The sequence below is a fragment of the Pinus tabuliformis genome, chromosome 6 (assembly GCF_031772625.1).
Source record: "Pinus tabuliformis cultivar Carrire ecotype Pingquan chromosome 6, CPIR1, whole genome shotgun sequence".
Taxonomy (NCBI): Eukaryota; Viridiplantae; Streptophyta; class Pinopsida; order Pinales; family Pinaceae; genus Pinus; species Pinus tabuliformis.
In genome coordinates, this window is record NC_142292.1 from 1,088,544,628 (window position 1) to 1,088,616,716 (window position 72,089).

A 72,089-nucleotide genomic window follows, 5' to 3' on the forward strand; every position below is an offset into this window, starting at 1 on the left:
GATCATGTCGCTGCTTGTACTTGGCATTTGATTTCTCCAGAATGTCATGGACTTGCTGGTGAATATGTTGGATGTGATCAATGAAGCTGTTTGCCTTATTTGTTTCAGACTGGACATGAGCCGAATTTGCGTGAGTAGCTGCAAATGGCATGGCCACATCAATGGGACATAGTGGCTGGAATCCCAAGCCCACCTGGAAAGGGATGTGGCTAGTCGAGCTGTGGAGAGCCCGGTTGTAGCTGTGCTAAACATAGGGGAGGCTATTGTCCCATGTGAGTGCATGCTTTGAGTTGTACATGCACATAATGTGTACGATTATCCTATTGACAACCTTTGTCTAGCCATCAGTTTGAGGATGGAAGGTTGTGGACTTAGTGAGTTTGGTGTCTAGGATCGACCAGAGACTGGACCAAAATGTACTAAGGAACCTACTATCCCGATCTGAGATGATAGACTGTGGGATCCCAAAGTGTACCCACACTCATTCGAAGAATAGTTTAGCAGTGGCTTCGGCTATGATATTCTTCTTGCAGGTTTCCATAATGGCCATCTTCGAGAACCTATCGACGACCACAAAATAACAATCATTTCCATGCTTAGTTGAAGGAAGGCCTGACATGTAATCCACGGAGATGGATTCCCAAGGTCGACTAGGGGTAGGCAGCAGGGTAAAGAGGCCTTGCTTCATGATGGTCGGTTTGGCAATGGCGCAGGTAATGCATGATCTGATGTACTTCCCACTGTTTTCTCGACCCTGAAATGCCCAACACCCCTACTGTATTGTGCTTCCCAAATCATCTTGGCACGCTCGCTTGGAGGAACACAAAGGTGACCCAAGTGGCATAACAGGGCACCCTAGAGGTGAAAATCTGGAACATGTTGACCCTCCAAGAGTCTTTGGTATGTGTGGCCAAATTCTGGGTCGCTTTTGTAGAGAAGTCGTCAATCAAAATTCTTGTGCCCACAAGAGTTAAGCACGGTGGTTAACACCATGATTGGTGGTCGACTGAGGCAATATGCAACATTATTGGTACTGAAATTCTTATAGTTGATATTCAAATGGAACTATTGTAGGTATGTGCACCACTTCTGATGGCGATCATTCTGCAATTTCCCTTGGGATTGTATGTACTGCAGGGGTCGTCGGTTTGTGTGGATGACCATTTCCTTCCCCAAAATGTAATGCTTCCATTGTCGGCAGGCCTGCACAATGGAATACATATCTTTGTAATAAGTGGGATACTTCCAAACTGTGTCTGAAAGTGTCTCACTGTGATATGCCACTGGATGCCTATGTTGAGTAAGGACTGCCCTAATAGCATAGTCAAAGGCATCTGTCTCGACCTCAAATGGTTGTTGCAAGTCTGGTAATGCGAGAAATGGTGCCGATCAGAGGTGATCTTTCAACTCTATGAATGCCTTCTATTGAGATTCAGACCAAAATAATTTTGATTTCGCTCCTTCCTTGGTGACTTGACTCAAGGGCCAAGTGATATGAGAAAATCCCAACATGAACATGTGGTAGAAGTTGGCAAGACCTAGAAAGTTGCGGAGCTCTGTCAGAGTGGTTGGAGATGGACAATCTTGAATGACTTGGATCTTGGTTGGATCCACATGCACCCCCTGTTCATCAATAATGTATCCCAGATACTGAACCTGGGTCATGCTAAAAGTGCATTTCTCCAAATTGGAACATAACTTGTGTTGCCGCAGTGTTTAAAGAACCTATCAGATGTGGTGGAGGTGATCTTCCCAACTCTGGCTGAAGATCAGGATGTCATCCAAGTATACCACTACAAATGAGTTGGTGAATGGCCGCAAGATGTCATCCATTAGCCTCATGAAATTTACAGGAGCATTCGTCAATCCGAAAGGCATAACCAACCATTCAAAAAGGCCCTCCTTGGCTTTGAAGGAAGTCTTCCACATATCAGAGGGTTTGATTGGTACCTGGTGATATCCTGACTTCAAATCGATCTTGCTGAAATATTTTTCCCCATTCAGTTGGTCCAAGAGGTCATCAATCCATGGGATCAGGTACCTACTATGGACAATGATCTTGTTCAACACCCGATAGTCAATACAGAGCCTCCAAGTCCCATCCTTCATCTGTACCAGCACGATCGGGCTCCCATAGGGTGATGAACTCGGATAGATGTGACCTTTCTGCAACGACTCTTGAATCCACCTCTTGATTTCATCGTTCTCCAGAATGGATTGTTGATAGATTGGTCCATTGGGCAGCGGTGCACCTGGGGTCAGATTAATGGAGTGCTTGACCTGACAGTGCAGAGGAACCCGTGTGGGGGAGGTGAAGATGTCCTCGTACTCATCCATGACCTTGTCCATCTGTAGTTATCGTGTGGAGGGGCCCTGTTTGGAGGTCGTGGCCAACGTCTTCTTCTTTCCTTGAGGGCATATCATCAGGAAATCAAATTTCCTAGTTTTGGAAATGAGCTTATTGCGTTGTTTTGCAGTAACCAAAGAGATGGTGGTAGGTAGTGCTACCTCCGGTATCCTGTACAACTTATTTCCGAAGTAACAATAACAGCATAGGGCTTTCATTCATACACAGCATGTCGCTTCCAAAAGTATGGTTGTCCTAATAATACATCACAAATTTCAAGAGGAGCAATGTCACACAATACCTCATCCGTGAAGGGCTTGATGTTGTATGGAAGACGACATTGTTGGCTCACACGAAGATCCCATCCTTGGTGAAGCCACCCAATGGTGTACGGTTGTGGATGTGTTGTGGTTGGTTAGCCCAGTCACTTCACCACCTCTGCCAAAATGAGGTTCTTTTGGCTCTCACTGTCGACAATGAACTGTAGCGGGGAGCCCTTTACCCACATCTGGGAGTGGAAGAGATGCTCCTCCTCCTCTGGATCTTCGGGTTCCTCCTTCTAGATCTTCTTGGTGGCAATGGTGGCGTTGGGCTCCACATCGATAATCTGCTTCCCTTTGTTATTCTCCTTGTCAAGTTCTAACTCAGTGTCAGAACATGCATCTGATTCTGAAACCTTTAGCTCAGCCACTAGTGACTGCTTGGCCCCACACTCATTTGTGTTGTGAGTGGAGCTCTTATGGAACTCACACCACTTTCCCGTGTCCTTTTTCGGCTTCTCAGTGCTATTCTTTGCTTGCAGCTTTGGCGAGTTCTCTTGGGCTACCCCACCTTGGCTTTGTCCTTTGTTTTGTGGTGAGAACCTTTCCCTTGCTTTAGATTCGCAGATCCAAAGTCTCGCTTCTTCTGTTTAAACTTTTGCTCGACCTTGATGGCATATCCGTATGTTGTGTCGAGCAAGGAAATGTTTAGGAATTCTATTTCTTTCTGGATGTACTTGTGTAGGAAGCCGCATAAAGGAAGAGTGGTCAAGCTCATGGACCAACTTTCATTTCTCGGATCACGCATCGCAAATAGTCATATACCATCCCTAAATGGTCTATTCACGCAAGAAGTGTCTCAACCCACGGTCCGTCCTCCTGATGAGCGCGAGTAATCCAGGAGGATATGACTGGAACCCAGGGGGCATGCGTCCTGGTCTGCTTCGGCAGAAAAACTTTGGGTATAGGGTAGGTTTCCGCGGGAGAATATGACTAGTCCGTACCCCGTCCGTGGTTGGAAGAGGGGTTGTTCTGGAATAATATTCTCTTGTCAAAGTTATGTGTTTGGCGCTCGTTGTCACTCACCTTTGTCTATTTCGGTAGATATCGCCGAAGAAGTGTTTTGTTGAAAGAATAACAGAACAATCTTTGGGTAGCCTGAAAGAGGTAGGCCTCTCCCGGTAAAACAAATGTTTTATCTGCAAATTGAGGGGTAACCTTGAAATCGTACTTTATGCCTGGGGGCATGCAAACCTTTTGGAGTACAAGCAAAGAGCGGTTATTTATCTGTTTTTGGGATTAGCCGTTTCCTAACTTGCATAAAGAAAGAATGCGGAGCAAAGCTTAGTGAGATGAAGCTCCATAAAAAATAGAATCTTGATGAGACACTCTTATCATATGACTGGGTAATCGAGCAGTTTTAGCATAAAGTTCATGCTCGTTAAAAAATAAACGCAAGATCCAAGCAGTTTTAGCGCATAGTTCATGCTCGTTAAAAAATAAACATAAGATCGAGCAAGTGTTTCAATCCGCGTTTAAGCTCGTTAAAAAATGAACTATCCCGGTAAATAACCACTGTGAATGTAATATAATCAGCTGTTAAAGCCTTGGTCGTGTTTGCACTGTCACCTCCACTTTTCATTTGGCCGATCGTTCACCTCCATATGATTGTTTACCCATTTTGAGGAACAGCTGCGAAGAGTGATTACACCTAGCCATCCTTGTGACACTGCCGTGATTGGAAAATTCCAACCTGTACCTACAATCAGCTGCTATCCCTGTTTATCACTCGTTCCTCAAAAGACGAGTCTTCTTTAAGCTCTTTTCAACTGACTCGTAAAATATGAAAATATTGCCGAGTTTTGGCCTTCCAGCTCGTTAAAGCGACCGGAAGAGCTATCCCTCCTCTAGATTTTAATCTTTTTGGACCTGAGGGATTATTGCACAAAAAGATCGAGCACTTGTTTTGTTCGGCTTGTTAAAACTATCGAAAACTCATCCCTTTTGTATTGTTTTATACTTTTTCGGACTTAAGGGATTAGATGACGAAAAAGGAATTTTGGAGTTGACTTTATGTACCTTTTCAGACTCTCTAAAAATGAAAAGGACCGAGTTATCCTTGTCGTTAGACTCGTTAAAATCATTAAATAGCGACAAACTTGTCTTTAGACGAGAACGAGTTTCACTATCGCTAAGCTCGTAACATAGCGATGGGCTTGCCCGAAGGGCAGGTTATAGAACAAGCATATGTTATCCTCCTCAAGCTTGACAAAAATAAAGAGGTACTGGTCAGCAATGACTGGGGAAAAATTGGGAGAAACTAAAGAAAACTTTGATGGTAGCAAGTCGCTCTTGAACATGACACTTTTCCTCCGTACCACAATCGGGTTGGGTTGTTTCATTCACCAGTCACATCCATGGTCTCGCCATACCATCCATATTTGGGTTAATGCTACCAATCCATCGTATCAGTGTCGCCATATGTTCAAGAGAAGTCGTTCATAAAGAGTCAACCGTGTCCCATCCACTGCCATACATTATCCTTCATCCTTTCATGACCGCCACCCTAAATCATATGTCACAGATCGTTTTCACCTCCATTAAAATCATTAGCTCCGTTCCGTGTCACTGATGTGGGATTCATTAAGGCCCTCCTTTGACGGATCGCTTCTTGTCGACATCAGCTCATTATCCAAGAAGTTGATCTAGGAACAACCCCTTCAGTACTTTGAAGCTTGCATGCCACAATGGCAAGTTTCTCACTTCCGGCGACAGGTATACATCAATGACCTTCGACCGAAAGATTTTGCGTGGTGTTTGACGCCAAGTCCTTTATTCAGACCACGTGAATTGTACTGCAGTACCTTGAGGGTCATTATCATTATTGGTGATTCCTCTCGCGCTTGTTAACGGTTTACATCATTGACCGGTAATCAAGCGATGTCTTTCCATGTTCGACTTCAGAACAATTCTCACATGGATCGACTTGTACTTAGAGTGAATATCGAACAAGTTTGAAGACCCCGGATCTAGTTTCATCCATCCGGGCTGCGATATATATTCAGGAAAGATAAAGACATTGACATGTACATCATTGCAGCAGATAATCATCCTACTCAAAGGATGATAATTTCATCAAAATTATCAGTCTATCATCAGACGATTGTCTGTTCTATGTACAGAAAAATGAATTTATAAAGCTGAGCATGGGAATGCCGCCTCAGCCAGATCATGAAAGCAGTATGGAAAATAATGTATTGTATTGTGTTGTATTACAGGTCTCCTCCCAGCATTGGATGAACTTCGGATCCCCCTGATAAAGCATTTCGCCCGATAAACAGCCTCATACTTTAGGGAGCAACTGTTATAGACATTTTTGTGCCTTACAGCATTGGGCATGAAATGTCCATAATATAAGGGATCCAAAGTCCCTAAACATGTTGTTCCTACCCCTAGAGGAACAAGGCTAACAAACCACAGCAATTCACAGAAGTTCTCCACCAAAAAACTGCTCAAAACAAGTCAATTCAGGATCATTTCAGTGGCTACACTAGCTGTTTGCGCTGAATGTCAAAGCCAACACTGGCTGCCTGCGTTGAATGTCAACTGGAACAAAGGCTACCTGCACTGAATGAGAGTGGACAAGTGGCAGGCTCATTTCTCAAGGTGTCAAAACCCAGGAAGCTTCCAAAATGACACTTGCCTCAGGGAATTCGACTGGTGATGAGTAAGAGGTTCCAAATCTCCAAGTGGAAGCAAGAACCTCCAAGTGGACTCAAGAACTGATAGAGGGAGAGGACACTAGTCAGATCTCAAGCTGACTCATCCTCTCTCCAAACATCTATATATGGATCTCTCCTCCATGAGATCTAGAGGCTGGAATTTTGTTATCGCAAAGAATTGTTGTTGGTTTGAGACTGGAATCATTGGGTGCTTAATGCTTTGAAGGGGCTGAAGATAGGAATTCCATTTGCTGGGAAGGAGATGCTGGATTGGAGCCCTCTGGGTTGTATCTCTTCCTGAACCTTGTTATTCATCAATAAAGCTATCTTGCTTTCTCCTATATGCTGATGTATTTTGATGTATGAATGTATTAGTGTATTTGGTTTATTTCTAATCCTAAACTAGTTATGAATGTGAACATCTGTCTTTGTGTAGTGTTCTTCTCTTGTCGCAAGTAGCTGTTCTCTTGTGATCTTGCAGGAAGTTGTAGCTGGATAAGCAAGAAGGAAAGTAGCTGTGAACACCCAAAGAGAAGGGAGATTGGATCGAGGGACAAACGGAAGACACCGGTAAGTCTATTGATCTCTCTTCTTTCACATTTCATAAAGGAAGAAACCAGTATAGCTGTACTTGTTTGTTGCTAAGGCACTGTCACACCTTAGGTGGATAGGATCGTCCTGCATAGGCATTTTTCCCCACAACAAATTGGCGACTCCACTGGGGAGATTTGTTTAGTCATTTTATTTGTGTTTCTATCATTGTTTCTTTCATAGACTTGACAGCAACAATCGAACTGCATCTTTCCCGGATGCAAAGTAGAAAGTTGCTGCTTTGATCCAATTGCTGGACTTGTCTATGATCTGAACAATGGATTCACAAATGATTTGATGATCCTTGTGATAGATCTTAGTAGCCTTCAAAGCATCCCTTTGATTACACCTTGCTTGTTGCTTTTATTTGGCCTAAAACAGTGAATTAAATAGCAATGTGTGACCCAGAACCTGAGGGAAACAAGAGTTTCTCCTTCAGCGCAGACCCAGTGAAGGGATTCTGCATTTCAACGCAGGTCCCGTGAAGGTTACCTGCGCTGAATGTCAAAACCCCTGTGTTGAGGTTGCGCTGAACCAGTTTGCTCTTGTGCAGCTGGGGTTCTCTGCTCTGTTTTGCCTTGTTTTGATCTCTGATTTTTGTGGCCTGTAACCAGCATAGGTACCAGTCTGAAAACTCCTTTTCTCTGCTTACATTCCACCTCCTTTTGTACAAAAAGACTGTGAGTGTTTTTATGTGTTTGTGGCGTCATTTACAGTTTTCCTTTGCATGAGTTAAATAGTCATCCTGTAGCCCTTGATTCAGATCTGTTGATTGTGATCTTAGAAGAGATTTCATTTGCTGTTTGCAGATTGATTATACATTTGCTTTTGCTTATTGGTTTGAATTTGTCTCTTTTAAGTGTCAAAACAAGTCTTTATTTCGAAAATCATTAATTGTTGTAATCTCTTCTATCTTCTCGGATTTCGAAAAAGTAAACTTGTTTGTATTGATCATTTAAAAGCAAATTCAAAGTTGTACAAAAAGCTTTCTTTGTAGGCATCAATACTAAGAAAGCGGAAAACAAACACCTGCATTGTGCATTTTGCATTTGATAGTTTGCATGTTGGATTTAGGAAAAGTGCATTAGAGTGCGCTGATTGCTCTTTGAGAAAAGATGGTGTCTTTCTTTTCCCTTAGTAGCTAGGATTTTCAAAGTTGAAAATATATAAAGCTTGCTTATCATCTTTAGACTGCATTTATGAATTTGTATCATACATCTCGTGGTGAACCTTGAAAGGCAAACTTTAAAAAGATCAACCTAAAATAAATTGAATGAACTTAACAACGCTTTGTAACATAACGCACAACATAGAGGTCTAGGCTAGAGACGTGTTTCGGCGTCGTTAAGCCTGGTGACTGTCGATCTCGTAGAAGGTGGGTGATTCCTCCTGAGGGACGATAGCGCCAGTACGGATTGTGCTCCCACGTACCGTCGCGTATATATTGGGAGACCCCTATAGGCATAAAACCTTTATCCTTAGGAAGCCGTGTCGGCCGCCCTACTGATTGCAATGCACTGAACACAGCATTCAGGAAGATCGACCGCCCGTACCCTAAAAAGTATTTTGCGGTTTTGCGAAAAGTTTGGCACACCCTCTGCCTAGAACTCCAGAGCAGTTCCTTTTGGCCTTTTTCAGACTCTATAACGAAAAAAGTCCATCGTAGCATTTGTCACTTCGGGCTCGTTAAAACATCGAAGGAGACTAGAGTCATCTTTAGCTTTTTCTCGACTCTTTAAAACTGAAAAAGCAAGTTGTGTCTAAAGCGTCGTTAAAATTTATTTTAAACGGAACAATCACCCTTTATTCCTGCGTTGATCTTTAGGTTGAAAAATGGAGCACACCAACCAAGGAATTCCCCTTGGTGGAAATCCTAGTCCCTTCTCCTCTTGGGGAGATGTTGGTGCGCCCCACATGGCCACATTGTCGCTTCCAGGACTGACAATTGGCCTGCCAGTTTGGCTCTTTTCAACCAATGTCGTTCAGAACACCACCATTCCTGAATAGTCGAGTCAATAGTTAGACCAGACTAGAGTTGCCCACCAGCCTTCTACTTCATCTTCCTCTCCTCCTTCTTCTTCGCTTGACGGAAATGGTAAAACAAAAAACCAGATTCCTAAGGAGAAGAAGGAAAAGAAGAAGAAGAAGGAGCCAAAGGCGACTGGGGGCAAACAAGTGTCGTCTGACAAAAATCCACACACAGCACTGACAAGGCCTAAATCGCCATGTCTCATATGCAAAGGAGACCACTTCCATAGAGATTGTCCCTGTATCCCTCGAATACTAAGGGACTGGTCTCCCCGTTTGCACAATTCGGTAGCATCAACCTCTGATAGCCATGTTGACTGCTCACCGTCAACTAGTGAAAGTGAAGTCACAGGACAGAGAGGGAAATCTAGATTTCCCTGCAAACTGTGTGAAGGTGATCACGCCATCCACCGTTGTCCCTTCTTAGACGAGGCTAAAAGAGTTCTGGAAGATCGCCCGATTTTACGAGTGCAACTTCCTCCAGGATATCAAAAACTCCTGCCAAGTCCTTCACTAGTTGAGAACCCGGCTGACCCACCCAGATGGTCAGCCGACGCACCTATCATTGAAGATGAACCGTCTGGATCCATGCTTGACGAAAGTCAACAGGTTGATACGGCAGTTGACCCGGTTTTGCCTTTGGAGGCTCTATCTTCGAATGATACCATCACAGAGGAGAATAAAGACGACATCGTCCAAATTCTCTTCATCAACACTGACTATGATGAACAAGGGGGCAATGCCCCCATTCCTTTATCGCAAGAAGGAAGTTCGTCAGAGCGATATCCGACCGTTTATTCGGTCCCACCACCAAGCAACCTGGTTGTGTCCTTTGACTGGAACCAACTAGGCAGACCCCAGTTGCCAGCAAGCATACCATTCAGAATTATCGTTCAAATATACAGAATGGTAATGGCTGGCACTATCATTGATGAGGGGGCATCTGTGAGTATCCTTTCCTCTATTGCTTGGAAAGCGCTTGGTTCGCCAGCGCTTTTGCCTGAAATGAGAAATCTATCAGGTTTTGATAAAGGAACCAGTCGACCTTTAGGGATCCTCTCCAATGTGCCTATAACATTGAAAGGGAAGACCGTTCAGATGAACGTGATGGTCGTTCAAGGACCCTTGGATTATAACCTACTCCTTGGATGAGACTATATATATTGCATGGGAGCTATAGTCTCCTTACTCTTTAGAGTAATGTGTTTTCCGCATAAAGGAAGAGTGGTCAAGCTCGTGGACCAACTTTCATTTCCCGGATCACGCATCGCAAATAGTCATATACCATCCCTAAATGGTCTATTCACGCAAGAAGTGTCTCAACCCACGGTCCGTCCTCCTGATGAGCGCGAGTAATCCGAAAGGATATGACTGGAACCCAGGGGGCATACGTCCTAGTCTGCTTCGGCAGAAAAACTTTGGGTATAGGGTAGGTTTCCGCGGGAGAATATGACTAGTCCGTACCCCGTCCGTGGTTGGAAGAGGGGTTGTTCTGGAATAAGATTCTCTTGTCAAAGTTATGTGTTTGGCGCTCGTTGTCACTCACCTTTGTCTATTTCGGTAGATATCGCTGAAGAAGTGTTTTGTTGAAAGAATAACAGAACAATCTTTGGGTAGCCTGAAAGAGGTAGGCCTCTCCCGGTAAAACAAATGTTTTATCTGCAAATTGAGGGGTAACCTTGAAATCGTACTTTATGCCTGGGGGCATGCAAACCTTTTGGAGTACAAGCAAAGAGCGGTTATTTATCTGTTTTTGGGATTAGCCGTTTCCTAACTTGCATAAAGAAAGAATGCGGAGCAAAGCTTAGTGAGATGAAGCTCCATAAAAAATAAAATCTTGATGAGACACTCTTATCATATGATTGGGTAATCGAGCAGTTTTAGCATAAAGTTCATGCTCGTTAAAAAATAAACGCAAGATCCGAGCAGTTTTAGTGCATAGTCCATGCGCGTTAAAAAATAAACATAAGATCGAGCAAGTGTTTCAATCCGCATTTAAGCTCGTTAAAAAATGAACTATCCCGGTAAATAACCACTGTGAATGTAATATAATCAGCCGTTAAAGCCTTGGTCGTGTTTGCACCGTCACCTCCACTTTTCATTTGGCCGATCGTTCACCTCCATATGATTGTTTAACAATTTTGAGGAACAGCTGCGAAGAGTGATTACACCTAGCCATCCTTGTGACACTGCCATGATTGGAAAATTCCAACCTGTACCTAGAATCAGCTGCTATCCCTGTTTATCACTCATTCCTCAAAAGACGAGTCTTCTTTAAGCTCTTTTCAACTGACTCGTAAAATATGAAAAGATTGCTGAGTTTTGGCCTTCCAGCTCGTTAAAGCGACCGGAAGAGCTATCCCTCCTCTAGATTTTAATCTTTTTGGACCTAAGGGATTATTGCACAAAAAGATCGAGCACTTGTTTTGTTCGGCTCGTTAAAACTATCGAAAACTCATCCCTTTTGTATTGTTTTATACTTTTTCGGACTTAAGGGATTAGATGAAGAAAAAGGAATTTTGGAGTTGACTTTATGTACCTTTTCAGACTCTCTAAAAATGAAAAGGACCGAGTTATCCTTGTCGTTAGACTCGTTAAAATCATTAAATCGCGACAAACTTGTCTTTAGACGAGAACGAGTTTCACTATCGCTAAGCTCGTTAAAACATAGCGATGGGCTTGCCCGAAGGGCAGGTTATAGAACAAGCATATGTTATCCTCCTCAAGCTTGACAAAAATAAAGAGGTACTGGTCAGCAATGACTGGGGAAAAATTGGGAGAAACTAAAGAAAACTTTGATGGTAGCAAGTCGCTCTTGAACATGACACTTTTCCTCCGTACCACAATCGGGTTGGGTTGTTTCATTCACCGGTCACATCCATGGTCTCGCCATACCATCCATATTTGGGGTAATGCTACCGATCCATCATATCAGTGTCACGATATGTTCAAGAGAATTCGTTCAGAAAGAGTCAACCATGTCCCATCCATTGCCATACATTATCCTTCATCCTTTCATGACCGCCACCCTGAATCATATGTCACAGATCGTTTTCACCTCCATTAAAATCATTAGCTCCGTTCTGTGTCACTGATGTGGGATTCATTAAGGCCCTCCTTTGACGGATCGCTTCTTGTCGACATCAGCTCATTATCCAAGAAGTTGATCTAGGAACAACCCCTTCAGTACTTTGAAGCTTGCATGCCACAATGGCAAGTTTCTCACTTCCGGCGATAGGTATACATCAATGACCTTCGACCGAAAGATTTGCGTGGTGTTTGACGCCAAGTCCTTTATTCACACCACGTGAATTGTACTGCAGTACCTTGAGGGTCATTATCATTATCGGTGATTCCTCTCGCGCTTGTTAACGATTTACATCATTGACCGGTAATCAAGCGATGTCTTTCCATGTTCGACTTCAGAACAATTCTCACATGGATCGACTTGTACTTAGAGTGAAGATCGAACGAGTTTGAAGACCCCGGATCTAGTTTCATCCATCCGGGCTGCGATATATATTCAGGAAAGATAAAGACATTGACATGTACATCATTGCAGCAGATAATCATCCTACTCAAAGGATGATAATTTCATCAAAATTATCAGTCTATCATCAGACGATTGTCTGTTCTATGTACAGAAAAATGAATTTATAAAGATGAGCATGGGAATGCCCGCCTCAGCTAGATCATGAAAGCAGTATGGAAAATAATGTATTGTATTGTATTGTATTACAGGTCTCCTCCCAGCATTGGATGAACTTCGGATCCCCCTGATAAAGCATTTCGCCCGATAAACAACCTCATACTTTAGGGGGCAACTGTTATAGACATTTTTGTGCCTTACAGCATTGAGCATGAAATGTCCATAATCTAAGGGATCCAAAGTCCCTAAACATGTTGTTCCTACCCCTAGAGGAACAAGGCTAACAAACCACAGCAATTCACAGAAGTTCTCCACCAAAAAACTGCTCAAAACAAGTCAATTCAGGATCATTTCAGTGGCTACACTAGCTGTTTGCGCTGAATGTCAAAGCCAACACTGGCTACCTGCGTTGAATGTCAACTGGAACAAAGGCTACCTGCACTGAACGAGAGTGGACAAGTGGCAGGCTCATTTCTCAAGGTGTCAAAACCCAGGAAGCTTCCAAAATGACACTTGCCTCAGGGAATTCGACTGGTGAGGAGTAAGAGGTTCCAAATCTCCAAGTGGAAGCAAGAACCTCCAAGTGGACTCAAGAACTGACAGAGGGAGAGGACACTAGTCAGATCTCAAGCTGACTCATCCTCTCTCCAAACATCTATATATGGATCTCTCCTCCATGAGATCTAGAGACTTGAATTTTGTTATTGCAAAGAATTGCTGTTGGTTTGAGACTGGAATCATTGGGTGCTTAATGCTTTGAAGGGGCTGAAGATAGGAATTCCATTTGCTGGGAAGGAGATGCTGGATTGGAGCCCTCTGGGTTGTATCTCTTCCTGAACCTTGTTATTCATCAATAAAGCTATCTTGGTTTCTCCTATATGCTGATGTATTTTGATGTATGAATGTATTAGTGTATTTGGTTTATTTCTAGTCCTAAACTAGTTATGAATGTGAACATCTGTCTTTGTGTAGTGTTCTTCTCTTGTCGCAAGTAGCTGTTCTCTTGTGATCTTGCAGGAAGTTGTAGATGGATAAGCAAGAAGGCAAGTAGCTGTGAACACCCAAAGAGAAGGGAGATTGGATCGAGGGACAAACGGAAGACACTAATAAGTCTATTGATCTCTCTTCTTTCACATTTCATAAAGGAAGAAACCAGTATAGTTGTACTTGTTTGTTGCTAAGGCACTGTCACACCTTAGGTGGATAGGATCGTCCTGCATAGGCATTTTTCCCCACAACAAATGTACAACACATAATAAGCAACATCATATTCAACCATCTAAAATATATCAATAACATACATGATTCATCTAGAAGTAAAAAAATAAGCAATGAAGTACATAAATTCTAGATGATCCAACTAGAAAAATGTGATAGCAGTAAAATCATCTTGCATAAAACAATGTCAACATTATGAAAATCCATTCGGAAGCTCATATGCTCCCCCTAAACGTGTGATCCTCCATCACACCTTGACCATGTGCATAAGACAACACTGTGGCTGTCATATCTCTAATAGTATCCCAAGAAATCAACATGTAGTTGCTCCAAAAACCATCAGTAACAATATAGCTAAAAAATAATCAATGAATGTTGCAACAAGATTGATAGACATGTATTTTCCACTCATATACAATAAATACACAAGTGTTGGGATAGGGTCCCCTATAGTCAATTTTGGGGCAAAAGCCCAAGTTTTATTGTAAGAAGTGTAAAGTCTCTGCAAAATTAGGTCGCAGAGCGTGTAGATGGTAAAGTGTCATAAAGGGTTTTACCCTTCTGTTATGTAAGTTGTGTCGACTTGTATAGAACTACCCATGGTCCATGGACCATGGGATTGTATAAGTAGGAGAGTCTTAGAGAGTCTAAGGCAACATAACTAAGGATGAAGATGAATGTAATGGGTCATTAGAAGTAATAGTGAAGAAGTCTTAGAGTAGAAGAGAGGCTCTGTAGTTGTATGTGTAGAGGCATATGGTAGAGTCTGCAGCTGAGTGCGCGGATCCCTGCAACTAAGTGCGCAGGGAAGTATTGAGTTTGTAAGAAGAATAGAAGCATTAATAAAGAGATTATTCCATCAATTCCTATGTTTTGTCTATTTAATTATGTTATGAATGAATGTGCTATTATGTTACGATGAATGACGGGTTTATGAATTAATACTATATTGCTGCACGATTTTAGATGATTTACATTGTCATATGAATGCAAGTAATAATAACTGTTTAAGTGAAGAATATCTTGTTGCATGTTAATATTATCAAACACTTAAGATGATCTAGGTAAATACAGAACTAAGGGTAAATACAGAGGCGCGTAAGTGGTTGATTCACTTGTTTAATGTCTGCAAAAGACAGTCGTAGACCTTCGCGAAGGTCTAGAGGTTGGTTAAAGGAAGTTATATCAATAAGCCTTAGAGGCTTATCGATCTGCATGAAGGCAAGTTTAGGGCACAAAACAACATTACACTAATATTTGGGTGCGGAAACTTGGTTCTAGCATTCCCCCATACTGCTTCGGGTGAGACTTCGGTCCGCGCTCCTTGGGTTGATGCCAAAAGGGCTAATAGTGTAGGGATTTGTTTGGAAAACTTAACTCTGAACTTGGGTCAGGACCCACTAAGCCAACAAATGGTTCCATTGCCAGAACCCGCATAAATATATGTGTGATGTCACATCACTGGAATCCAACAAAGAAAGAAATTGAGGAGTGGTTGGATAGAAATATCCACGAATTCGCAATGCAAGAAAACATGAACCCACGATTGACGAAAGAATAATGGTTGGACAGGTATCTGTACACATAGATACAATTTTTTTTGTTTTGTTCCTTCCTAATCAAGCTATACGAGTGGATCGCCAAATTGGTAGATGACTAAGGAAGGCAGAGGCTTGACGGTCCAATAGTGTGGACCCCGGAGTTAGTGTGGATATTGGAAGCCTCTGAAGATAATATCACGTGTGTTGTCGATCACTGGCTCGATTGTGTCATAGGAGGATTTGTGATAGAATTCATGGTCGATACCTCGGTTAGCTACAGCAAAGCATAGCAACGCTTCGTCAAGGGACTGCGAGGTAAGTATTTAAGATCTTTGAATACTTGGATTAAAATTCTCTTGCATGAAAAGTGGGTTATGTAATTACCTTGATGTTTGGAGCTATGCGAAGCAGAAAGTTATTCAGGGATAGAGGGAGAACAAGCCCTGAATATATCCCATTGATTGAGCCTCATCTGAGTGATGATGAAGGAGAAGCACAGGCTTTGCCGCAGAGTGTTGTCTCGTTAATAAGGCAAGGGTTCCTGCGAATACCCCATCTTCCCACACCACCTCCATCTTCAACTCCACCACATACACCTTCGCCCACACTGCCACCACCTCCGCCACCATTCAATATGGTGAATGCAGTGAAGTTGGTCATTTTCAAGGGATGGGGAAATGAGGACCCATACCAGTTTTGGTTCATTGCGAAGGCCATGTCAATAACCCATAATATCACAAACAATTAGATGAATAAAGAAACGTTGGTTACGGCTTTACAAGAACTCACACTAATGTCGTACATTAAGTACTGCATCGATAACCCGACGGCTACGTTGGTAGACATTCAGACTGTGCTGAATAAGGAGTTCAATAGGGAAAATTATGAAGTGAAATCCATTGTTGGATTCAAGGAAATCATGATGAAAACTAGCAAAACCCCCTAGGAGCTGAATCAGAGATTGAAATACAAGATCCGCGAATGGTTTGTAGCTTCACTCTTGCCTCATTTAAGCATTGCTTTATCACAACAAAAGATTGTGACCCAGGCGAAAGCCCTGGAGATTGCTATGAGATTCCATGAGACACTGATTCAAGATGTTGCTTTGGCAGTTCCACAGAGTCACGCGGAGTTGCAGAATCTTTGCCTAGAGTTCTAAAGTCAGAAGAAGGATAGAGCAGCTCGACCAGAGGTGCGCGAAGAAGTTTGGTGTCTGAAATGTAAGAGCTAGGGGCATGATAAAGATCACTTCCCTGTCTTCGCGAATTATGTTGCAGTAGGAGGGTCGATGCCTCTAAGGCCAGAAGCTCAAACCGGAACAAGTACAGGGCCCACGCTATGGTGTGCTATGTGTCAGGTAGCTAGAAAACATGTAACAGACAATTGTCACTTGTTGTAGAAATTTGTACAGACACTGCAACATCTCATCTGCAACTTTTGCAATTCTGTAGGTCACGATGAGTGAAATTATTGTAGATATGAGTTAATGATGGAGAGAATGCCTGTGTATCGGATGCACATAGAAACTCAACCTCCGGATCAAGGTGCTTGGGGAGCACGGGGAGGATATCAGGAGTGTGGACAAGGTCGAGGTGGACGCCAACCTGCGAGAGTTTAGGGACAAGTTATTTGCTACAATTGTGGAGGGTCGGGACACTACACACGGGAGTGTATGAACCCGACGCACCTGTCGTACCGATACTGTAGTCAGTTTGACCACGCGACAAAAGACTACCCTGTATTAATAGCTAATATGTGGGAAAAGAGGATGCATCGTCAACAACCTACCCAAAACGTGCATATTATGAGGGTTGAACCCCACGAAGAGGATCCTAATGTGAATATTGTGCTGCAAAGTGGAATGATGACTGACGAAGATAAGGGAAAGACACCTGAAGAAAGTGAATTTGTCCGCAAAGCTCCCAAAAAGGAGGTTGGATTTGATTTAGAGCACGCAAAATAAACCTTCATGGAAGCGAAGAAAAGCTTTGTTGAGGCTTCTACCTTAGGAATTTAGGATAAGCAGTCTAAAGAAATGGATCGATCCATGCTTACTACCCTTTTGGAGACCTATATGAAGATGCTATGTGATAGAAAGGCTTTGAAAGGATTATAGGAGTTGATAAATAAATGTGTCGGTAAAGAAAATGCTCATGAGGGACCATGCATGGTTAGGAAAATTGGTAAGCATAAGGCAAGAACAGGGTGTGAGATGAGGCTCACAATGCAAATAGGCGAATATGAAATGGACCAATTTATTCTTGATCTTAGGTCAGATGTGAATATTCTTCCTAAGAAAACATGGGAGAGAATGGGGAGACCTACGTTGTAGTGGCCTCCGATTCAATTCAAGATGGCGAATCAATAGAAGATTATCCCCATGGGAAGATTGCAGGGAGTGATAGTAGATATTGAAGGCGCGAGCAAGTTGGGTTATTTCAAAGTGATAGAGATTGTTGATGACAGTAACCCTACCCTGCAGTCTTTGGGATCGACTACACTATTGACATGAATGGGGTGATCAATTTAAAGGAGTAGACCAAGATTGGGTGAATCCGACAGTAGATGGACGCATTTCATGGGGCCCCAAAGTTCCTATACATCAGATTCAGATGAGGAGTTGGAACACTGGCATAATAGGTTGCATGAAGTATCTACGATGTGCTATAACATGATGACTAAATCACTGCACTATGTATCATTGCAGGTAATGAGTTTACCTTATTATGATGGTCTAAATGATGTAGATAAATTTTTAGATGCATTTGAAAGTGAAGTTCCTAAGAAGCATCACTTCTAAGCACTGGATTTGGCATTGGGCGCTACGCCTGTAAGATGGTAGGGTATGCATAAAGACAATTTTGATGCATGGCGCAAATACAAAAGAATGATCAGTGTGCTATTTGGTCACCCAAAAGTGCAATTGACAGAGAAATATGATGGGAGGAATGATTTGCGAGATCACTTAGAAAAATGGATTGATGCTTATGGAGCAGAGCTGCAACTGGAATGGGTGCATTTTTTCTATCATACTTTGGATGTAATTCCAATGAATTGGTACCTAGAAATAGAGCTTTGCCACGACACAGATGAGTGGGATATTTTGAGACAAGGATTTTTGATGACATTCAGCTTTGAGTATGGATTCGAGTGCATCAATGAAGTGTTGCATGAGGTCAAGGTAGAAATCTTCAGAATCCCTTGGATCCCTTGGATTTGTTTCTGTTATGAAACCAGCTCACAAAAAGATAGAAAAGATAGATCAACACCTTATAATTCAGCCTCTTCAAGGGGGCAACCTCCTTTACATTACATAAATGAACAATTCTTCGATGTTTCAAATGAAAAAACCTCCTTTCTATATATAGGAGTCTAAGGAGTCACAATATAACCCAGCCGACCTAACAATAATAATATAAAGCCACAAAAATAACAATAGAGGGATTCTATGGGGCATAGTAATAACAATATGGGGACAATAGGGGCACAACAATATTAATAAGGGATACAACTGCAATAGTAATGGGGTAATCACTAGTATTATAGGGACCTAACATGCCCCTCTCCTTCAAAAAAGTGTTGTCTCAAATGCTTGAGTAGTTCTAGATGCTTCTGTATAAAATTCTCATCCTTCCATGTGGAATCTTTAGTAGATAAGTTCTTCCACTTGATGAGATACTCCGAAATTGATCGATTTTGTAGCTGTCGAGTTCTTTTTTCTGTGACTGCTTCCAGTTCCAATATAATTTTTCCTTCCTCGTCAAGTTCTGGCAATACTGTTTGAACTGGGAGCTTGTCACCTATAACCTTCTTTAAACATGAAACATGGAAAATTGGGTGAACTCGAGAAGCTGCAGGAAGCTCCAATTTGTATGCCATAGTACCAATCTTTTGCAACACCTTGTACGGACCATAATACTTTAGTGATAATTTATTATCCTTCTTAGCTTGCTTGAGGAACATTTGTTTATATGGTTGTAGCCGTCGGAATACCCAATCACCTACATCAAAACTTCTTTCGTTGCGATGTTGATCTACCTGTTGTTCATTCTATTCTGTGCCAACACGAGGTTATCCTTTAAGAGTTGGAGGACTTGTTGTTGATGTTCGATGTGATGTTCCACTGCTTGAACCTTAGAATTTTCTCTTAAATATGATGTGATGGATGGTGGCTAATATTCATAAAATGCCATAAATGGTGTCATTTTTGTTGCTATATGGAAGGAAGTGTTATACCACCATTCAGCGAGAGGCAACCATTTAACCCATTGTGTCTGTTTATCAGATACAAATAAACGAAGATATTCTTCCAAAAATTTGTTTACTATCTCAGTTTTCCCATCAGATTGAGGATGATAAGATGAGCTATGAGCTAACTAAGTACCAAGACAAGAAAATAATTCTGTCCAAAAATTTCCAGTGAAAATGGGATCTCTGTCACTTACAATAATCTTTGGGTTTCCATGTAGCTTTTGAATTGTTTCCATAAATGTAGTAGAAACTATAATGGCTTTAAATGGATGTGATAATGCACAAAACCGTGCATACTTTGTAAGTCTATCAACTACCACGATGATGACACTTTTTTCCTCAGACTTGGGTAAACCTGTGATAAAATCCATTGAAACCTCCTCCTAACGTTGGCTTGGAATGGATAAAGGTTGTAATAGACCTGGGGTCCTAATTGTTTCAACTTTATTTTGTTGGCAAACCAAACATTCCGCCACAAACTTTTGAATATCTAATTTAAGGCCATCCCAAAAAAATTCCTTCTTAACCCTATGGTAAGTTTTTAAAAATCCTGAGTGCCCTCCTAAGGGAGAAGTGTGCAATTCTATAAGAATCTTTTGTTTGAGTTGGGAATTCTTATAGAGGTATAAGCGATCTTTGTACCATAACGAATCATTTTGGCAGCTACATGTATCAGATGTACTGGAATATTGTTGTGACTTTCGAATAAGTGCCCACACTTCTTCATCATTCTTCCATTCCTCCCTTGCTTCGTTTATCCAATCTGGTTGGATAATAGAAATGGCGTACAACAATGCTTCCACATCCTCATCCTTTCTTGAGAGTGCATCTGCCACCACATTTTGCTTCCCTTTTTTGTAGATGATTTCAAAGTCATAATCCAACATCTTTGTGACCCACTTTTGTTTCTCTTCAGAGGATAATCTTTGTTCTAAAAAGTATTTAAGTCTATCATCATCATTTTTTACCTTGAAGTGTCTTCCCATTAGGTAGGGTCGCCATTTCTTAAGTGTATGTAGTATTGCCAACATTTCCTTCTCATAAATAGATTTGTGTAAAAACTTTCCCTTGATTGGACGAATTTCAAAAGCAATGGGTCTTTCATCTTGCATTAAAACATCACTAATTCCATTTCCTAAAGCATCAGATTCCACAATAAAGGTTTTTGTGAAGTCTGGTGTAGCTAAGACTGGTGCTTGGCACATTGCCTCTTTAAGATGTTCGAAGGCCTTTGTTGCTTCTGGAGTCCATGAAAATGCATCTTTCTCAATAACGTTGTTAGAGATGATGCTATTCTCCCATAATTATTAACAAGCTTGGAATAATACCCTGTCAACCTGAGAAAACCTCGCAGATGCTTTGTGGATGTGGGGATTTTCCATTCCTTAATGGCTTTAATTTTGCTAGGGTCTACCTTAACTCCTTCATGAGATACAATATGACCCAGATATTCCACCTCTTGTACTCCAAAGAAACATTTGGATCTTTTTGCATATAATTGTTTCTCCTCCAATAGTTGTAGCACCCTGTCAACATGTTCAACATGATCCTTCCAAGACTTGTTGTAGATTAGTATATCATCAAAAAATACTAACACAAATTTTCTAAGGAAGGGTTTGAAAATGGAATTCATCAAACCTTGAAATGTAGAAGGTGCATTGGTAAGGCCAAAAGGCATGACCAAAAATTCATAATGACCCTCATGAGTTCTAAATGCTAATTTTGGAATGTCTTCAATCTTCATTATGATTTGATGATATCTTAAACGAAGATCCAACTAGGTGAAGTAAATTGATCCATGAAATTCATCCAGTAATTCATCAATGACAAGAATGGGAAACTTATCTTTAATAGTGAGCTTCTTGAGCTCCCTATAATCCAGACACATGCGCCATGATCCATCCTTCTTGTGCACCAATACTACTGGAGCAGAGAAAGAAATTTGACTAGGTTGAATTATACCAGTCTCTAGCATTTCAGCAACCATACATTCAATTTCACTCTTTTGGGCATAGGGATATCTGTACGGCTTGATGTTTGGAGGAACACTTCCTGGAATTAGATGAATAGCATGATCATGATCACGAATAGGTGGGATACCTTTGGGAGTCTCAAATACCTTGGAATGATTGTCCAAGACTTTTTGGAGATCTAGAGAAATAGATGATTCCGATGTGGAAACATCTAGCGAACATAATTGTGCAATTACACCTCTTTGTTCCTTTTTTAGAAAATTTGTCATACCGTTAGAGCTAATTATCTTTCCCGGTTTCCCTGCAATAACCCTTAATTCAATGTCCTTTCCTTCCGCAAAAAAATTCATGAAAAGTTCTTGAAAATTATAAGCTATTGTACCCAAGGATTGTAACCATTGGACTCCTAGTACAACATTAGCACCTCCCATTGGAATGGAAAGCATTGGGCTAGTCAATACATATTCTCCCATGGATAGCTTGATATTATGGAACTTTCCAGAGAAATTTATCATTCCTCCATTTGCAACCATCACTTGACACTTTGGTGCTGGATATACGAAGCAATTCAATTCTTTTGCTATCTTACAATGAATAAAATTGTGGGTACTTCCTGAATCAATCAACACTATTACCTTTTTCTTCTTGATTTGTCCTTCTATCTTAATGGTTTGAGGAGTGGTAATTCCAGCCAATGTATTACAAGATATGGTTGGATTCATTTCTTATTTATCTAGTCTTTGTTCCTGGAGTATATCCTCTTCTTTTGACCTTTCTTGCTGCTTTTCTTCTTCCTCTTCACAATCTAGGTAGAATAATTTCTTCTCAGCACACTTATGACCTTTAGTGTATTTGCTATCACAATTGTAACAAAGCCCTTTTGCTCTTTTTTCTTCCAATTGTTGTGGTGTCAACCTTATAGGTTTTGGAAGACAAGGAGCAACAACAATTCCATCTTTATAGTTGTGAGTGGTATGCTTCCTAGTTTCCATAATTTTGCTTTCCATTTTTCTTGCTAACCTGAATGCCTTCTCTAATGAATCAGGTTCCCAAAGGCGAACATCATGTTGAATATTATCCTTTAAAGTCCCTATGAATACATCAATCCTATGCTCCTCTGGAATATTTTTTACCCTTATGTTCAATTTTTTGGGACTCCTCAATGTGCTCCATTATTGAACCCTTTTGTTTGAGACTTATCAATTGGCTTAAAAAAGTGTTGCTTTTTGTATCCTCATAATGTGCTATCAATTCTTCCGTAAAAATCGACCAAGTGATAATTTGTTTACGAGAGAAAAGCCATTGATACCATACAAACTGATTTGGTTCCAAATATATAGTTGCAATACGTACCTTTTGTGTGTTTTGCACATTATTGAGATCGAAAAATTGCTCCATCTTTAATATCCATGTTGCGGGATCCTTGCCATCAAACTTCCTCATATCGATTTTTGGAATATGGTGGGTCTTTGATCCAACATTAGAGTCTATGAAATCATGATTAACATTTCTTTTGTTCTCATCATGAGTTTCCTTTACTACCCTTTCACCATTAGTAAGCATTTCTTGTAGAAACTTTGTCAAATCTGTCTTCAAATCTTCCATGCATGTCTTCAAATCTGTCTTCAAATCTATCTTCAAATTGTCCATCTTAGCTTCCACGTCATTCATCTTATTTTCTATGCCTTTCTTTAAACAATCCATATTAGCTTCGACGCCTTTCTTTAAACCATCCATCTTAGCTTCTACATCTTTCTTTAAACCATCCATCTTAGATTCTGTTACTTTTTGTGCAAGTGACACTTGTTGCACTTGGTCTCGTAATTTTGATATATCATGTTTCATTTCTTCCTCTTCTTCATGAATCATGCTAGATCTTTCAGGTTGCTTACTAGGTGTTTGCATTTTCTTTCCTCGGGGCATCAATTACCAATAATAATGCTTTATTATGCCCTTTGAATTCCTTCAAACTAATTTTTCAAACCAAGCTTATGCAAAAATTAAAAAAAAACTACACAGATTTTTTCACTTTGTAGGAGCTTGATATTGAATCTGATGTATCTCTGTAATTTCAGATCATCCAGTACTGAAATTGTGACCCACGGTAGCCCTCTACGTCTTCTTTCTAATGCCACCAGTCTGATTCAAATTGGATTCTTCATGTAAGAGTTATGCCAAATCTCCCACAGTGACCTAATTATAGACTAGTTCAGTAGAGAGAACTTGTATGATGTGCCATGAGTCACTGTTTCGACCTTTGGCTCTGAAAAATATATACAAGAAACTACAGTCTGTCCTCTTTCTATACCTTCTTATGAAATTTCAATTTGATGCTCAGAGAGAAATTTATGATGATTTTCCCCAGGTCACCTGTTTGGAATGTAATTCAGGAGTCTGCAACAATACCAACTTCCTTAGATCATATATTCGCAAATATAGTGTGAAAAGCTCTGAAATTTGGACCCAAGGTTCAGTGTGATTTCATCTAAAATGGGTTTTTTTAAGCTTCTGAAACATCGTAGAAAAAATGTTACAGCGAAAATGCCATGATGACCTATTTGGAGCAGCGAAACCTTAGAATCCAAACCTCTGATAGCAATTGTTATGAAACCGGCTCACAAAAAGATAGAAAATATAGATCAACACCTTAGAATTTAGCCTCTTCGAGGGGGAACCTCCTTTACATTACATAAGTGAACAATTCTTCGATGTTTCAAATGAAAAACCTCCTTTCTATATATAGGAGTCTAAGGAGTCACAATATAACCCAACCGAACTAACAATAATAATATAAAGCCACAAAAATAACAATAGAGGGATTGTATGGGGCACAGTAATAACAATATGGGGACAATAGGGGAACAACAATATTATAAGGGATAAAACTACAATAGTAATGGGGTAATCACTAGTATTATAGGGACCTAAAAGTTCAACTAGATTGGACCACCCAGATATGCCATGAGGTGGAGTGGTACAACATGACTAGTGAAGAGAAAGATGAGGATCCAAGGAACATTAATATCCTAGAGGCAGAAGGTCACCGCAAAGTTGAGGGGCCGCAGATAGAGAATCTAGATATCACTGCGCCACTGAAAACTAGCTAGGTAAACATTGGCACGGAGGCAGAGCTAAAGTTTGTGAAGATAGGGGATTACTAGGATGATTTTATGGTTGATAAGGTCGTTGAGTTGTTCCTCGAGTACCAGGATTCGTTCCCTACAAAGTTTTCAAACTTGAATGGGATAAAAGGTGATTTAGGAGTGATGAAAATAACGTTGAAACTAGATGTGAAACCTGCTAAGCCATATCGCCTTAATCTTAAGTATAAGGAAAAGGTCCACTTAGAGTTGAACACAATGTTGGTAGTGGGTATTATTGAACTAGTGGAGGAGTCTGATTGGGTATATCCAATGGTAGTTTAGGAAAAGAAGCAGAAGGACGAAATAAGGGTTTTCGTAGATCTTACGAAGCTGAAAAATACCTGTGTTCATGATCCTTTCCCAACATCGTTCAAAGATGACTTATTGGATAACATTGGAGAACAGGAAGCATATTCATTCACTAATGGGTTCTCTGGGTACCATCAGATAAAGATCGTGCTAGAAGACAAGAGTAAGACTACCTTCGCGACTGAGTGGGAATGTTTTCAGTATATGGTAATGCCTTTTGGACTTAGGAATGCGCCAACAATCTTCTCGTGCATAGTCATTGCGACATTCCAAGAGTTCATTCACAAGCTTTTGGAGGTATATTTTGATGATTGGATAGTGTTTGGGCTGGTAAAGCACCATGTAGCTAGTTTACACTTGATGCTGGATACGTGCCAGAGGTATCAAATCATGTTAAACTTGAAGAAGTGTTTATTTTGCATCTTTTTTGGAATATTGCTAGGTCATGTAGTGTGTAGATAAGGATTAATGGTGGACCCTGCTAAGATCACTATCATAATTAATTTGGAGGCACCAAGGAGTGTTAAATAGCTGCGTGAAACGCTAGGTCATACTGGATATTATTAGAAGTTCATCAAGAGTTATGCCTAGATTACCATGCCGATAGAAAAGCTATTGAAGAAGGACACTACATTCTATTAAAATGAAGAATGTTAGTGGAGCCTGGATGTATTGAAGGAGAAGATGGTCACTGTGTTGATCCTCTTCTTCCTGGATTGGAAGAAGGAATTTCATGTGCATGTGGATGCATCGTGTATTGTGCTGGGATCAGTACTGACACAGGCTGGTGAAGGAGAATTAGATCACTTGATAGCCTTTGCAAGCAGGAAGTTGTCTAAGGCTGAAAAGAATTATTCAACAACAGAGCGTGAAGGCTTGGCTATGGTGCATGTGCTTCAGAAGTTCTGAAATTACCTGCTAGGTGGACACTTTAAGATGTATACAGACCATTATGCATTAAAGTACCTATTGAACAAGCCTATGTTGTGGGGGGGGGGGGGGATATGCAGATGTTTGTTGTTGTTTCAAGAGTGTGATTTTCAAGTCATTGTGAAGCTAGGGTGATTAAATGTAGGTCACGATCATATGGCGCACATTGAAATAGGAGAGGCACCTACTAATTTGGAGGAGGGACTGCCTGGCGCCAAGACCTTTGCAGTGTATGTAGAAGACAATAATTTTGCAGACATTATCCACTTCCTGACTACAAGAATGACTCTAGACAGATACACGAATCAACAGAAGAAGGAATTGGTGGGTGCAACATTTTTTTTGTTATTGCAAGTCACTTGTATAATTTGGGATCAAACGAGATACTGCGACGCTATGTGCCTGATTTTGAATGAAGCAGTATCCTAGCTGAAGCTCATGGAAGAGCTGCAGGAGGCCATTATGCAGGAAAAGCAACATTACAAAAGATTTTACGCGCTGGGTTGTGGTGGCTAACATTACATAAGGATTCCAAAGCATATTATAGGGCATGTGATGCATGTTAGAGAACTGACAGGCCATCATGGAGGGATGAGCTGCCTTTGAATCTGCAGGTATCATTGCATCCATTTGAGAAGATTGATTTTGTAGGACCAATTCAGCCTCCAGGAAAGAAGACGGGTGCACAGTATATCATCACTGTGACTGAGTATTTGAATAGATGGGTGGAGGCATGGCCCATGAAGGGTTGTAAAAGGGAAAAGGTAGTGAAATTTTTGTTTGAGTATGTGTTGACGAGGTTTGGTCGCTCGAATATCTTAATGAGCGACCACGTATGCATTTCCTTAATGAAATTATCAACACACTGGTCGAGGAGTTCCAAGTTATCATCAAAAGAGTATGCCATATTACCCTCATGCCAACAGGATGGTTGAAGCATTTAATAAGATATTGGAGAATGTGCTGATAAAGGTTTGCAATGAGTAGAGGAATGATTGGGATATGCACATACTAGCTATGTTATGGGCTTATAGAACTACTTGTAAGAAGCTTATTGGTCAAACACCATTTATATTGGTCTATGGTGTAGACGCTGTGATGCCCATGGAGTATATCGTGCCTAGTCTACGTATAGCGACATTGACAGGGATGACAGACCGCAAAGCCTTAAAAGAGAGGCTCATGTAGCTAACAAATCTCAAGGAAGATAGGTTTCTGGTTTCATTCCATCAATAGGTTTAGAAGGAAAACGAAAAATCTTGGCACATCAAACCACGCACCTTCAAGGTAAATGATTTAGTTTTATTATATGACAACAAGTTTGATAAATTTCCAAGAAAGTTTCAAATGCATTAAATAGGGCCATATGTGATCAAGGAGATTATCGATGGTGGAGCAGTTCAACTTGTGAAATTGAATGGAGATCCATTTCTGGGAAAGGTAAATGGCAACTGATTGAAGAAATACACTGGGGATTTGACCCAATGACTACATGATGGTAGCATAGTCTTAGCGCTCTAGGCAGCTGCAAGGAGGCGCGAGACTATAGACTACACTGCACGAGTTGTAGAGCTACACGACAAGGAGTCTGTGTGACACAGGGGGTGTCACAGTACGAGAAGAAGCACGAACGAAGCCGCGTTATAGAAGGGGAGACCACGTAGCGCAGCCAAAAAGTGGCTATCACTGTCACTGTTCATGATTTGACTGCCATAAGACGGTTAGGAGGAGGCAACGATAGGAATTTAATAAATTTAAGGCTAAAATCAAGTGTTAAATCTTTGGAAATCTGCTGCCAATCTCACATTTATGAATGGATTTTGGGGGGAACTGTCGAATTTGAATTGGAATTCGCGTATAAATTTCAGGTTGCCATCCAGTGAGAAACACTTTTCATTTTGAGAATTTCTGAGTTGTGTTGACTATTGCACATGAACCATGAGTTCTTTGAGGATTTGCTCGCAAGCCTCATGTTCTCTCAGTATTCCGAGTCAGACCGAAAGCTTATCTGCAACAGCATGCTAGGACCAGGTCTCGCAGAAACTGCAAGCATTGGAGAGACTATTGCCTCTGAGGGAGCTACCCCTGAGGTTGTGGGTATGGAGGTTCCAGCAACAGTGCCTACAGCGCCGAGGTAGCCTAGGCCAAAGCCTACACTGACAAGAGAGGTCCCTAAGCCAAAAAAGGATAAGCAAAAGAAGTTGATGCCAGTGCGCAAGTCACCGAGGAAACATGCAAGTACATAGGTACAATGGAAAGAAAAACCGAGCATGAAGGATAAGGGGAAGGTGGTAGACCTGGAAGCGGAGGAGGGTGCGTAAGACATAGATATTGAAGGAGTAGACCCTATTTCAAAGCTACTGAAGTATATCCCTCTAGGGAAGGGCAAGGTGAAGGTCCTGATTGACCCACATGCCGGACAATTCTCCCTCAACACTCCCTTGTTGCTGGCGAATGTTACTTTTGAAAGTCCGTGCTTGGCGTGGGTCTTGCATTTGAAGCTTGAAGAATGGGATTTGGTGGACCATGAGTGGTTCCCCCACCTTGCTATCGACACCTTCATTCAGAGAGCTTTCTATAAATAATCTAGTGTCACCGCGCTAGAGCTGGTGGAATGGATTCGCGGAGTCACCAAGTCATGGCTACTGAACTTGTTATGGGTGTCACACTACCATCGGTCAAACATAAACCTAATTGTCATCAAGCACCTGTTGTTCCTGGTCCATGACGAGTGCTTATGGTTAAGTGAGCTGATCTCTATCACAAATATGCTAATCCACAGGATCACATTATTAGCGCACTTTGGACTGAATCTGGCCAAGGCATTTGGCGAAAAGACGAGCGAGTGCAACCACGCTGAGAAAATGAAGGACAAGTTTAAGCTTGTCAAAAAGTTGCGCATGTATTCAATTACCAACATTATTGACCCTGTGGTCAAGATTTCCATGCAAATTTTGGTTGGCAAGGTGATGAGGAAGTGTTTCGCAGATGAGGTGTCAGCACCAGTAGTTTCTTTGGTGGTTGAGTGCACGGAGGGCGTACAGTTCAACTGGGCATGCTACCTATGTAGTGAGTTCCTTACAAACTACAGACAGGCGAAAAATGATAGTAAGACCTTTCAATATTCGTGGTTGTTGCTCTCAATAGTGTTGGTCATGTGGGACTTGCCAGAGGATAGCCAATTCCCTCCTGTGGAGAAGGATTTACTAGAAGCAACAAAGTTCGCATCTCTTTGGGCCATGAAAGATGTTGCGCAGGTAAAAGAAAGCAAAGTCTTCTGGGTGTTGATGGAGGCAAGTATTCACATGGCCATCAACCAAAAGCCACGGTTTCACCAACCATGTTCGAGCAGTTGTTGGGGTACGTGGAGTTCAAGACAGACTTCCACCATATTTACATCCAGGCACGCAAGGACCCAAACCAGAAATAGTTTGACTTACCCTACCTAGCCATGGATGACATGATTGCGTAAGTCATCAAGCATTGGCCAGTCTACTGGCATGTTGCGTCTGATGAGGCCATTGGGACTAGCAAGTCCATGGAGAAAAATAAAAAAGAAGCAACCAGATAGAAGGTTTAGCTATTGGCTAAAAAGAGGAAGAAAGAGGCTAAGGAGAAGGCTCGGGTAGACATGGAGCATGCCACAAATGAATAAGCAGAGCAGGGAGAGCGCAGCTCCGAAAGGAGTTAGAAGTCTGCTTCACCACAAACGAAGGAGGAGGAGTGATCAAAGTAGGGTGGTGGAGATCAACATGAAAGCACTCCCTTCCAGGTAAAGTTGTATAGGGAGTAGGAAAAGGAAGGACCGCGCAAGAAGACCAAAGCCTCCAAGTCGTCACAAGATCCAATTACCTTGACAAAGGGTAGCTTAGATGATATTGGCGATAAGGTGTGGAACACAATAGAAGAACTGTTGTAATAGTTTGAGTAGCAGCAGAAGAAAGCACTGGTTGTCATACAATCAGGTTTGCATGAGCTGCAGGTCCAAATAGCTAGACTCTAGGCAGGTGCATGATAGAGCAGTGCGGAATCCACCAGTTTGGCACCAGGAACCACTCAAGCAGCAGAGTTGGTTCGGTCAATGGATCTCCAGGTAGTTATGCTGCCTAATGGAGCTTTGAACGTGGAGGAGGCCATTGACAAGACAATTTTTAGCACTTCAAAGAATGTGAACCTCAACTTGTCCACTCTCCCCAGTGAATTCCTTCACACACTACAAGCAGGTGTGATCGTAGAAATTAAGGCCCGAGAGCAACACATGCCAAGCATGATCAATGAATATAAGGTTAACAATGAACAAATGTTCATTGAGAAGACAATAGCGCTCGAAGCATGGAAGAAAGTGCAGTTGCAGAATAAGCAGACTACAGCCGTGGTGGCCGAGGTATGCAGAACAGTCCCTGAATTGCATATCCCAGAGGAAATGCCGGTGGACGCCAAGATCAGGAAGTTGGTTGCAGGTGTACGCAAAGAAAACAAAAGTGGCTAAGGTTCAGTTTGAACTGAACCTGAAGATAATAGAGCTCGAGTTGAAGTCACAAGCTTCAACTCCACCATAAGTCAGAGAACAACATGAGGCAAATGTGAAGGATGGAGTCGCAATAGTAGATGCCGCAGTGGCGGATTGCACCATGCTCTTTGAGTAGTCCATGGAGGTAGTCACAATGTTGCAAGAATATCCTAACCTGCAAAGGTTAAATACGAAAGCCGGTGAATTATAGCAGTAGTATGATGAAGCAAGAGTGACCTCACGCACCGTCGCTATATCTCAGTGACTAGCCAAGCTACATGAGGCAAAGTAGGTGGAGGAAACGCAAAGGAAAGAGATGATACTCAAGGCTAGATTAGGGCCTTGGTTGGACAAGGCCTATGTTATCTCTGACACTGTTGAGGAGAAGCTGGCGAACCTACAGAGAACACAATAGAAGATAAAGGAGGACAGTTCAGGATCAACAACAGAGCAGCTAGTGGAGCAGATCAAACATGCAACCACGCAGGGCGTAGCTGAAGTAGCAGTAGCACAAATCAAGCTAGGAGGTCTTTGTAGTAAGATCTCCATGCTAGCAGAGTGACTTGGGGGTGATTCACGATATTTTTGTTGGGGGCCTGTTGGGGCAGGGTCCCCTAGGGGAAATTTTGGGGCAAAAGCCCAAGTTTTATTGTAAAAAGTGTAATGTCTGCACAAAATGAGGTCACAGAGCGCGTAGATGGTAAAATGTCATAAATGGTTTTACCCTTTTTTTATGTAAGTTGTTTAAGCTTGTATAGACCTACCGTTGGTCCGTAGACCATGGGATTGTATAAGTAGGAGACTATTAGAGAGTCTAAGGCATGATAACTAAGGATGAAGATGAATGTAATGGGTCATTAGAGGTAAGAGTAAAGAATTCTTAGAGTAGAAGAGAGGCTCTGCAGCTGTGTGCACAGAGGCCTAGAGTAGAGTATGCAGCTGAGTGTGTGGACCCCTGCAGCTGAGTGTGCAGGGAAGTCTTGAGTCTGTAAGAAGAACATAAGCATTAATAAAGAGATTATTCCAGCAATTCTTGTGTTTTGCCAATTTAATTTTGCTATGAATGAATGCACTATTATGTTACGATGAATGACGGGTTTATGAATTAATATTGTATTTCTACACAATTTTACATGATTTACATTGTCATATGAACACAAGTAATAATAACTGTTTACGCAAATAATATCTTGTTGCATGTTAATGTTATCAAACACTTAAGACGATATGGGTAAATACAGAACTAAGGGTTATTACATAGGCACATAGGTGGTTGATTCACCTGTTTAGGTTCCACGAAAGATAGTCATAGACCTTCATGAAGGTCTAGAGGTTGGTTAAAGGAAGTTATATCGATAATCCTCAGAGGGTTATCAATCTGTGCAAAGGCAGGTTTAGGGCACAAAACAACATTACACTAATCTCTGGGTGCGGAAACCTGTTTCAAGCATCCCCCCATACTACTTTGGCTGAGACTTCAGTCCGTGCTGAGCGGGTTGATGCTGAACGGGCTATTAGTGTAGGGATTTTTTTGGCAAACTTAACTCTGAACCTAGGTCAAGACCCACTAAGCTAACAACAAGCTAAAAAATAATGATTGAAATGGAACAAACATAAAGAATCAAGCCTTTAAAAACAAAGTTCCCCCTCAACATGATATATCTCATGAGCATATTAGTCATGTGGACCTGAATATACATGATTAAACTGGATCAAAAACTCACTGTTTCTGGTACTCCTAAAGCTGTCAATGCTCCTCCTGAGACCATGCTAGTCTCATACATAATGTTGCAGCCAAATAGATCTAACATGCAAGAATGGAATATAGTAAGGGTTGATCTGTCCTATTATGAATATGATGAGGAATAGTACTCCCTTGGTCTCTTCTTACTCTTCACTCTTCCCTTCAACACATACACATTATCTGGTGTCTTAACTCCCTTGGAAATTATTCCCTTTGATCCTTCCTTTTGGATGATACAACCTTTGGAGTTGAAGATCACTTCCTTTCCTCCATCAACCATTTGGATCACACTCAAGATATTATATTTTAGGCCTTAAATGAGCCAAACATCTTCTACATTTGTCCTCTTCTCACCAAGATTGGATTTTCCAGTTCCCAGTACTCTAGTTGTTTCACTACCTTCAAACACAACACGACCATTCTTGGTTTTATTGAGAAAATGAAAATTTCTCTTATCTCCTGACGTATGGTGTGAGAATCCACTATCTATGTACCACATGTCATCCTCATCATGATGAAAAAGAGCAATTCCACATCTTCCTAGTTGTTGCTCCTTCTTCCATGTGTTCCTTAGTTGCACATGTTTCCTTGACTGCTGCTTTTGAACAAATGGCCTCAATGAACTAGGAATCTTACAATCCTTGGCCATGTGCGCAAAATTATGTCACACATAACACTCTATATGAACAAGATATGTAGCCAATGGATCTAATATTTTGCTGCTCATACTTGACCTCCATCTTTTCATGCTAGATCTGCAATCAATGGCTTTATGCCCAAACATGTTACAAGCAAAAAAATGACCGTTGAAAGAAATTGTATACATGAATGTAGGTTCTCCTCTTGGCTGATCATACTGTTGCATGGATGAATGCATTCTCCTCATATAATTAACTACCACATGACCAAAATCATGACATTCGAAGCACTCAATCTCGTCCATTAAGGGGGCATATGAGTTTTGACTTCTACTCTGAAAACTGCCACCTCCAACCATAGGAGAAAATGATCTTCTATATGTGAAAGATCCTTTTCGTTTTCTATTTTGCTGCTACTTGTGGATCACATTCTTTTCTGCAATCTTCTTTAGTTTTTCTTTGTCATTCTTTCCTTATGCAAACTTGTCTCTTCACTTTCTCCAACTATTGGTTCTTTTCTTCAAGATCCTTTCTCAATTTGTGAATCACACCTTCAAATGCTTCAACATAATACTTCCTATATTTTTTCTTACTGTAATTGTATTTTTCTAATATTTTCAATTCTTCGAGCTGTGTTCTCAAGGTAGTGATTTCTTCCTCGAGATTTTTATCCTTTTCTTCACAAACCTACAATTTCTTCTTATGCTCCTTGCATACATTTGTTAGTCTACCAATCTTGCTAGAAAATTATTTAACAACAACCAAGGCAGATTCATATTCAATCTTAAGGAGAAAATAATTACAATCATCATTTTCTTCACTAACCAACCCTAAATTACTATCACCACTGCTATTAAACATAGAACTTGAAAGTAGATCAATGCATTTTATAGATTAAGATCTATCGTCCTCTTGTACAACTGGTTCAACTAGGGTTTTGTTCTTTTTAGATCTCTTTTTCTTCTTCTTCTTTTTGTTTCTCTTCTCAAACTCTTCATCACTGCTGTTGAAAATGTATGCAATCTCTCCCAAATTTCCTTGGCAGATTTTAAATCTCCAACTTTCTCCAAATCTACATTATGGAGATTGTCAAGAATAATTTTCCTTGCTTGAGCATTTAGCTTCTTATTTTTAGATTAAGGAAAATCATCATCACATCCTTTACAAACTAAATTCCACATGTTAGTTCCGCAAAAAGATAATTTATATTTCATAGTTTCTTGCCAAACCTTAAAATTTGTAATGGTAAGAGTAGGAATTACTTTAGAGTTCATTCTGAAAAAAAAAAAAATCAAATTTGTGTCAAAATATCCAAGATACACTCTCCAAAAATCAAGCTGAAAACAAGAGCCCCACTATGACACCAATTGTTGGAAGCTAGATCACTACTAAGGGGGGTGGCTGAATCAGTAGTGTGGCACTTTTAAATTTTTTACCAATTATTAATTATTTTAATCCATGCACAAAATCAAACAAAAAAACATATATCAGAGCATCAAAATAAACATGCAACCATAAAATCAATCATCACAATAGACACAAGTGTTTTTAAATTTTGGTGGAAAACCCTTCACTAGGAAAAAAACCACCCTTCTGTTTTTGGGCTACTCAATTATTTTATTAAATCGTTAAAAATTGTACATGTATTAGCTACACCCATATCCAGAAGACTCGACTTATTTCAGAGTATGTTTACCCTTTCAGAGTATGTTGACCATTTCAGACAAGAAATTGTTTCTCTCTTGGATCTATCGACTACCATTTACTGAAGGCCACCACTTTCAACAATCCTCACCCAACTACCAATGGACTATCCAACTCCTATTGGATAGAGAAATAAATTCCTTCTAATGAATCCTCCAAGTCGCAGTATACTCTAAAGCCTCTATGCCTTCACTTTCTCCATGTGAGCCTCATTTCATATATTTCCAGATTGGATTCCCAATTCGCTCAACATAAGCACTGCAACAGCATAACATCAAAGAAAAATATAATAAAAAAATTGTAGCACTAGCTTCAATAAAAAAATCCACACTAAAACTCCACAAAAGATGCAAAAAAATATCCTCAAACTCTACTCCAATCCACACATCAACACCTCACTCATTTCATAATAAAAAGGCTGAAATAAACTTCATCTATCTGCTGCTACAATTGCAAATTGATGCAAAAAATCTGCATAGATAACTCACACAACTTGCAGGCTCTTCTCCAAGCTCACCCTTACTCCACACACACAACTCAATCAACCATACAACAATTAGCTTTATCCAATATGTAGATGAACTCACGTGCTCAACTCAATAATTACACAAAAATACTAGGCATCACAACTTTATTCATATGCTTGATTTGATCTGGATTTAGCTCATTGACTCAATCAACTACTAACTCCATTAACCTTTTTTGTATTTTAAACTTTAATCAACTTTTGGAGGTCCCACGAACCTTTCCAATCATAAACTGAAAAGTTCCAATCAAGAATGTTGCCACAACTAAAAAATTAGCTGAGCGGCACGAGAAACCCATAGAAAAACTGATGAAAATCCTTTAGTCACTCCCATATCATTGTATCCATGCAACTGAGCCTATAAATGCTCCCATAGGTTGCTCTACTAATGATTTGATCCTTCCAAATTCTCCCATAGTATTTCCCCTATGCAACTGAGGCTAAAGCTAAGATAAAACATCAATCCTTTAGCCCTGAACCACTGCCACCTGATGGAACATCATATTCAACTACTAAACACTCCTCCAAGTCACTATGATAAAGCTGCAACTGATGAATTAGGCTAAGAACGAGTCAATGACATTCATGACCTATTATTCCAACCTTACTACCAAAAACAACATCTCCATCCCCTCAAGCAACAACCACAACATCTCTAAACACATCCAACACTTGTAGTAGCATCTCCATCTCTCGCAGCAGCATCTCCAACTTTTGCAACAACAGTATCATAACATCCAATTGCCTCCAACACTGGTGGAAGCACCTCCAACACATGTTGCCAAAAATCAACGCATGAAGCAACAATTCAATGTCTCTAAGACATGTAGAGACATATGTAGTATCTAGAGCAACCCTCCAACCACCTGTAACAACAATATATCCAACCAACACAACATGCCAACCTCAAACCAATCACACATGTGGAATCCATCTCCTAAACACCTCCACTAGCTCTAGTCATAAGTACGTTGATATGATTTCCAACTAACAACACCATCAACCAATCATCCATCACCAAAAACTCATCACACATGCATATGACCAGCATAACCAAGAGCCTTTTGACATCAATGGCAACACTACAATGCCAACAAATTATACAATGGCAAGAAGATAAAATATACACATATATTTTTCTCCTAGAACCCAAACCTGAGAAAACCAGATTGAGTTTTCATTATTTTCCTTTTAATGTTACAATACATTATATACGTGTTGAAGCTTTAATAAACTCTCAGTCCATTAACCTTATATTAGAGCATAATTTTAGTTCCTTTGAAGACATACATAAAATATCATGGGAAAAACCATCATACCCAAAAACATGTGCAAAAACTTCACCCACCATTCTTGGGTCCACCCACCATCCTTGGGTCCACCCAACCTTCTTTCGGTTTTCCAAAAAAACAATTGGGGGCACTATATTGAATCCTGTGCAAGGGGTAATATCCCCCTTACAAACCCCCCAACGGGGGGGTTGACAGCCTCCCTTGTGACCTTACCACTGTGTCCAACACAACGTAACAACACTTAGAACTAGCCGTGCAAAGAGTATAACACATACCAAACATTCTCCCACTTGTTGTTTTCTTTGCACAGAAGGGGTTACAAGAGTACACAATCATCGATCCAAGGCTCTAAAACACATTGTTTCTCTACACCAATAAAACCTCTCAATACTCACAAACTTTATTAATGCATCTAAAACATTGTTCAAAGAGTCCACTTTTACCATCAACACCTTTTTGTCTTTAACCATATCCCTCAAAAAATGATACTGAAGATCAATATGATTTTTCTTCGAATGATAAGAAGGGTTCTTTACCAAGAAATTTACACTTTGGTTGTTTCAATCTATCCTTATAGATCATTGTACCAACACCATATCTGAACACAATCTCTACAACCAAACTAATTCCTTGCTTGCATGAGTGGTTTCCATGTATTCAGCCTTTGTAGTTGAAATTACCATTATAAACTGTATGTTTCTCATCCAACTAACTACTCCTCCAAATAGGTTAACCACATGCCCACTTGTAGATATTCTCTAATCTAGATCTTTAGTCTAGTCTACATCAACAAAGCCACCTATGTCTAACACTATCCAGTCCTAGTCTTCCTTGGTAGCACGAATCATAATCACTAGTGTGACGCAAATACCCGAAGAACCTTCTTTATTGCTATTCAATGCTCCTTCCTTGGTTTTGAAATAAACTTTCTAAATAATCCCACAACATGTGAAATTTATTATATGGCATAAACCATTTCATACATCAAAATACCAACTGCACTCGCATAGGAAACTCAGGACATGTCCTCTACCTCTTCTTATGTCTTCGGACATTGTTCTACATATAAGTTTACACCTATAGGAATAGGAACCTTTACTGGTTTATTATCCTGCATATTAAATCGTTGCAATATTGTCTTGACATACTTCCTCTGGTATAACCAGAGCTTCATCTTTGCTCGATCTCGTTTAATTTACATTCCTAAAATAAAGTTTGCAGCACCAAGATCCTTCATGTTGAATTTAAAGGACAAGTGGGTCTTCACATCTTGGATAATTTGTGATTTCCAATCAACAACATATCATCCAAACACAAGACCTAATAAATAACATGATCACCAATTAATTTAAAAATATAGACAATGATATTCTTTTCCTTGAAGCCAAATCCCTGAATATATATGCATCAATTTTTTTATACCAGTCCTTGGTGACTTCTTTAACCAATACAAATATTTTTTTAATTTGCATACCATTTCTTTCTTACCCTTCATTACAAATCCTTATAGCTTCTCAAATGTATATATCTTCTTACAAATCCCCATGTAGGAACATTGTCTTCACATCGATTTGTTCTACCTCAAAATCAAAAGAAACAACAATAGATAAAAGTAATCCAATATAAGCTAACTTGGCAATAGGAGAAAAACTATTGCCAAAATCAATTCCCAATACCTGGGAATAACCTTTCGCTACTAACCAAGATTTATATTTCTCTACTTTTCCTTTTTCATTCACCTTCTTATTAAACATCCATTTGTTTTTAATGGGTTTCCTTCCAGCTGAAAACTCCAACAAATCCCAAGCCTCATTTTTATCCAAGGATTCCATTTATTCAACCATGGAATTTTTCTAGAATTTTCCATCCTCTGAATCCAGTTCTTCTCTAATAGTTTTTAGATCATCATTACTAATAGATAAATCTCATTTTGAATGGAAATTATATGGAATATACCACTCTGGTTGCCTTCTTTATGGAACCGATCTGCGCAAAATCGAAGTGTGTGATTCTTCTTCTATTTATTCTTGTTCTTCTATAGAGTTTAATTCTTCATCCTTTAGTTCAAACTCTATCTTCTCTGGTACCTTTTCCCTTGGTAGGAATATGTTTCAAGACATCCTTCACTTCTCTAAATACCACATCTAGACTATACACTACCTTTTTTTGGGTTCGAAAACTTGTAACCTCTTAAACCATATTTATACACAATAAAGATGCATCTTTCATATTTACTATCCAACTTAGTTATTTTCTCCTTTAGAACATGTAAATATGGATCACATCAAAATACCCTAAGATGTGAGAGAGATTATTTCTTACCAATACATACCTCATGTGGATTCATATCCTCCAACATTGATGAAGATGATTTTTTAAATAGGTAACATGCAATATCCATTGCCTCTTCCCATAATTCCTACCTTAATCTAGTGCCACTAAGCACGCTTCTTTCCTTTTCCATCAACATCCTATTCATCCTTTCTACAACTTATCTTTGTTTAGGTGTGTATCAAGTAGTATTTTGTCATGCTATACCACACTTCTTGAAGAATTCTTCAAATTTCTTCTTGAAAAACTCTCCACCATTATTTTTCATCAACACCTTTAAACTTAAATTCTTTAAACCTGTCAAAGGCTTCATATTTCTTCTTGAGTAAATATATCCATGTGTTCCTTGAGAATTCATCTAGTGATGGAACTGACACAGGTCCAAAGACATCATTGTGCATAACTTCTAATATTCCTTCTGCAGAGGAAAATTTCACTTGATTATGCTTCCCATATACACAATGTTCACAAAAATCAAAATATAGAGAAAAATTCAACATACCTTCTACTATACCATTACCATGTAGTATTTGAAGGCACTTCTCTCTAATGTGTCTCAGTATTTGATGCCATGGCATAGTATTTTCTCTAGAGACTACAAGATTTTATGCTCTACATTTAAGAACCACAGAACTATTGCACCCATAAATAACAATACTACTTAGCAGCTTTTCCAAATTTCTGATCCGAACTCCCCTCATCAATACCCATGCTCCCCAAACCATCTTGCAAGTTTCTTCTCAAACATTATTTTTATACCTACATTATCCATCTTTCTTACAAAAATTATATTTCTGGCCAATCCTGGAATGCATAGAACACTAGGAAGTATTCTAATCCTTGTTCCTAACAACGTCAAATTAATGTTTCCTCCTCGAATGATTCTAGTCTTCTTGTCATCACCTAGGACTACTCCCTATGGGGAGTCATATGAAAGTATGCACCTGATTCAATCAACCATACCTCATGATGTACATGTGTACTTGAAGAAGAAGCCCAGTGCACATCCCCACCTTCATTTGAGGTGGTTTTTGCCTGTGCAAAAGGCGCATCATCAGATCCATTTTATTTCTCAAGGGTTTTAGATCTACAATATTCCTTGCAGTACCCTCATTTTCTTCATTTCCAACATACCTTTACATATTTCCTAGAGTTTTAGATATCCTTATAGATTTACATCTCCCACTTGAGGAATTGTTTCTATTTCTGTTCTGGGACCATCCTCTTACAAAAAAAGGCATCATCACTATATCTCTCTGTTAACACCCAGGTTGTTCCCTATGACTCCCAAGGGAATATGGCCGGGGTAACCACTAACCAATCTTTGGATTACAGGCCCTAGCCTGCCTGAAATGAGAGAGGGCTCTCTCTTTAAATTTTAGCTTTGTTTTGTAAAGATTTTAGGCTAGTTATGGGTTTAGTTTTTTGTTTAAAGTTTTGGTTGTGAAATGTTGTTGTGAGAAGGGCATGAAATGTTTGGGAGATGTTAGTCCATTGGGCATATGGAGTCAGAGATTTGGGACAGTCCTGGTGCATGTAATGGGAAAGTTTTGCTGCAAGGCTAGATGACTATTCTTAATATAAACTCTGATTAGTGAATGAAACAGTGGGGGATGGAATTACAGATAGTGTGATAACAAATTGAACAGCAATTTCTACTTAGTAGCATACATGAATTACTAAATAGAAACTGTGAAGGATTCAGGGTTTATTGGAGCAGTTAAGAATTTCCAATTTAAACAGCTGAGACTATAGAAAACATTTATAGCAAGGATAGATTGAAATCAGGGTGTCTCCACGGACAAATCCTGAGCTATTCTTTTTCTTTCCTCCTAAGTTTAGATTAACATGTGAAAGATATGAGTTAAACTGATAATAAACATGAAAAGAGATAGAGAAAACTTATTATATCAAGACACAACACTAGAATCCTGCAGCATTCTGTAGTTCCAAGACAGCAAGCATCAGTAAGACCAATTTCTGCAAACCCCAAAGCTTTTCTCTATTATTTCTCCAGAGATTACAGCCGAGTTCTCCTTTGTAACAAGAAAACAACAACCCCGAAATGAACTGCGTGGGGGAGATTTTATACAAAAATATCAAGTAAAATATCTAGAATGATAGTTATTGAGCCATAACTATCTATACCAACTTTGTACAGTGAAGTTATTTACAAAATTTAAAGCCTGTAGTAAAGGTACATAACAGCTGTTTGTTGTTTGTTAGTTAATGATGACTTTTGGGCCCAAGGGCCGGCTGCGTTAATTTTTGGACGGCTCCTGCTGACGACGGCTGCTGTAGATGACACGTTGCGGCTCTGATGCCTTTGGGACGCTGACCTGTAATTTTTGACCTGTGGTTGCTGATCTGTGACTTCTTTAATGATTCTCTGCTTGCTGTGAAATGCATTTGATTAGATTATTTGATCAAATCACAGTAAAATCCTTATCATATCTGTCCACCATTGATCAGTGGGCATCTGATGCCTTTGCATCTTGTGTAATGTTTCATCAACATCTGTATATTTGTAGTAATTAGGGGGGACTTCAAACAGATGATTGATTTCATGTTCTATATAAAACAGATTTTCCAGTTTATCATACAGCTCTTGTCCTGTGGGCGGCCCAGTTTCTTCCGAAGTGCTAGATGAGGTAGTCAACTGATCAGTGATGTAGTTGTTGACTCTTTTTGCATATTGCTCATGAGAAGATAGCCTTCCTGCGCTATTTAGTAAAGTGGGGAGTCCCCTGTCATATAATGCTGTGATCTTGGCACCAAAAGTATTTACCTCTGCTTGGATATCCTGACATTTTCTTTCTAGTGCCTGTACATAGTTTCTGAGGGTGAGTACCCTTTTGATCAGCAAAATTGTATCAGTTCTATCTCTGATACCCATGTTTGCTAACTGTATGCCAGTTCTGTTGTTCAACACATTGATCATTCTAGTAGCTACATCTGGCATACTTCCTAGAGAAGCTCTGGCTTTTTGACTTTCTACATAAGCCTTGCCCAGCAAATCCATTTGCTCATGGATGGTCTCTATATATTGCCATTGGTCTGTGATTGATTGACCAATCTTTACCCATATCATTTTCTTGAGCTCTGTTATTGCTTTGCCCATGGCCATCTCTTTCTCCAGCTCTTTGATTTTTCTTTCCAAGGTCCTTACTTCCCTTGTCTTTTATGCCACCTGTTTCTTAGATTTATCATGTTTCTCATTGAGTGTGGCCAATTTCTCCTTGGCTTCATTCAGCTCTGCCATCTGGGCTTCTAGGATTTGAATCTCCTTCATCATCTTCTGCATGTCTAGGCTTGGAGCCTGTTTTGGTGCCGTTGCTGGTGCTGATGTTGATGGAGTTGTTTGAGCTGTCTGCCCTGTGGGAGGAGCAGTAGTTTGAGGGGACTCCTCAAGGTCTATGACTTGCTGAGGGGGTTGAGATGGCTGGCCTCCCTCTTTCTGCTTTAGTGCCTCATGCAGTGCAGCCTCTGTTTCTACCAATTTACCTTATGTTTGGACCAGTTGCTGATGTAGTGTTATTAGCATGGCTGCTGTATCCTAGTCTTTCCTCTGCTAAGAAACCTCTTCTGTTTGGGGGTGAAAGGTTGCTGGGATCTTCACCATCTTTCTCAAAGCTGCAATATCTGCATCTCTTTCTTTTAGCAGTGCCTACACAGCTTTGGGATCCTTTGGGTCATGCCCGAGCTCTATAATTATTTCCTCCAGAGACCTGATCCTGTTGTCTTTAGCCTGGGAGGATGCCTTTTCTAACTCCAGTTGTGCAGTGGTATTATTCAAAGAATTCTGCAATCTATAATTTATCAATGTTTTATCTGCAAGAGTGGCATACACCATCTCACCCGTTTGCTTGTGCAATTCAATTTGATCCATTGGGTGGATTTCCTTGGACAAGATTTCCAAGTTTGTTCTTATATAATCAGCTGCAGACTGTGGCTGCAGCGTTGTGGGCTTGAAATGGCTCATTATCATTTTGCCCTCTTGCACATCATATGCAGACATCAACCTATGCTGGTTTGTAGGAGCCATTTTCAACAAGTGGTTGTACAGCTGTAACCTCAATGGCTCATTTCTGGTTTTTATGTCTATGAATTGTTTCTTTATGCTAGACTCACCCTTTCTTTGTTGCCTTGAGGAGTTGATCTCTCCTTCAAGTATTCTTTGCTGCTCTTGCTGTAATGAGCTAGCTGATACCTTTGTGCTGGGGGGACCCATCTGTGTTTGACCCAAAGGCATCTCCTCCTCTGAAAAAGGATCGAGCCTTTGTCTCTTTTCCCCTTGCTGTGATGTTGCGGTACTAAGGGGAGTTTGTTCCTCTCTATCTCTCTTCTTACCCCTCTCTTCATTGATAGGGGTTTGGAGCACCGAAGTCTCCACTGTAACATTCTGTATTGGGGGCTCCTTTTCTTGCATTTTCTCATCATTAGGACCAGGAGCCTCTACCATTTCTTCCTGCTGTTCAGGATGATTTTCAGTCTGTTTTTCTTGGGTTGATTGCTGCTCTTCAGGGGCCTCTTGCTGTTCTGTTTCCTTGCCTTTATCCTTGGCTGAAGTCTCTGCTGTAATTGGGACTTGGACTGCCTTTTGTTGAGCTGTGGATGATGAGGCAGCTGCTCCCACTTGAGTGCCTAGAGGAGAAAATACCTGTGAACAAAGCTCTAAGTCAGCCAACTTTTGGAGATTTCTTATTCCTTTTTGAGCTAATTCTTCTTGTGTAGTAGCCTCTTCTAAGGTGCCTTCCCTCCATTTTAGTTGATTTGCATATTTTTCTATGTGAGGCAACCTTAAGTGGTCATAACTGGCCAGCCTATATCTGACCCTTCTTAAGCTTATGAAATGATTTGGGTCGTATGGTTTCCAAAGGAAGCTGGTCTATAAGCCAAGGCCATTTAGCATTCTATCTGCCTCTTGCCAAGCTTCCTCCCTTTTATTGTAGATGAAGGGGCCTAGTTGGTTTCTAACTTTAAGCTATGCTTTCTTGCCCTTTCCTGAAAAATGGAGTACATCAGCATTCCCAAATTGCATGAAATACTCAAGGGCAAACAATCTCATTGGCACATATCTGGGCAATCTGTATGGGGCCAACTCACACCCATATATTCTGATAACTGTGTGGTTTTGGTAAAAATACCAATCCCCAATGTTGTATACCTTGGACAACTGAAGAATTCTCTGCATATCATCAGTTAGTCTTGGAGGAGGTGAGCTCAGAAGCATAGACATGGCTGGGTGGATGAAGAGGTCTATAAACTCACAATAAGTGTATGGGGAACAAGATCTGAGGTGGAAAACGGAGGACCAATAGACCACTGACCTTGGATTGCCTTGTGCATCCATTCTTTTCACAGAAAAAGGAAATTTCTCATGCTGATAGTATAGGATTAAATGATAGATATAGGAGGTGTATCTGAACACCCTGTCTCTTTCCAAGTCTATCAATTGCTCATGTATTTTATTGGAGATGTAGGTGGCATAGTCATAACAGATTGGGGGCTTACCAGGGGAAAACATGGCCATTATCGCCAGCACAGTTTCATCAATAATTTCTATTGAATTATAGCCCAATATGGGACTAATCATGTCTGCAAGGTCTGTGCCCAATTGATTTAGGTATACAAAATGGATAGGAGGGTACTTCATGGTCTCAGGGGTTGAATTAATGAACAATTGATTTATCTTGGTGATTTGAGCATCTGTCAGTTTAACTCCCTGTTTTATCAAGTCCATCAGAGATAAAGGAACTAATTTCTTGGCAGTTTTGAAGTTTAGCATCTCTCTAATGGCTGCAGGGGTGACATAAAAAACAACTGAGCCTGAAGGGTCAAGCACAACCCTCTGAGTGGGGTCATAGTAGGTAGCACACCGATGGATTAGGTCAGGAAACTGGTTGACCTGAGGGAGCTTGAAGATGGGGAGGAAAGAGTCCCAAATGCCCAATATATCAGTTCCACTATTATGCTTAATTTTTAATTCATTTAGCAAGTGAATGTGATACTTGCTATTCATTAGCATTTCCTCTGATATTTGGTAATCTCTATCTGCTAATGGTTGCCACTCCAACTCTCTCTGAGGGGCATTCAATGGAGCAATATTCAGGGCAACAGGTGCTACTGGTGTATCCATGTTTTACAAGCGAATTTGGGTTGAATTTCGACTATTTTGGGGGAAATACCGTCCTGCGCGGTAGGTTAGGTAATTTGCTGAATTACAGCCTGTTTCAGAGCAACAGGGGTGTAATTGGGCACAATTGGCCGGTTAAAAACTGATGGAATTGGTTTTAAGGCGTAGCAGGCCTATTTCTCCAGGGAAAATGGTCAATTTTAATGGTTTTTTGACAATGCAGGACGAAACAGAGCGCGCAGTTGGGGAATTGACAAATACCTGGTTTTTAACGGCGGTATTTGAGCTTGGTTGCAGTCGAATTCTGGGCAGCAGCAGCTCTGGATGGTCTTGGCAAGGTGCGGCAGCAAAGGACGCAAAAACACATGCAGGAGGCAGAGCAGAAAAACACAGAAAATTGCGCAAAAATGGCAAAATTCGGCCAAATATGGACTTTTTGGCGTTGGCGCGAAAATTTGGATGACGTCAGCATGACGTCATCAGGTGGGGTCAGGGTTGGGTGACGTCAACATGACGTCATTGGGTGACGTGGCGGCCTGTGAGTGGTCCACGGGGACTGCATAGGTGGCGTGACAGCTCGGAGCAATGGCGGGCGGGGGCGCTGATGCGGCGGTGAGGTGGCGTGACGCTGGCATGACAGGACAACGGAAAACCGGAAGTGGTAAGCGGTATGATATCGGACTGCCCTTCATACGGAAGCGGGAATGTCAGAGGGCCACCCGATCTAGTGAGATAGCGGTGCGTGTCCCTGCCCATACGTCAACGGACATCAAATTTCGGGCACTAATGGCAGTACATCGGGGTCGCTCCGAAATTGATGAGGGCCGTCGGATGGGAAAGCCCAGATCCAACGGCTGGCGGGAGGGCAAGTTGTTAGGGCGATACGTTCAGGTGGGGCATATAAAATATTATTATTTTTTGAAATATGTGCCCGGCGGAACATTATAAAAAGTGGGTTTTGCGGGTTTTTACAGAGTTACGTGTTAAAAGGGATTTTGCACAGGTTTATTTACAAAGAGGGTTTTAGGTTATTAATCCAAGCAGATCTCGAATTAATCCCAGGATTAATTTTTCAGCGCTCTTTGGGTCACGCTCAATGTTTTAGCACTTGAAAACATTCGAAACGATTCATAGAGCTATAATGCTCGAGGAGGGGATATATAGATTTTTTGCATAATTTACATAGTAATAGGGGGAATAGGGGGTACAGGGAGTTAAATAGTGATAGATTAGCAGTTAGTATGAGTGGAAAAGGTGGATGAGGGGGGAGCAGCACTAAGTTTTATATGAAATCAACTTAGTTTAGGAAGTAGATCAAAATGAAAAGAATTTTTACACAAGAAATGTGGAAATGGCATATATACAAGTAAACATAGGATGTTAGCAAGATTTTCAGATAGGGAAACTTGGGAAGTTAGACATGCTCCATGGTGATGCTGCAAAAATGATAGAGAAGAGAAGCTTCTCTATCCAATGAAGTTTTCTTGCTTTAGACCAACAAAATTGAAAAAGAGTTGACACTTCTGCAACCCCATCTACCTACCCATCTACTTGCCTAGCATTTTTTGTTTCTTCATAGAGGGTGCACTTGGACTAGCAAACCCTCACTTGTTCTTTTCTTTTCTTTTTTCTTTCTTCTTTGCTTTTCTATTTACAACGAACCTTATTACCTCCAAGGCCCCAAATTAAGCAGTTGGGAACCTTAATTCTCTACCTAACTACTGGCCTGCCAAGATTAAGCAGTTTGGACAGGCTTCTTTCTCTATTCTTATGACAAGAAATTGAAACATGGCATGATCCAGATTAGGCTGTTGGACCATCCATCCAAAATTCAGTTAACATCAAGCTATGTACACATATTGCATTCTCTTGGAAATATGGGATCTTTGCATCACCAAAGCAGAGCATATTTGGAACTTTCTTTGCCAATCATGAAATATGAAACCTATTGGTATAGGTATCTAACACTCTCCATGTTTTTTTGTCTCATCTCCTCCAACAACAAGGATAAGGCTTTCATCAAATTTCAAGGTAGTTGTATTGTTACATATGGACACAACTAGGTGATCCCATGGGTATGGTAGAGAACAAAATAAAATGATGCACTTAATCTTTTTTTTGAAATTTTAATATTAATCTATAATAGCTAACTTTCAATAGTATTGAAGGTGTTCAGATGATTTTTCACCGACCTCCATCCCTCATCTTGGGGTTATATATATTTTTCCATAGGAATGATTTATTTGCCACGGACATAAATTGATACAAAATCCTTAACTTTCCCACAAAGCTTTCATTGTAGTTTCTCCTGAAACATTTAGTAATATTGAATTTGAGACACACAATCATATTGTGCTATTTTCCTTCCAATCCAACTTGGTCCATTCCTCGGTTGACATTGTTTTTGGTTTAATACATGGATCCATCACAATAAACTAGTATTTATCCACCAATAGGTCCACCATCTTGAGCTTCCATTACTCAAACTTTGTTTGTTGAATTTATCTTGACATTCAGATTATGCCGAATAAGGAGTTTATTAGGCACAAGTCTGAAGTGCAATCCATTGTTGGATTCAAGGAAATCATGATGAAACCTGGTGAAACACCTTGGGAGATGGATCAAGGATTGAAATGCAAGATCCACAAAACTAAAATGAATCTTATGGACGGACAACACCACGAATGGTTTGTAGCTTCACTCTTGCCTCATTTAAGGGTTGCTTTATCACAACAAAAGTTTGGGGCCCAGGCAGAAGCCCTGGAGATTGCTATGAGATTACATGAGACACCGATTCAAGATGCTAATTTGGGACTTCATATCAGATTCATGTGGAGTTGCAAAATCTTTGGCTAGAGTTCTAAAGTCTGAAGAAAGATAGAGCGGCTTGGTCAGAGGTGCACAAAGAAGTTTGGTGTCTGAAATGTAAGAGCCAGGGGCATGATAAAGATCACTTCCCTGTCTTCGCGAATAATGTTGCAGGAGGAGGGACGATGCCTCTAAGGCCAGAAGTTCAATTCGGAACAAGTACAGGGCCCGCACTAGGGTGTGCTATCTGTCAGATAGCTAGAAAACATGTAATAGACAATTGTCACTTGCTGCAGAAATTTGTACAAACACTGCAACATCTCTTCTACAAATTTTTCAAATCTGTGGGTCACGATGAGCGCAACTGTCATAGATATGAGTTAATCATGGAGATAATGTCCGTGTATCAGATGCACACAAAAACACGGCCTCCGGATGAAGGCACTCGGGGAGTGCGAGCAGGATATCAGGGGCACGGATGAGGCCGAGGCAGAGGACGACCTACGAGAGGTTGGGGACAAGTTATTTGCTACAATTATGGAGGTCGGGACACTACACATGGGAGTGTACAAACTCGATGCGCCTATCATGCCGATACTGTACTCAGTTTAACCACGTGTCAGAAGACTACCCTATATTAATAGCTAAGATGTGTGAAAAGAGGAAGCAACCTCAGCAGCCTACCCAAAACTTGCATATGATGAGGTTTGAACCCCACGAAGAGGATCATAATGTGAATATTGTGCTACGAAGTGGAATAACGACTAGAGAAGATAAGGGAAGGCAGCCTGAAGAAAGTGAATGGGTCTGCAAAGCTATAAAAAAGGAGGTTGGATTTGATTTAGAGAATGCGAAAGAAACCTTCATGGAAGTGAAGAAAAGCTTTGATGAGGCTTCTACCTTAGGAAGTCAGGATAAGCAGTCTGAAGAAATAGACCCATCCATGCTTACTACCTTTTTGGAGACTTGTATGAAGTTGCTACACGATAGAAAGGCTATGAAGGGATTACGGGAGTTGATAAATAAATGTGTCGATAAAGAAAATGTTCTTGAGGGACCATGCATGGTTAGGAAAATTGGTAAGCATAATGCAAGAATAGGGTGTGAGATGAGGCTCACCGCACAAATAGGAAAATATGAAATGGACCAAGTTATTCTGGATCTTGGGTCAGATGTGAATGTTTTTCCTAAAAAAACATGGGAGATAATGGGGAGACCTGTGCTACAGTGGTCTCCGATCGAATTCAGGATGGCGAATCGGCAGAAGATTATCCCCATGGGAAGATTGCAGGGAGTGACAGTAGATATTGAAGGCAAGAGTGAGTTGGTTGATTTCAAAGTGATAGAGATTTTTGATGACAGTAATCCCTAGCCTATGCTCCTTGGGATCACCTGGGCTATTGACATGAATGGGGTGATCAATTTAAAGGAGTGGACAATGTCACTGGAGAGGAAATCGCTCTGTGTAGTAGTACCTTTGGACCCTATAGAAGGACCACGCTATATTGAACTAGTTCGTGATTATGAAAGTGATGATGATTTGGACCAGATCTACAAAATAACAGTGCGAGACCAAGATTGGGTGAATCTGACAACAGATGGACGCATTGCATGGGACCGCGAAAGTTCCTGTACTTCAGTTTTAGATGAGGAGTTGGAACACTAGCATAATAGGTTGCATGAAGTATCTATGCTACGTTGTAACATGATCACTAAATCTTTGCACTGTGTATCATTGGAGGTAATGATTTTACTTTATTATGATGGTCTAAATGACGTAGATAAATGTTTAGATGCATTTGAAAGGAAAGTGCCTGAGAAGCATCGCTTCCAAGTACTGGATTTGGTGCTGTGCGCTACACCTACAAGATGGCGAGGTATGCATAAAGACAATTTTGATGGATGGTGCAAATACATAAGAATGATGAGGGTGCAGTTTGGTCTCCCAAAAGTGTGATTGACAGAGAAATATGATGGAAGGAGTGATTTGCGCAATCAATTAGAAAAATGGACTGATGCTTATGGAGTATAGCCGCAACCAGAATGGGTGCATTTGTTCTGTCATACTTTGGATGTAATACCAATGAATTGGTACCTAGAAATAGAGCTCTTCCATGACATAGACGAGTGGGATATTTTGAGACAAGGATTTTTTATGACATTCAGCTTTTAGGATGGATTCGAGTGCATCAATGAGGAATTGCAGGAGATCAAGGCAACAATCTTCAGAATTCCACAAGATCCCTTACATTTTATTCAACCAGATTGGACCACCCAGCTATGCCATGCACTGGAGTGGTACAACATGACTAGTGAAGAGGAAGATGAGGATCCAAGGAACATTAATATCCCAGAGGCAGAAGGTCACCACAAAGTTGAGGGGCCACAGATAGAGAATCTAGATATCACTGCGTCGTTGAAAACCAGACAGGTAAACATTGGCACAAAGGTGGAGCCAAAGTTTGCAAAGATAGGGGGCTACCAGGATGATGCTACAGTCGATAAGGTTGCTAAGTTTCTCCTTGAGTGCCAAGATTTGTTCCCTACAATTTTTTTAGACTTGAATGGGATAATAGGCGATTTAGGAGTGATGAAAATAACATTGACTAGATGTGAAGTCTGTTAAGTAGAGGCCATATCGCGTTAAGCCTAAGTACAAGGGAAAGGTCCTCTTAGAGTTGAACAAAATGTTGGTAGTGGGTATTATTGAACTAGTGGAGGAGTCTGATTGGGTATGTCCAATGGTAGTTTAGGAAAAGAAGAAGAAGGATGAAATAAGGGTTTTCGTAGATCTTAGGAAGCTGAACGATACCTGTGTTCATGATCCTTTCCCAATACCATTCACAGATGAGGTATTGGATAACGTTGGAGGGCAGGAAGCATATTCATTCATTGATGGGTTCTCTAGGTACCATCAGATAAAGATCGTGCCAGAAGACAGGAGTAAGACTACCTTCATGACTGAGTGGGAATGCTTTCAGTATACAGTAATGCCTTTTAGACTTAAGAATGCACCAACAATATTCTTGTGCGTAGTCATTGCGATGTTCAAAAAGTTCATTCACAAGTTTTTGGAGGTATATTTTTATGATTGGACAATGTTTGGACTGGTAAAGCGCCATGTAGCTAGTTTACACTTGATGCTGGATACGTGCCGAAGGTATCATATCATGCTAAACTTGAAGAAGTGTTTATTTTTCATCCCTTTTGGAATCTTGCTGGGTCATGTAGTGTGCAGATAAGGATTAATGGTAGACCCTGCTAAGATCGTGGTCATAATTAATTTGGAGGTGTGTAGGAGTGTTAAATAGTTGTGTGAAACGCTGGGTCATATTGGACATTATCGGAAGTTCATCAAGAGTTATGCCCGGATTACCGCGCCGATGGAAAAGCTATTGAAGAAGGATGCTACATTATGTTGGAGTGAAGAATTTCAGCAAAGCCTAGATGTATTGAAGGAGAAGATGGTCACCGCACTGATACTAATCTTCCCGGATTGGAAGAAGGAATTTCATGTGCATGTGGATGCAGCTTGTATTGTGCTGGGAGCTGTACTGGCACATGTCAATGAAGGTGAATTGGATCACCTAATAGCCTTTACAAGCGGGAAGTTGTCTAAGGCTGAAAAGAAATATTCGACAATAGAGCGTGAAGGGTTGGCTATGGTGTACGCACTTCACAAGTTCTAACATTACCTACTAGGTAGACACTTTAAGATGTATATAGACCATTTTGTATTAAAGTACCTAGTCAACAAGCCTGTGTTGGGGGCGAAAATATAAAAATGGTTGCTGTTGTTTCAAGAGTATGATTTCCAAGTCATTATGATTCTAGAGCGATTAAATGAAGGGCTCGATCATCTATCGCACATTGAAATAGGAGAGGAGCCTACTAATTTTGAGGAAGGACTACCTGACGTGTAGCTCTTTGTGGTGCACATAGTAGACAATCATTTTGCAGACATTTTCCAATTCCTGACTATAGTAACGACTCTAGACAGATACACGAATCAACAAAAGAACGAATTGGTGGCAGGCGTGGCATATTTTTTTGTTATTATAGGTCACTTGTATAAGATGGGATCAGACAAGATACTACGATGCTATGTGCCCGATTTTGAACGAAGCAGTATCCTAAGTGAAGCTCATGGAGGAGCTGCAGGAGGCCATTATGCAGGAAAAGCAAAATCATAGAAGATTTTACGCACTAGGTTTTGGTGGCCAACATTTCATAAGGATTCCAAAGAATATTATAGGGTATGCGATGAATGTCAGAGAACCGACAATCCATCGTGGAGGGATGAGCTGCCTTTGAATCCACATGTATCATTGCAGCCATTTGAGAAGTGGGAAATTTATTTTGTAGGACCAATTTAGCCTCCAGGAAAGAAGATGGGTGTGTGGTATATCATCATCGCGACCAAGTATTTGACTAGATGGGTGCTGGCACGGCCCGTGAAGGACTGTACTGGGGAAATGACAGTGAAATTTATGTTTGAGTATGTGTTGAATAGGTTTGGTCACTTGAATATTTTAATGAGCGATTGCGTACACATTTCCCTAATCAAATGATCAGCACACTTACCGAGGAGTTCCAAGTTTATCTTCAATAGAGTACGCCATATCACCCTCAGGCCAATGGGACTGTTGAAGCATTTAATAAGATATTGGAGAACACGCTTATAAAGGTTTGCAATGCATAGAGGAATGATTGGAATATGCGCATACTAGTTGTGTTATGAGCTTATAGAACTACTTGTAAGAAGCTTATTGGTCAGACACCGTTTATATTGGTCTATGGTGTAGAGGTTGTGATGCCTATGAAGTATATCGTGCCTAGTCTACGCATAGAAGCATTCACAGGGATGGCGGACCGCGGAGCCTTAAAAGAGAGGCTCGTGCAGCTGACAGAGCTCAAGGAAGACAAGTTTTTGGCTGGATTCCATCAACAGGTTTAGAGAGAACGCAAAAAATCTTGGCACGATCGACACATCAAACTGCACACCTTCAAGCTAAATGATTTTGTTTTATTATATGACAGCAAGTTTGATAGATTTCCAGGAAGGTCTTAGATGCATTAGCTAGGGCCATATGTGAACAAGGAGTTTACCAATGGTGGAGCAATTCAACTTGTGAAATTGAATGGAGATCCATTTTCGGGAAAGGTAAATGGCAGCCAATTGAAGCCATACACCGGGGATCCAACTCGATGACTACATGATGGTAGCACAATCTTACCGCTCCAAGAAGTTGCAAGGAGGCACGAGACTATAAACTACACTACCCGAGTTTTAGAGCTACATGACAAGGAGTCTGTGCGACACAGGGGGTGTCAGAAAGTGATCGTTACTCTCACTGTTCATGATTTGAATGCCATGAGATGGTTAGGAGGAGTGGGTGGTCAACATTTAAGGAATTTAAGGCTGAAATCAAGTGTGAAATATTTGGAAATTTGCTGCCAATCTCGCATTTATGGACTGATTTTGGGGGGAATGGTCGAATTTGAATTCGAATTTGCCTATGAATTACAGGTGGCTGTCCAATGAGAAACACTTTGCATTTTGAGAATTTCTTAGTTGTGTTGTTTGTCGCGCATGAACCATGAGTTCTTTGAGGATTTGCTCGCAAGCCCCATGTTCTCTTAGTATTCCGAGTCAGACCAAAAGCTTATCCACGACATCATGCTATGACCAGGTCTTGCAGAAACTGCAAGCGCTGGAGAGACTTTTTCCTCTGAGGGAGCTGCCCTTGAGGTTGTGAGTGTGGAGGTTCTAGCAACAATGCCTACAGTGTCGAGGTTGCCTAGGCTGAAGCCTACACTGACAAGAGAGGTCCCTAAGCTGAAAAAGGATAAGCAAAATAAGTCGATGTCAGTGCGTGAGTCAATGAGGAAACATGCAACTACATAGGCACAGCGGAAAGAAAAATCGAGCACGAAGGAGAAGGGGAAGGTGGTAGACCTAGAAGCGGAGCAGGGCATGTAAGACATAGATATTGAAGGATTAGACCCTATTTCAAAGCTACCGAAGTATATCCCTCCACTAAAGGGCAGGGTGAAGGTCCCGAAGGACCCAGATGCTGGAAAATTCTCCCTCAACACTCCCCTGTTGCCAAAGAATATTACCTTTGAAGGTTTGCGCTTAGCACGGGTCCCACATTTGGAGCTTGAAGAATGGGATTTGGCAGACCACAAGTGATTCCCCCTCCTCGCTACTGACACCTTCATGCAGAGGGTTTTCTATAAATAATCTGGTGTCACCGTGCTGGAGCCAGTGGAATGGATTCACGGAGTCAACAAGTCAAGCCTGCTAAACTTGTTATGGGTGACACACTACCATCGGTCAAACAAAAACCTAATTGTCATCAAGCACCTACTGTGCCTGGTCCATGATAGGTTCTTATGGTTAAATGAGTCGATCCGTATCACAAATATGTTGGTCCACAGGATCACATTATTAGCACACTTTGCACTAAATCTGGCTAAGGCAATTGGCGGAAAGAAGAGCGAGCACAACCTCGCTAAGAAAATGAAGGACAAGTTGAAGCTTGTCAAAAAATTGCATGGGTATTCAATTACTAGCATTACTAACCCCACGGTCAATATTTCCACGCAAATTTTGGTTGGCAAGGTGATGAGGAAGTGTCACGTGAACGAGGTGTCGGCACCAGTAGTTTCTTTCGCGGCTGAGTGCGTGGAGGGCATACAGTTCAACTGGGCATGCTACCTATGTAGTGAGTTCCTCGTGAACTACAGAGAGGCGCAAAACTATAGTAAGACCTTTCACTATTCATGGTTGTTTCTCTCAATAAGTCTAGTCGTGTGGGACTTGCCGCAGGATAGCCAATTCCCTCCTGTGGATAAGGATTTACCAGAAGCAATAAAGTTTGTCTCTTTGGGCCATGAAGGATGTTGCGCGGGTAACAGAAAGCAAAGTCTTCTGGGTGCTGATGGAGGTGAGTATTCTCATGGCCATCAACCAGAAGCCGTGGTTGTCACCAACTGTGTTCGAGTAGTTGTCGGGGTATGTGGAGTTCAAGACGGACTTCCACCATATCAGGCGTGCAAGGACCCCGACCAGAAATGGTTTGACTTACCCTACCTGGCCATGGATGACGTGATTGCAGAAGTCATAAAGAATTGGACAGAAGACTGGCATGTTGCATCCGATGAGGTCGCTGGGACTAGCAAGTCTGTGAAGAAAAAGAAAAAGGAAGCTGCCAGACAGAAGGTTCAGCTGTTGGCTGAAAAGAGGAAGAAAGAGGCTGAGGAGAAGGCCCGGGTAAATGCAGAGCTTGCCACAAATGAACAAGCAGGGCAGGAAGAGCGCAACTTTGAAAGGATTCAGAAGTCTCCTTTGCCACAAACGAAGGAGGATGAGTGATCAGAGTAGGGTGGTGGAGATCAACAAGAAAGCACTCCCTTTCGGGTAAAGTGGTATAGCGAGCAGGAAAAGGAAGGACCATGCAAGAAGACCAAAGCCTCTAAGTCATCGTAAGATCCAATTACCTTGACAGATGGCGACTTGGATGATATTGGCGATCAGGTGTGGGACACAATAGTAGAATTGCTGCAACACTTTGAGCAACAATAGAAGCAAGCAATGGTCACCATACATTCGGGTCTTCACGAGTTGCAGATCCAAACAACAAGACTCCAGGAAGGTGTAGGATAGAGCAGCACGACATCCACCATTTTGGCACCAGGGACCACTTAAGAAGCAGAGTTGGTTTGGTAAATGGATCTCCGGGCAATCGCGCTACCTTATGGAGCTTTGAACGCAGAGGTGGTCACTGACACTATTTTTCACCACTTAGAAGAATGTGGGTCTCAACTTGTCCGTGCTCCACAGTGAGTTCATTGCAAGTAGGTGTGATCGCAGAAACTAAGGCCCGAGAGTAGTGCACACTGAGCATGATCAACAAATATAAGGTTAACAATGAGAAAATGTTTGTTGAGAAGAGAACAATGTTGGAAGCATGGAAGAAAGTGCAGTGAAAAACAAGCGGACTACAGCCATGGTGGCTGAGGCATGCAGAACAGTCCCTAAACTACATATCCTAGAGGAAACGCTGGTGGATGACAAGATTAAGAAGTTTGCTGCAAGTGTGCCCAAAGAAAAAATAGAAGTGGCCAAGGTTCAGTTTGAAATGAGCCTGAAGATAACAGAGATCGAGTTGAAGTCACAGGCTTCAACTCCACCAAAAGTTAGAGAATAGTGTGAGGTAACTATAAAGGATGGAGTTGCAGTAGTAGATGTCGCGGTGGCAGATTGCACCACGCTCTTGGAGAAATCCATGGAGTTTGTCATGATGCTCCAGGAAGATCCTAACCTACAGAGGTTGAATACGGAATCTCATGAATTGAAGTAGTAGAATGATGAAGAAAGAGCGATGACGTACATCGTCACTATATCATAGTGACTGGCCAAGCTGCATGAGGCAATGCAGGTGGAGGCAACACAAAGGAAAGAGGTGGTCCTCAAGGCCAGATTGGGGCCTTGGTTGGACAAGGCCTATTTTATCTTTGCCACCATTAGGGAGAAGTTGGCGAACTTATAGAGAACACAATAGAAGATAAAGGAGGACAGTGCAGGACCAACAACAGAGCAGCTAGTGAAGCAGATCAAACAGGCAACCACGCAGAGTGTGGCTGAAGTAGCATTAGAACAAATCAAGTTGGGAGGTCTCCATAGTAAGATATCCACACCAGCAGAGTGACTTGGGGGTGAGTCATGATATTTTTGTTGGGGGACTCTTCGGACAAGGTCCAATAGGGTCAACTTTGGGGAAAAAGCCCCAAGTTTTATTGTAAAAAGTGTAAATTCTCCGCAAAATGAGGTCGCGGAACACGTATAGGTAAAGTGTCATAAATGTTTTTACCCTTCTGTTATGTGAGTTGTGTCGACTTGTATAGACCTACCCATGGTCCACAGATCATGGGATTGTATAAGTAGGAGAATCTTAGAGAGTCTTAGGCATGATAACTAAGGATAAAGATGAATGTAATGGGTCATTAGAAGTAAGAGTAAATAATTCTTAGAGTAGAAGAGAGGCTCTATAGCTGTGTGTGCAGAGGCCTAGAGTATAATCTGTAGCTGAGTGCGCAGACCCCTGCAGCTGAGTGTGCACGGAAGTCTTGAGTCTGTAAGAAGAACATAAGAATTAATAAAGAGATTATTCTAGCAATTCCTATGTTTCGTCTATTTAAATTTGTTATGAATGAATGCGCTATTATGTTACGATGAATGATAGGTTTATGAATTAATACTATATTGCTACACAATTTTACATGATTTACATTATCATATGAACCCAAGTAATAATAACTGTTTACGCAAATAATATCTTGTTGCATGTTAATGTTATCAAACACTTAAGTCGATATGGGTAAATACAAAACTAATGGTAATTATAGAGGCACGTAAGTGGTTTATGCACCTGTTTATGGTCCACGAAATATAGTCGTAGACCTTCACAAAGGTCTAGAGGTTGGTTAAATGAAGTTATATCTATAAGCCTTAGAGGCTTATTGATCTGCACAAAGGTAGGTTTAGGGCACAAAACGAAATTACACTAATCTCTGGGTGCGGAAACTTGGTTCCAGCATCCAACATACTGATTTGGGTGAGACTTCAGTCCACACTCCGTGGGTTGATGCTGAAAGGTATAGTAGTGTAGGGATTTGTTTGGAAAACTTAACTCTAAACCTGGGTCAGGGCCCATTAAGCCAACAACAAGCTAAAAAATAATGAGTGAAAAGGAAAAACATAAAGAATCAAGCCTTGAAAAACATAGTTCCCCCTCAACATGATATACCTCATGAGCATATTGATCATGTGGACTTGAATATGCATTACTAAACTAGATCAAAAACTCATTATTTTCAGTACTCCTAAAGGTGCCAATGCTCCCCGTGGGACCATGCTAGTCTCATACATAATGTTGCAGCCAAATAGAGCTAACATGAAAGAATGGACTATAGTAAGGGTTGATCTCTCCTATTATGAATATGGTGAGGAAGAGTACTCCCTTGGTCTCTTCTTACTCTTCACTCTTCCCTTCAACACATACACATTATCTGGTGTCTTAACTCCCTTGGAAATTACTCTCTGTGATCCTTCCTTTTGGATGATACAACCTTTGGAGTTGAAGATCACTTCCTTTCCTCCATCAACCATTTGGATCACACTCAAGATATTATACTTTAGGCCTTAAATAAGCCAAAAATCTTCTACATTTGTCCTCTTCTCACCAAGATTGGCTTTGCCAGTTCCCAACACTCTTGTTGTTTCACTACCTTCAAACATAACACGACCATTCTTGGTTTTATTGAGAAAATGAAAATTTCTCTGATCTCCTAACATATGGTGTGAGAATCCACTATCTATGTACCACATTTCATCCTCATCATGATAAAAAGGAGAAATTCCACATCTTCCTAATTGTTGCTCCTTATTCCATATGTTCCTTAGTTGCACATGTTTCCTTGACTGCTGCTTTTGAATAAATGGCCTCAATGAACTAGGCATCTTACAATCCTTGGCCATGTGCCCAAAATTATGTCACACATAATAGTCTATATGAACAAGATATGTAGCCAATGGATTTGATATTTTACTACTCATACTTGACCTCCATCTTTTCATGCTAGATCTGCAGTCAATGGCTTTATGCCCAAATATGTTACAAGCAAAACAATGACAATTAAAAGAAATTTTATACATGAATGTAAGCTCTCCTCTTAACTGATCATACTGCTGCATGGATGAGTGCATTCTCCTCCTATAATCAACTACCACATGACCAAAATCATGACATTTGAAGCACTCAATCTCATACATTAAGGGGGCATATGAGTTTTGACTTCTCCTTTGAAAACTGCCACCTCCAACCATAGGAGAAAATGATCTTCAATATGTGAAGGCTCCTTTTGGTTTTCTATTTTGCTGCTGCTTGTGGATCACATTCTTTGCTGCAAGTTTCTTTAGTTTTTCTTTGTCATTCTTTACTTTATGCAAACTTGTCTCACCCTTTTGAAAATTGCTGCCAAATTTTCTCACTAGTATGATGCTCTTCACTTTCTCCAACTGTTGGTTCTTTTCTTCAAGCTCCTTTCTCAATTTGTCATTCAAACATTCAAACGCTTCAACATAATACTTCCTATATTTTTGCTTATTGCAATTGAATTTTTCTAATACTTTCAATTCTTCCAGTTGTGTTCTCAAGGTAGTGATTTCTTCCTCGAGATTTTTCTCCTTTTCTTCACAAACCTACAATTTATTATTATGCTCCTTGCATACATCTATTAGTCTACCAATCTCGTTAGAAAATTATTTAATAACAACCAAGGCAGATTCATATCATTCTTAAGGATAAAATAATTACAATCATCATTTTCTTCACTAACCAAACCTGAATTATTATCACCACTGCTATTAAACATATAACTTGAAAGTAAATCAATCCATCTTATACCTTCAGATCTATCGTCCTCTTGTACAACTAGTTCAACTGGAATTTTGTTCTTCTTAGATCTCTTTTTCTTCTTCTTCTTTTTGTTTCTCTTCTCAAATTCTTCATCACCACTATTGCAAATGTATGCAATCTCTCCCAAATTTCCTTGGCAGATTTTAAATCTCCAACTTTCACCAAATTTGCATTATGGAGATTTTCAAGAATAATTTTCCTTGCTTGAGAATTTAGCTTCTTATTTTTATATTAATGTAAATCATCATCACATCCTTTACAAACTAAACTCCACATGTTAGATCCACAAGAAAATAATTTATATTTCATAGTTTCTTGCCAAACCTTAAAATTTGTAGTAGTAAGAGAAATAATTACTTTAGAGTTCATTCTGAAGAAAAAAAAATGCAAATTTGTATCAAAATATCCAAGATCCACTCTCCAAAAATCAAGATGAAACCGATAGCCCCGCTTTGATACCAATTGTTGGAAACTAGATCACTACTGAGGGGCATGGCTAAATCAGTAGTGTGGCACTTTTAAATTTTTTACCAATTATTAATTACTTTAATCCACGCACAAACTCAAACAAAAAAACATATATCAGAACATCAAAATAAACATGCAACCATAAAATCAATCATCACAATAGACATAAGTGTTTTTGGTGGAAAACCCTTCACTAGGAAAAAAACCACCTTGCTCCTGTTGGGCTGCTCAATTCTTCTATTAAATTGCTGAACAAATTGTACATGGATTAGCTACACCCATAGCCAGAAGACTTGACTTCTTTCAGAGTATGTTGACCCTTTCAGACAATAAACTGTTTCTCTCTCGAATCTATGGACTACGATTCACTGAAGGCCACCACATTTAACAATCGTCACCCAACTACCATTGGACCATCCAACTCCTATTGGATAGAGAAATCAATTCCTTCTAATGAATCTGCCAAGTCACGGTATACTCTGAAGCCTCCATGCCTTCACTTCCTCCATGTGAGCCTCATTTCATTTATTATAGATTGGATTCCCAATTCGCTCAACATGAGCACTGCAACAACATAACATCAAAGAAAAATATAATAAAAAAATTGTAGCACTAGCTGTAATAAAAAAAATGCACACTAAAACTCCACAAAAGATGCAAAAAAATATCTTGAAACTCTACTCCAATCCACACATCAACAACTCATTCATTTCATAATAAAATGGCTGAAATACACTTCATCTATCTGTTGTTAGCATTGCAAACTGATTCAAAAACTCTGCATAGATAACTCACACAACTTGCAGGCTCTTCTCCAAGCTCACCCTCACTCTACACACACAACTCAATCAACCATACAACAATTAGCTTTATCCAATATGTAGATGAACTAACGTGCTCAACTTAATAATTATACAAAACTACTAGGCATCACAACTTTATTCATATGCTTGATTTGATCTGGATTTAGCTCATTGACTCAATCAACTACTAACTCCATTAGCCTTTTTTGTATTTTCAACTTTAATCATCTTTTGGAGGTCCCACGAACCTTTCCAATCATAAACTGAAAAGTTCCAGTCAAGAATGTCACCACAACTAAAAAATTCGCTAAGCGGCACGAGAAATCCGGAGAAAAACTAATGGAAATCCTTTAGTCGCTCCCATATCATTGTATCCATGCGACCGCACCTATAACCACTCCCATAGGCTGCTCTGCTAATGATTGGATGCTTCCATATTCTCCCACGATATTTCCCCTATGTGACTGAGGCTAAAGCTAAGGTAAAACATTAATCCTTTAGCCCTGAACCTCTGCCACTTGATGGAACATCATCTTCAACTACTAAACACTCCTCCAAGTCACTATGATAAATCTACAACTGATGAATTTGGCTAAGAACAATTCAATGACATTCATGACCTATTATTCCAACCTTAGTACCAATAACAACACCTCCATCCCCTCAAGAAACAACTAAAACGTCTCTAAACACATCCAACACTTGTAGTAGCATCTCCATCTCTTGCAGCAGCATCTCCAACTATTGTAACAGCAGTATCATAACATCCAACTGCCTCCAACACTGGTGGAAGCACCTCCAACACATGTATACAAAAATCAACACATGAAGCAACAATTCAATGTCTCCAAGACATGTAGAGACATATGTAGTATCTAGAGCAACCCTCCAACCACCTGCAACAACAATATCTCCAACCAACACAACATGCCAACCTCAAACCAATCACACACGTGGAATCCATCTCCTAAACACCTCCACTAGCTGTAGTCATGAGTATGTTGATATTATTGCAACTAACAAGACCATCAACCAATCATCCATTACCAAACACTCATCACACATGCATATGACCAACATAACCAAGATATTTTTGACATCAATGTAAACACTACAATTCCAACAAAATATACAATGGCAAGAAAATAAAATATACACAAATATTTTTCTCCTAGAACCCAAACCTGAGAAAACCATATTGATTTTTCATTATTTTCCTTTTAATGTTACAATACATTATATACATGTTGAATCTTTAATAAACTCTTAGCCCATTAACCTTATATTAGAAAATAGTTGTAGTTCCTTTGATCACATATACAAAATATCATGGGAAAACCCATCATACCCAAAAACATGTGCAAAAACTTCACCTACCATTCTTGGGTCCACCCACCATCCTTGGGTCCACCCAACCTTCTTTGGGTCTACCAAAAAAACAATTGGGGGCACTATCTTGAACCCTGTGTAGGGGGTAATATCCCCCTTACAAAGCCCCCAACGGGGGGGTGATAGCCTCCCCTGTGACCCTACAACTGTGCCCAACACAACGTAACAACAGTTAGAGCTAGCCGTGCAAAGAGTATAACACATACCAAATATTCTCCCACTTGTTGTTTTCTTTGCACACAAGGGGTCGCAAGAGTACACAATCATCGATCCAGGGCTCTAACATCCATTGTTTCTCTACACTAATAAAACCTCTCAATACTCACAAACTTTATTAATGCATCTAAAACATTGTTCAAAGTGTCCACTTTTACCATCAACACCTTTTTGTCTTTAACCATATCCCTCAAAAAATGATATTGAACATCAATATGCTTTTTATTCGAATGATAAGAAGGGTTCTTTACCAAGAAATTTACACTTTTGTTGTTTCAATCTATCCTTATAGATCATTGTACCAACCCCATATCTGAACACAATCTCTACACCCAAACTAATTCCTTGCTTTCATGAGTGGTTTCCATGTATTCAGCCTTTGTAGTTGAAATTACCATTATAGACTGTCTGTTTCTTATCCAACTAACTACCCCTTCAAATAGGTTAACCATATACCCACTTGTAGATATTCTCTAATCTATATCTTTAGTCTCATCCGCATCAACAAAGCCACCTATGTCCAACACTGTCCAATCCTAGTCTTCCTTGGTAACACAAATCATAATCACTAGTGTGACACAAATACTTGAAGAACCTTATTTACTGCTATCCAATGCTCCTTCCTTGGTTTTGAAATAAATTTTCTCAATAATCCCACTACATGTGCAATTTATTATATGGCATATACCATTGCATACATCAAACTACCAACTGCACTCGCATATGGAACGCAGGACATGTCCTCTACCTATACCTATGTCTTGGGACATTGTTCTGCATATAAGTTTACACCTACAGGAATAGGAACCTTCATTGGTTTATTATCCTATATATTAAATCATTGCAATATTGTCTAGATGTACTTGCTTTGGTATAACCAGAGCTTCCTCTTTGCTCGATCTTGTTTAATTTACATTCCTAAAATAAAGTTTGCAGCACAAAGATCCTTCATGTCGAATTTAGAGGACAATTGGGTCTTCACATCCTGGATAATTTATGATTTCTAATCAACAACATATCATCCAAACAAAATACCAAATAAATAACATGATCACCAATTAATTTAAAATACACACAATGATATGCTTTTCTCTGAAGCCAAATCCCTGAATATATGCATCAAAAATTTTATACTAGTCCTTGGTGACTTCTTTAACCAATACAAAGATTTTTTAATCTGCATATGAGTTATTTCTTACCCTTCATTACAAATCCTTCTAGCTTCTCAAATGTAGATATCGTCTTCCAAATCCCCATGTAGGAACATTGTCTTCACATCCATCTGTTCTACCTCAAAATCAAAAGAAACAACAATAGATAAAATTAATCCAATAGAAGCTAACTTGGTAATAGGAGAAAAACTATTGCCAAAATCAATTCCCAATACCTGGGAATAACCTTTCTCTACTAACCAAGCTTTATATTTCTCCACTTTTCCTTTTTCATTCACCTTCTTATTAAAAATCCATTTGTTGTTAATGGGTTTCCTTCCAGCTGAAAACTCCAACAAATCCCAAGCCTCATTTTTATCCAAGGATTCCATTTCTTCAACCATGGAATTTTCTAGAGTTTTCCATCCTTTGAATCCAATTCTTCTCTAATAGTTTTGGGATCATCATTACTAGTAGATAAAGCTCAATTTGAATGGAAATTATATGGAATATACCACTTTGGTTGCCTTCTTTCTAGAACCGATCTCCGCAAAATCAAAGTGTGTGATTCTTCTTCTATTTATTCTTGTCCTTCTATAGAGTTTAATTCTTCATCCTTTAGTTCAAACTTTATCTTCTCTAGTACCCTTTCCCTTCATAGGACTATGTTTCAAGACATCTTTCACTTCTCTAAATACCACATCTAGACTATACTACCCTTTTTTTTGGGTTCGAAAACTTGTAACCTCTTAAACCATATTTATACACAATAAAGATGCATCTTTCATATTTACTATCCAACTTGGTTATTTTCTCCTTTAGAACATGTAAATATGGATCACATCAAAATACCCTAAGATGTGAGAGAGATTATTTCTTACCAATACATACCTCATGTGGATCCGTATCCTCCAACATTGATGACGGTGATTTTTTAAATAGGTAACATGCAATATCCATTTCCTCTTCCCATAATTCCTACCTTAATCCAGTGCCACTAAGCACACTTCTTTCCTTTTCCATCAACATCCTATTCATCCTTTCTACAACTCAGCTTTGTTGAGGTGTGTATCAAGTAGTATTATGTCGTGCTATACCACACTTCTTGAAGAACTCTTCAAATTCCTTCTTGCAAAACTCTCCACCATCATTTTTCATCAACACCTTAAAACTTAAATTCTTTAAACCTATCAAAGGCTTCATATTTCTTCCTGAGGAAATATATCCATGTGTTCCTTGAGAATTCATCTAGTGATGGAACTGACACAGGTCCAAAGACATCATTATGCACAATTTCTAATATTCCTTCAACCCTCTTAGCACCAAAGGAAAATTTCACTTGATTATGCTTCCCATATACACAATGTTCACATAAATCAAAATATAGAGAGAAATTCAACATACCTTCTACTATACCATTACCATGTAGTATTTGAAGGCCCTTCTCTCTAATGTGTCCTAGTATTTGATGCCATGGAATAGTATTTTCTCTAGAGACTACAAGATTTTATGCTCCAAATTTAAGAACCGCAGAACTATTGTACCCATCAATAACAATACTACTTAGCAAATTTTCTAAATTTATGATCCGAACTCCCCTCATCAATAGCAGTGCTCCCCAAACCATCTTGCAGATTTCTTATCAAACATTATTTTTATACCTACATTATCCATCTTTCTTATAAAAATTATATTTTTGGCCAATCTTGGAATGCATAGAACACTAGGAAGTATTCTAATCCTTCTTCCTAACAACTTTAAATTAACGTTTCCTTGTCCAATGATTTTAGTCTTCTTGTCATCACCTAGGAAGACATCACCACCATCATATTTCTCATACTCACAGGACCACTCCCTATGGGGATTCATATAAAAGTATGCATCTGAGTCAATTAACCATACCTCATTATGTACATGTGTACTTGAAGAAGAAGCCAAGTTCACATCCCCACCTTCATTTGAGGTGGTTTTTTCCTTCGCAAAAGGCGCATCATTAGATCCATTTTATTTCTCAAGGGTTTTAGATCTACAATATTTCTTGCAGTACCCTCCTTTTCTTCATTTCCAACATACCTTGACATATTTCCTATAGATTTAGATATCCTTATAGATTTACATCTCCCACTTGAGGACTTGTTTATATTTCAGTTCTGGGTCCATCCTCTTACAGAAAAGGCATCATCATTCTATCTATCCATGTTTTTTTGTCTCATCTCCTCCAACAACAAGGATGGACTTTCATCAAATTTCAAGGTAGTTGTATTGTTACATATGGAAACAACTAGGTTATCCCATGGGTGTGGTAGAGAACAAAATAAAATGATGCACTTAATCTTTTTCTAAAATTTTAATATTAATATATAATAGCTAACTTTCAATAGTATTGAAGGTGTTCAGATGATTTTTCACCGAGTCTCCATCCCTCATCTTGGGATATATATATATATATATATATATATATATATATATATATATATATATTTCTTTAGATGTGATTTATTTACCACGGACATAAACTGATACAAAATCCCCAACTTTTCCACAAAGTTTTCATTGTAGCTTCTCCTGAAACATTCAGTAATATTGAATTTGAGACACACAATCGTATTTTGCTATTTTCCTTCCAATCCAACTTGGTCCATTCCTCGGCTGACATTGTTGTTGGTTTAGGACATGGATCCACCACAATAAACTAATATTTATCCGCCAATATATCCACCATCTTGAGTTTCCACTACTCAAAATTTTGTTTGTTGAATTTATCAATCTCTATCTTTCCACTGTTCACCATTTCCTTCAACCACAAGAATTGATCCCACAGATCTCCCACTATAACATGGTCTACCACAGGCCTAAGAAAAACCCCTTTGCTATAAATGCCTCCCCTTGAAGTCAAATCGTATTTGATACCAAATGAAGGTTTTAACCCTATACTGAAATTACCTGCAAATTAATTATTAAAGAACATAAAATATGCAATGGCGAGAAAAAAAAACATGTACACAATTTTTTCTCTTGGAAGCCAAAAATGGGAAAACCATATTGTTTTTTCATTATGTTCCTTTCAATGTTACAATACATTATATATATGCCGAAGCATTCATAAACCCCCAATCCACTAACCCTGGATTATAACATAAATTTAATTCCCTTGAATGAATCTACAAAATAAAATGGGCAAAACCATCATGCCCAAAAACATGTGCAAATCCATGGGTTAGTTCGCCCACCATCCTTGGGTCTACCCCCATCCTTGGTTCCACCTAAAAAAAAATTGTTAGGGTGTTGCCCCAAAACCCATGTACGGGGGCTACTGCCAGCATGCAAAACCCCCTAGTGGGGGTTTACCGACCCCCTGCCACACTCGAGAAAATGTAACAACACCTATAACTAGTCATGCACATAATATAACACATACCCAAAAAATTAGTAACACAATATTTGAGTTTTCAAAATAAGAAACAAAAAAATTATTCTCAAGAAATATTAAGTTTTCAATCACAATTACTCAAAAGTTAATTTTGTTCCTGAAATAATTTATCCTTGGGGAAAATAACACTTTCAACTCAAGGATTAATATTAACTAATCGTAGCCTTTCAAGAGTATACCGAGTAGTTGGGATTGGTGATGTTAATGCCAACCACCTGGCACAAATTCCTTGGTTAACCATAATGCATGATTGCATGATTTACATGTAAAAACAACGATTATAGTGGAAAATTGGAGGATTAACCTTGTTTCATGGGTAATATTTTGACTATTTAATGATTCCCCCAATACGGTTGTTATAAAATAAATTCATTTAAAAAATAGTTATTATCTTAGCTCATAATAATATATCCTTCTTTATAATTAGTGAATCAAGCTTTCCAATTGTTGTCCCTACTAAATGGGCCCTACAATATGTTTATGGAGGGAATATTTGGTCATTACTTGAATTCCTTGGGTAGATTTTGTTCTCTTGTGAATTATTTGACATAATTTCTCATGGAATTCCTCAAGTGGGATGACTTGTAATTTGACTTAATGCACTCAAAACATGGGACTCCATGAAATCCTAATGGGAATAGAACACCACAATATGAAATTGGTCAAACATTGATACTCCTTACAAAATGGGTGCAAATTGTTCCTACCAAACTACTGACTACTTTAGAAGAAATTTTCTTTAGAGAATCTCATTCACTCTCCTTCAAACATAAATGCATGATTTCTTTTATTACAATTAAGAGAAGATGCAACTCTATCATCTTGTTAAATTTGTCGGAGCATGATTATGTCTAACACCAGCCTAGATCCATATTAACTCCAAATCTATCAAGTGGTGAGAAGGATCAAATATCTCGAGGTGTAAACCTCTTTTTTGAGTGCAAAACATCAAGAAAGGTTTCCACCTTGAGAGATTTGATCCCTCTCGGAGCTTAATAGATCCATAGTTAAGATGGATCTAGGATGGTTTCAGTCATGTGCGGCCAAAGAAAATCTAACGAACATATGATTAATTTTATCAATAATATGTAAATTCATCTAATATTAATATAATCATTTTAAATATGCTAAATATGTCTCAGATTAATCTGGTCATTTTAATTTTAAATTTTCTTAGTTACTTCAGTTTGTTGAGATGATAAATATTGTTAATAACTTTAATGATGAAAAATGATGAAATAAAAATTTTGAATTTAAAGTGACAATGTAATAGTGTTGAATGATATAAAATGTGAATAATAAGAATATAATCAATTATAAATAGTCTTCATTGTGATTAATCTCAAACTATTTTCTTCTACTATTCTTATTGTCACCCTTGTTACTTTTGTCATCTTTTGTTATCGATTGTCATCTTTTGATATCGATTATATGAAAAGGACAGGGTAAATCATAAACCATTTAAATCTTTAATACAAGCTATTGTAGTAAACATCATACATTGTCTCTATTTCTCTCTAATATTAATAGGTTGAATTACTATAACACAAAAATCAATGTACATTGTTAATGATTTCTTGTGCTTACATTGAAATCAATGCACAATGTTAATCCAATCTCTTGAAAATTAATGTACCATAGTACATCCAATTACATCAAATCATAAATCAACATCTACACTAAAATCAATGCATCTAAAGCAAGCAATCAAATAAGATTAGGAAACAACATTTACACTCAAATCAATGCATCTAGTGCAAGTAAGCAAATAAGATTATAAACCAACATCTACACTGAAATAAATGCATCTAGTGCAAGCAATCAAATAGGATTAAAAATCACCATCTACACTAAAATCAATGCATCTAGTGCAAGAAATCAAATAGGATTAGAAATCACTGTCTACACTAAAATCAATGCATCTAGTGCAAGCAATCAAATAGGATTAGAAATCACCATCTATACTGAAGTCAATGCATTTAGTGAAAGCAATCAAATAATATTATAAATTATCTACATTAAATCAATGCATCGAGTGCAAGCAATCAAATATTATTAGAAATCAACATCCACATTTAAATAAATGTATCTAGTGCAAGCAATAAAAAAGGATTAGAAATCACTATCTACACTAAAATAAATGTTGCATTTAGTGCAAGCAATTAAATGGGATTAGAAAGCATCTACATTGAAATAAATTCATTTATTGCAAGTAATCAAATATCATTAGAAATCAACATCTACACTAAAATCAATGCATCTAGTGCAAGCAAGCAAATAGGATTAGAAATCACCAGCTACACTGAAATCAATGAATCTAGTGCAAGAAATATTCTTCCCTCTACCCCCCCTTCATATATATCTATATCTCCCTCCATCTCACCTTCTTTGTCTCTCTATCTCAACCCCCCAAACACATACGCTCTCTCACTCCATATATATCAATCTCTCTATCCCTTCCTCCCTCTCTCCATATCTCGCTTCTTCTCTCCCTTAACTTTCCATCTATATCTCTATCCCTCTCTCTCTATCTTCCTTATCAATCCCTCTCTCTCTCTCCACATTTATCTCTCTATTTATTTCTTCTTACCTCCCTCTCTCTCACCCTCCAACTCCATATCACTTTCCCTCCCTCTCTCCACTCTCTCACATCCTCTATTTATTCCTTCTCTCTCTCTCTCTCTCTCTCTCTCTCTCTCTCTCTCTTCACCCTACAACTCTATTACTATATCCCTCCCTCTCTCCTCTCTCTTTCTCTCCCCCATTCTCTCCGTCTCTCCTCCCTTGTCTCTTTATATCACCCCCAAACATACACACTCTCTCTCGTCTCTCCCTTGTCACTCCCTCTCTCTCTTACTTCTCACTCTCTATGTATTTATTATTCCCTTTCTCTCTCCCACTCCAACGATATCTCCCTATCCCTCCCTATCTCCTCCTCTCTCCCTCCCTCTCTCTTCGTCTCTCTCAAGTCCGCTCTCTCGTACTTTCTCTCTCTCCCTTTCTATCCTACCTCCCTCTCTCTTCCCCCATCACACACACTCTCTCTCTTGCTCTATCTCTCTCTCCAATCCTCTCTCTTCCCCCATCACTCTCATCCTCTCTCTCAAGTCTTTTCTCTCTCCCTCTCTCTTCCCCCATCACTCTCTCTCTCTCTCTTTTCCCTCCAATCCTCTCTTACCCCATCCCTCACTCTCTCTCTCTCTCCAACTATGTTACTATATCCCTCACCTCTCCTTCTCTATATCCCTCTCTATTTGTCTCTTAATCTCACCCCTGAACATACACTCTCTCTCTCCAGCTCTCCCTTGTCACTCCTGCTATCTCCACTTCTCACTCTCTATGTATTTATTCTTTACTCCCTCTCTCCCCCTCCAACTCCATGTCTCTATCCCTTCCTCTCTCCTCCTCTCTCACAAGTCCTCTCTCTCATCCTTCCTCTCTCTTCCCCCATCTCTCTCTCTCTCTTTCTTCCCTCCAACCCTCTCACTATCTCACTCCCTCTCCCCTTCTCTCTCTCCCCCTCCATCTTTGTGTCTCCCTCTCCTTCTCTTACCCTTCTCTACCTCTCTCACTCATTTCCCCCTCTCTCTGCTTCCTCTTCTCCCCTCTCATTCAGTTTATCTCCATTCTCCCTTGTCACTCCCCTATGTCTCTACCTCTATCACTCTATGTCTTTGTTCTTCCCTCCCATATATTTCTAGAGTTAATATATATCATGATATACTAATATATATTATAATATAACAAATTTAATATTGTATTAATATAAAGTTATTAAATTTAATAATATTAATATTAGGGTTAATAATATTTTTTTGCATGGTATTAATAATAATTTGGCCCATGGTATTTTGCCCATAGGCTTCAACTAAATAAAAACTATTTTTTGACTACTAGGAAGTATAATGAGGTTTATGGAGTAAATATAAAAAGAGGTTTTATTTATTTACCATACCTCTGGTTTATTTATATTTTTATTTATTTATCATATCTTTTTTATCTATCATGGTATTTGACCCATAGGCTTGGTATATAATTAGATGTTGATTTCTAACCCTATTTGATACATTTTTATTTATTTACCATACCTCTTTTATAAATATGGTATTTGGCCCATGGTATTAATAATTATTTGTCCCATGGTATTTGTCCCATAGGCTTCACCTAAATAAAACCTCTTTTTTGAGTTTTCGTAAATATAAAAAAAGGTTTATTTTTTACCATACCTTTGGTTTATTTATATTTATATTTATTTACCCTACCTCTTTTTTGAGTGTACCTAAACCTATTTATATTTTAAATTTATATTGTGTTTATACATAATAATAATTAGATTGATTTTTAAGTAGGCCCACATTAGATTAAAAATTTTAAATGATAAATATTAAACATTATGCTTACATTTAAATTTACGTTTAATTTTATGTGTTTATGTGTTTACGTTTTTACGTGAGATCTACCCCATACTAGGTTGTAGAGTGCCTCTCGGAGCAATCAAAATGGCAACCTTTACAAGAACTTCTTTCTCGATGCTTTAAACTTTATGGATTGCACTCGATTTATTAATAGTAATGATTTATTTATATTTGGAATTAATTTTGATTTGCATTTCCTATAGCTTTGTGTTGGACATTTGGATGAAGGTGATGAGGGTAGTCCCTCTAGTAAGAAGGTGGGAATCCTTAGTGCTCATTATATATCATTTATGTAGACTTCTTGTATGTACAATAGATCAATGGAAGAATCCAATACGAATTTTGACACAATATGATTATCAAAGGAAAAAATCCACCCTTGAACACATTTAGATACGCTCAACATCTACAAATATGTTAGAAAACAATCCCATTGTCTCTATAAAATCAAGCACAAATCTTGGGTAGAACATAATCCAAGACACTCTCTAAAAGTATCTGGTGGATTTTTTAATATAGTTTAAAAAATTGTTCAAGGTTATTCTCTCCCAGATATTTTCAATTTTTTTTATCTCAAGGATCTAGAAAACTTCATAGAAGAAGTTCATTTAAGCTTAAAATTAACCAAATCATATCACCTTTCAAGGGAATATTAACACAAAAGAAATAGAATATGGTAACAATGCCTTGTATAATGTGCAATGTAGTTAGTCCATTACTACATGGACTAACTTTATGAAGGCAATGCATGGTAAACTCCACTCTCTATGACACAAAGAATATCGATACACAAAATATACATAATTGCAATGGTAGGCCTAAGTAGTTTAACGAGGTATTGTTGACACAATATTTTGACCCTTGCCAAAATACATAAGAATACAATGATTAACATCTCAAATCATGGTTCACACCCTCTATTGATGGACCCTCCAATGTACAATATATTTCATACTTACTAGTTTATGTTCTTTTTATAGTTTTAATTGAATTTGTAGAAAGTAAAAGAATGTACAAGGAAAACCTAAGCTAGGAGTGAATAAAATAAAAGGTGAAACATGACATTTCTTTAAAGAAAGA